The sequence below is a fragment of the Marmota marmota genome, unplaced genomic scaffold (assembly GCF_001458135.2).
Source record: "Marmota marmota marmota unplaced genomic scaffold, marMar, whole genome shotgun sequence".
NCBI classification, from domain to species: Eukaryota; Metazoa; Chordata; class Mammalia; order Rodentia; family Sciuridae; genus Marmota; species Marmota marmota.
The window spans coordinates 5,507,660-5,579,748 of NW_025999942.1; positions in this window are offsets into that span (position 1 = coordinate 5,507,660).

The following is a 72,089-nucleotide window of genomic DNA, read 5'->3' on the forward strand; positions in this document are numbered from 1 at the left end:
AGCAGTTGGAGGAAGTAAACAGTTGTATTCAAAGTAGGCCCTGAGGAGCAGAGAGGACACTTTTTTTATCTCAAGTCCCCTTTTTCCAGAGGCTGGGGGTATCAAAGGACAGACAGGGCAATGGAAAGGAAGAAAGGAAATAAACAGCCATCAATTTAGCCTGGCTGTGCTAGCCAGAGAATTACAATTCTAGTTTTCCAACGCTTGCTGGCACCTGCCCAGACTTTGGGGACAGTTTCTACTCTCAGCATGAGGAAACAGATACATAAAAATTGATTATCAAAAAAAAAAAAGGGAAGCAAAAACAATTTGGGACTTTTAATTTCAGAGGGGTCCCATTACATTTAGATATAATTTTCTTTTGTTCTTTGGACATAATTATAATAGCTGATTTTAAATATTTGCTTAGTAAATCAAACATTTGGACTTCTTCGGAGACTATACATTATTGATTGTTTCTCCTCTCCCTCAAGTACGGGCCATACTTTCCTGTTTCTTTTTACATTTCTCACAATTTTCTATTTTGAAAGCTGGACATTTTCACTACTATAAAGCAACTACTCCAGAAATCAGATTGACTCTCTTCTCCAGTGCTTGTTATTTTTACTATTTGTTGTTTTTATTGTTTTAATGACTTATCCAAATTAATTCTGTAAATTTTTTATTCTTTGACATGTGTGGCCCCCAGAGATTCTGCTCCATTAGCTTAGTCACTACCCAATAATTTAGCAGAGTTTTCCTTAAATTCCTTGATCCAGTAAGTTTCCCATCTTTGCTGCAGGTGAGTGACGGGCACATATGTAATGCTTGCTTGGGCAGTTTACAATACTGCACTGTCAATTTTTTTTGGAGGGGGGTACCAGGGATTATACTCAGAGGCACTTAACCATTGAGCCACATCCCCAGCCCTTTTTTGTGATTTTTTTAGAGACAGGGTCTCATTGAGTTGCTTAGCACCTCACTTTTGCTGAGGCTGGCTTTGAACTTGCGATCCTCCTGCCTTGGCCTCCCAACCTGCTGGGATTACAAGCATGTGCCACCATGCCCTAGCTCACCATTTGTCTTAAGAACCTCAGAATCAGCCAGAGGTAGGCATATGCGTGGTCTTTGAGTTTCCCAGATTAGATCAGAGTATTTTGGAGTCCCCTATGGACATTATACACCCAGATTTTAAGTCTATTTTGGGGTCTTCCTTTGCTTGCCCCAAATGTTACTAGGGCTTCAGGTAGCTGCAATATTAAACAATCACCATTGATTGCTCTCAACAATTGTCCCAGGGAAAAAGCTATTCACAGTGCATGAATTTGGACTCAGTTCAAATACAGATTATATGAAAATGAGGCTCTGGATAAGCTCCAAATGCATTCTACCCCTGCTAGTGGCTTCTAATCTGCTGGGATTTGCAAATACTTCCTGTTAGTTTCCAAGATTACCACAGAGCTAAGGAGAAGAGAATGGGAATTAAATATTAAAATGCAAAATGCTCATTGTTCTTGCTGAGATTCTTGAATAAATGTTCCTCACATTGCCACAAGCCTTTAGTTCATTTCCAGAGTTCCAAAAAAGTTGATAATGACCATTGTTGCCGGTGTCCCCATCGTTTCTATGAATAGGTGGTTTTTCAGAAGCCTTTCTCCACCATCCTGAAACTTCTTTAGCTACCACTGATTCTCATATTTTAATAAAAATACTTGAATTGCCCCCAAATTGTGTGGGATGATAGATGTTCCTGGGACTATGGAAGGAAAGTCCAGAAAGATATGGAATGAGTTCTAGGTTGCTAGTGATCCAATACTGCTTAAACAACAATTGGGACATCTTCTAGGAGCTACTTAGATTGTCATTTCTATTTTATTCATTTGCTCTTAGTTTCTAATAAAAACTTATTATTAAGAATTTTGGTCTTTGCCAGATTAAGCAAAAACTATTGTCCCACTCCAACTGGTGGCTAGGAATCCACAATGGACTAGATACTATGATAGTACCCTGTGGAAAATTCCAGAAGCAAGTGTGCAATAGGCACCCCAGGGAGGGCACATGGGGCAAGCAGAAGGAGTTAGTTCCTTTCTGTGTTGGTTTGTCCTAGATATTAATATGAGAGAAGTAATCTATAATATCCCTAGATTTAAGTATTGGAATTTTTTCCTCACAGTAAATATGAACTTTGATTATATAGCATTTAAAATTTTTTAAACATAATCTGAAATGAAAATATAATACAAAATATTCTATTTTTAAATTTCTTTAAAAATTTCCTATTCTACCTGAAACTCAAAATCAATACATTTTTATAGTGGACAGAGACTTTTTGAAGACTTTTCACAAAGGTAAACTAAAAAAAGAAATGATATGAGATAGTACGTAGAAAGTAAGGATACTTTAAGGTCAGAGGGCAGGAAAAGTTACTTTTTTTAAAATGTTGATTGATCATCTAGTACGGGATCCATCATTCCTAGGTATTTAAGATGGTGTTTTAGCCAGTTTTATCATTGCTGCAAAAAAAAAAGACCTGACAAGAACAATTAGAAGAGTAAAAATTGGGGGGCTCACAATTTCAGAAATCTCAGTCTATAGATGACTGGCTTCATTTCTCAGGGCTTCAGATGAGGTGGAACATCATGACAGAAGAGTGTGGTAAAGGAAAGTAGCTCACTAGATGATGTGATGATTCAGGAAGCAGGGGGGAGAGACTAAGCTCAGCTCACCAAGTCTGTGCCCCAAAGGCACACCCCCCAAAGGCACCCCCTCAATGACCCTCCTCTTCCAGCCACACCCTACCAGCCTACAGTTACTACTCAGTTAATCCCTATAAGAGGATTAATTTAAGGCTTTCCTAACCCAATCACTGCACCTCTAAACCTTCTTGCATTGTCTCACACATGCACTTTTGGGAGACACCTCACATTTAAACTCTTAACAAGTAGAAAATTGAAAATGCCACAGTCTGTATTCAAGGGATGCACAGCCTTCCAGGGGAGAAAAATACATAAGCAAGTAATTAAAACAGAACAAGATTAGTACTAACAGCAGTGGAGTCAGCCCCAGTACAACACAGAAGCAGGGAGGAAGCGGACTTTGGAAGAACACCTCAAAGGATGGTGTTCTCTGTACGGTAGTTCTCTCCTTGTGGATCTACCCTGAGATACAGGGCTGAATTTCAGTCATTCTAGAGTAAATTTTTAAACCTCATCACTTTAAGAGTAAAAAATTCAAGGAAGAAATTGGTATTATAAAGCTCCTAATTAAAGGACTATCCTCATTTAGTAAGATGTTCACTTTCTTATCTGCCCTACTTCTAATCACTCCTGGACACATCTACTCCAGAAATGATTGGGTGATTGATTCTCCCCTTTTGAGAAGGAGAGACTGCATCTCACTTCTGAAAGAGGTGGATAAAGGAGTGTGCCCCCCTTATGTTCTTTCCTCTAGGACAGAAATCTCTTTCCCAAATTAAAACATTAGAACATGGAGGAATATGAATATTATAGTAATTATATTTTTACTTTGACCCCATCCTCACATGATTTTCTTCTTTGGTATTTAGAAGATATTTTGAAAACGATTGTGTATAATATGTTTTTTCCATATTGATTAATAAGATTATCTTACTCATTTTAACACCTTTTCTTGTAGAACTCTAATTTATACAAACTTCAGGAATTTGCATAATGCCGGACAGACAGGCCTATATGAAGTTTACCTTTTACTCTTGAATCTCCTCAAGATATTAAAATGTCTTACTCCCAGGGATGCCTAAAATCATGGGTAGTACCAAACCCTACAATTTATGCCTTTTCCGTCTTCACTAAGCATATATCAAGCACTGTGCCTTAACTTTTGCAGTTAGTTTGAGGTGTGACAATAAAATTGATTTCTTTTTTCTTCTTTACAATTTCATGGTTAGAAGATTCATTCTTACCATGGAGCTTAGCAACCTCACTAAGTGATTATTTTTCTTATTTAATCAAGAACTTTTACCTTTCCACTCTACGGAAACACTTTATGTTATTTTTGTCCTAATTTGTCAACTTCACTATTCTTGTGCTTTGGGTCACTATTAAGTAAAATAAGAGTTATTGGAATACAAGACTAATCACAACGGTCAATATGATAATCAACATGGCTACTAAGTAACTAACAGGCAGGTGGCATATACTGTGTGGATACACTGGACAAAGAAATGATTTACATCTTGGGCAGGACAGTGCAAGTTGGTACAAGATTCATCATGCTTATTAAATGTTTATTTCTGGAACTTTCCATTTAATTTTTTTGCACCATAATTGACCATAGTAACTGAAAAGGCAGAAATCAAAACTGTAGATAAAGAGAGACTATTGTGGTTTCTTATATGGAATTTTAAATTTGCCTGAGTGGTTAGGTACATTCTATCCCTGAGAGTAGGGAGCATGGAGGCCCCAGTTTGCAGCCTCAGGGCTCCTTTTCAGGGGATGAAGACAATCTTAGTACAAAGATCACAGATTTATCCTGTCTCTACAGAATTTGTTAAGAATAACCTCTTTGTTCCAAATGTAATGAAGACAGAAGAGAATATAAAGCTAGCAATTTTATTTTCTATTTCACTCTCAGTGCGAGGTTAGGGTTGCAATCTGAGGAATAGGGGTTTCTTGGAAATAGTGTAGAGTTCAAAGGTGTGTAACTTGCGGGTGGGGGGAGAACAGCAGCTGAAACTTGCCTTTGCCCTGATTGTGAAAGACTAGAAGAGGCAAAGATCAGCCAACCTCATCAGACACAAGAGGAGAAAGGAGTAGAACCAGGAAGCAAAATACAGAGGCAAAGGCAAAACTGAGACACATGGATCCTTGGGTAAGAGAGGCCAGGAAGTCTTCATTGGTTGTTCTTCCAAGTCTGTCATATATAATTATTTAAATGTTTCTTGGTACCCAGCAATCAGCTAATACCTATGAGGACAGGGTGACCTCTCTACCTCGCTGTGCATACAGTTCTCATTAACAGAGGACCAGGCATTTCCTTCTTGAAGTCTTTAGCTCTAGGTAAACTGCAATGTTTCCTTATACTTATAACAGAGTATTGGTATATTTTTCCTCTTCCTCCAAGCTACCAAAAAAAAGACTTTGACACTAAGGTATACAAAATGTACTTACTGGGAGAATTTGAGAAAATCCCCAAATTCAAAAGAGATGCTAGAAACTAGGTTTTGAAAATAATAGATGTCTCATTAGCCCATATCTTAAGGGCTCCACCATGGAAATGGACATGCCCAAATGGTTTTGTTTGTTTAGCTTCTCTATTTCCACCCACCTACTCAAGAGTTCAGGGTCCCAGGAGAAAGTGTAGATAGCCTGTAGAATGGTGATGTCCATTCCTGGGGAAGGCAGGTGACCTTTGCAAATAATCTCATTGGAAATCATAACTAAAAGAAAAAATAATAGAAGCTGACACACAAAATGCCCACCATGGAGATAAATTGCAGCATTCTATGGGATGTGTTGATGCAAATAAAATCACTTTTCAAAAACGAGGAGGAATGTTCTGGTAGGGTCAGGCATATGTGAAGGCAGTGGACAGTCAAGAACACAGTACTGAAAAACTAGGACCAGCAGAGTGAAGAAAAGATGGATTAATTACAGTTAAGTGAATTAGCCTGGAAATACAGGCGGTGAATGTATAGACACATCCAAGATGAAGGAAGAAGCTAGGAGAGTGGGTAACATGGGGAAAACCAGAAAGCTCATATTTGTCACTGAATCTGGGACCTCCAAAGACAAAAAGGCAATATAGCCTATCAGAATTAATAATTTGGATGGAGTAGAGAACTGGGGTTTGAGATAAAATTCATATAAATCTGTAAATGGCTGAGAATGGATAACTTTCTTTGCAGTACTATTCTGAATAATAAAAATAGCAGGTTGATGGAAATGGAGGGGAAAAAAATCATCATTTGTCAAATACCACAGCATGTAATCATTGTCTCAGGTAAGAATCATCTTTAGATGCTAAAATTAGGTGGTAAAAATGTGAGGATGAACAGGATACTTGTAGAGTCATAAATTATCTTCCTACAAGGCACTTATTAATTATAAGGGGAAAATTGTATCTTTACAGAGAAGAAACCTAGAATTGCCATCTTAACAAGTTAGGAAAGGTAACATCAACACTCATATCAAAATCATGCTCAGGGAATATGTTGCACTGGGAAGAGAACAATATCACTTTTGTGATATTCTTGCCAAGAATGCAAAGTTTCAATTCTAATAAAATTCTATGAAATAACCAAGAAGTCACCTTCAAAACTGTTGAGTTCATGAAACACAAATAGTTGCAAATTATCATCACATTGAACTCTAAGGAGACATGCCACCTAAATGCATTGTGAGAGCTTGTATTAGACCCAGAATCATGAAAAAGACACTCCTGAGACAATTGGCAACAATAAATAGGTCTATAGTATATGGGTCTTAACAGTGTGTAGACTATTAGGTATTGAATCAATATTAACTTCCTGTTTTGGATAGCTATACTTTGATTAGGTTATTATGAAGAAGGAGTTATGTGAGAACTACAAATATTACAACTTTTTTTTTTGGCACCAAGGATTGAACACAGGGGCTTTTAACCACATCCCCAACTCATTTTTATTTTTTATTTTGAGACAGGGTCTTGCTAAATTGCTGAGACTGGCTTTGAGCTTGCTATCCTGCCTCAGTCTCCCGAGCTGGGAAGTATGCACCACTGCACCCAGCTACAAATTCCTATATCTCTAAAGTGTGTGCAAAATTAAAAACATTTAAAATTTTCACAATATAGACAAAGAAAAGAAGGAAAGGAAGGATGAAGCAAGAAAGTCAGGGATAGAGAAAATTATGTACAGCCACACTCTTTCTCTTCTGGTATTGTGTTTGCTTCATCCAGAAAAATCAAGCAGGGATAAACCTGAACCTTAGGTTTAAGCACAGGTATTTGCTTCATTCCTCTTGTTTCCATTCTCCCTCCTGCCCCTGACACTCCCCACAGTATGCATCACTGAGATTTCACTGATAACTAGAACACAACTACTCTCCACAACAGAAAAGTTTTCACTGTTAAGTGTGGATGTACAGCCCTATCTGTCTTTGGAGTGGTCCTTGATTTAGTCAGCTTTTTTGACTAAAAGATCTGACCAGAACAATTTCAGAGGAGGAAAAATTTATTTGGGAGTTCACTCGATCCATAGACAACCAGCTCCATTCCCTGGGGCTCGAAGTGAGGCAGAACATCAGGGCAGAGAAGTGTGGTGGAGGAAGGCATACACATGATGGTCAGAAAGCAGAGAGAGACTCCACTTGCCAGATACAGATATTCACCCAAAGCCATGTCCCCAGTGACCCATCTGCTCCAGTCACAACCCTCCTGCCTTCAATTACCACTCAATTAATCACATCAGGTGATTAATTCACTGATTGGGTTAAGGCTGTCAATACCCAATCATTTTCTCTCTGAACCTTCTTGCATTGGCTCACCCATGGGACACCTCACATCCAAACCATAACAATCCTGAAGTTCTTTCTTCAGTTGCCAGCTTTTTTCCAAGGTTGTTGCTACTGCTGCTACTATTATTGCATCTGGGAGTTTTCTCAGTACAAGCTCAAGAGACCAACACACATGCCTTCCCGTGCTCCACTCTTGCTACTCCAACTGACGTCGCCCCTTCCACTGTGCTCCATACCGGCGTACTTTAACTGACCCTGAAAAGCTCCACTCACAGCTAGTCCTAAGACAGGTAATCATTCTCTGCCTCAGTTTTTAATTGAAACATCAATTAACCAAAGACATATTAGTTTCAAATTAGCACAATCATAGTGTTTATTAATTTTCATTCATCCTATAAGAAAAAAAAACTCTAATTTTCTAAGTTGGAATGTTGTTTATTTTCTTCCTTTCATCTCAGGATTATGAGCAGTAAGTGCTCTTCACAACATTTTTCTTTTATTTATTCCTACTCCTTTTTGTTAAAGCAATACCCAATCTAATCATCCTACACACACAGAATCAAACCGTTTAAGTAGATGATATGCAAGATAGATTTTTGCACATGAAGCCATGTTTATCTTGACTGAGTTCCATCTTACCTTATGTACACGAGTCCCTAAAGAATTAAATTTAGCCTTCAAATAATATACAGTGGGAAAAGGTTTTGATGAACCTCATGACCAGAGACTGACACAATAACCTGCTTTGGATACCAATACCTTTCCCCTGGAACAATGCAGAAGCATAAGCAGTAAATTAGGTATTAATCTGTCTTAAACATTTCTATTCCAGAAACCTATACATACATATGAATACGTTGTGTATTTCTTTATGAAATCATTCCCAAATACAACCTTAAGGACAAGTATCAAATAATCTGGTTATAATAATATTTTAAAGCCAAGAGGAATGATTACTTCATGCCCAAGTACAATGCAAATTTCTTCATATATATGGCAAATCTGAATGGAATTTTTAATAACATCTTGAATTAATTTTAGGCCATTATTAAGGTTGTTGTTTACCAATGATTGAATAGCACCCCAAACAGGGGCAGAAGTTAATGACAATTGTAGACTGGTAGAAATTTTGGACTTAAAAACTAAAAACTGATAGAATCGGGGACTTAAAAATTAATTCTAGACAGTTCCAGTGGCACACCCCTGTAATCCCAGCAACTTGGGAGGCTGAAGCATTGCTGAAGCTGGCTCTGAACTTGGGATTCTCCTGCTTCAGCCTTGTCCCTAATTAAAATGCAAAATAAGGCTGGAATGTGGCTCAGTGGTTGCGTGTCTCTGAGTTCAATCCCCGGTACCCAAAAAAGAAAGAAAGAAAGAAAGAAAGAAAGAAAAATAATTTCAAGGCAAGCCAGGTACGTTGGTACATACCTGTAATCCCAGAGACTCAGGAGGCTGAAGCAAGAGGATTACAAGTTCAAGAACAAGCCTCAGCAAATGAGGAAGGCCCTAAGTAACTTAGACCTGTCTCAAAATAAAAAAAAAAAATAAAGAGGGCTGGAGATACACCTCAGTGGCAAAGCACTGGCTGGTTCAATCCCCTGTAAAAAAAAAAAAAACACTAATCCCAAAGGTAAAGAATACCTTTACCTTTATTAATGCAAATAATATTTGGGTGTTAGGACCTTTCAGATAAGAGCAAAGTCTCCTCAGGTATCTCCAGTGATGGGGTTTTATTATAAGGTTTCATGAATAAGTAAAATAGTTCAGAAACAGCTGCATAGTCAGGCTTCCAAAAATGTAGAATAATTTTCATAATCCTCACACAATGCAAACAAACTCGGGTATAGTGGAGGAAAGCGCTGCCGTTCAGTTTATAACCTGGCTGTAAAGACCATGCAATTTCATTTTATCCTCCCAGCAGCATGCTTCCCTTCTGCATCACTCAGCACGGTTATTCAATGGTCCCCTGTTTCTACTTCCTGTGCTCTGGTTGCTGCTGCTGAAATATTCTCTGCTCTGCTATCTGCATGGAGATTCTTCCTTGTCCACGATACCTGCTACCTCATCATTTCTACTGGATCATTCATTTTCCTTGCTTCCATCTTTCTGTGCAAAGCTCCATTTTTGTCCACTCATGTGTTTGTGTCTTTGTGGGTATTTTACCCTTAACCCTCCCAAAAGAGAGATTCTTACCAAATTTGCCACTTAGTTTGGGACCCAACCTTCCTGGTGGGCCTCCTCATTGAGGCCCCTGACTGTTTTATAGATGGTTGGGTTTTAGCTAATATTTGTTCTAGGTCTAGTTCACAAATGACAGTATTTCTGAGTGAGTGGAACAGGGCATAGAAATTCCTGAGGAGGAGACAACAGGCATGGCAATTCACTGTGGAATCTCAAATGAAGCCTAGAAGTACTTCGAAGGATTTATCATTTTATTCGATTACATTGTTTATCTTTATAAAACTATAAAAAGGTAGCTTTAAGTTTTTCTAGGCATAAAATTGATTCTATTATTGGGATCATCCATGGGAAATGAGACTTCTGTATAGGATCCTCAGTCATCACTAAACAAAGTAGAGTTAACTGGCTTATAGAGCCACAGAGCTTTCCCTGCCACTCCCATAAGCACAGTGTGCTATCCAGCCCTCTGGTTTTAACACTTAATGTACGCTCACACCCCAATGCAGCCATCACCAGCAAAGTGCATCTGTGATGAATGCGATTCAATCAGCCTTCTGGCCTTCCCGACTCAAGATAACATTTCTGCTGTTGATAGTATCAATTTATAATTTAATTTCAGGTCCTAGCGCTTAAGAGATAAGACTTTGCAGAGCTAAAATCTAATCCAGTTGAGGGTATTGGACAAAGTTCCATAAATCCTGATGACCACAAGATAGCCTGATTTCCGTAAAACTTGGCTGGAATACATTTCATAAGCCTGGATTTCTAAAATTAGTAATAGCAAAAATGGTGACATGAAATTTAATATTTGCTTATCTGTTTATCCAGGTGCATGAGCTCACTGATCAGTTTGAATGTACAAAGTATTTTAAGAAAGAAAGAAAGAAAGAAAGAAAGAAAGAAAGAAAGAAAGAAAGAAAGAAAGAAAGAAAGACACACACTTGCAATCTTTATAAAAGTCCAGGGGAAAAAACATGGCTTTCTCATAGGGTATTCGGTGAAAACTGATCCTATCTTTATTAGCTTATTTTTTGGTATTTATTTAGAAAAAACAAACGTGCTTATTGTGAAAGTTGCAAACTATATGGAACGATAAACAGAGGTTGTTATTCACAGTTGGATATCTGGTTTCCTTTTGGAGGGTCTGCCTTCTGTACCTTTATTTAAGAAGATCTGCAGCTGTAAGCCCGGCCACCTTCAGCTCTCCTTGACTGTGGACGCCCCTGCTGCTCTCTGATTGATGTAGGCGTAGACTAAGTTATCAGGCAGCTCCTGACCCATCCAAGGAGGATAATTTTATTGCATGTCTGTTTAGCCTCTGTCTTGTGCTCTCTTGAAGGCATCAATTCTCTCAGGTGAAGAACACAAATAAAATTTAAGAAATTCTCCCTCAGGCTAAGAGGTTAGGAATTGTGCCAAGATTTCTCTGAATGAAGTCACTCTCTGCATAATCTCCCCTGCTCTGGCCATATCTCACAACCGTGTGCTGCTCTTTGATTAGAGGAGAATTAAAGGCACTGTAGAGTCACTCAGGGGTTTGATTGCCAGTCATTTTCTCCTCTGATGCAGTGTCTGTTTTATAGGATAATCCCAAGATGATCTTTGCTCTCTTTTGTTCCTTTGCCATTCTTTTCACGCTTGTGTTTGTGCAAGTGTGTGTAGGAAACATATAAAATAGCAAACAACCATAAACAATAGGCATTTCTTCTATCGCTGTTTTACTGCACCACACCCTCCTCCCCTCTGAACAGAGAACTTTTGAGAAACTGCCTTTCTCTCCCAGTGCAATGCAAAATCATTAAATAAAAATCATAGGGCAGTTTAGTCAATTTCTCCACTTTACTGTGGATTCTTCAAAGCTGTTATCCAAGCTTGCTGTCTGTATGCTCCTCCATTTGCGAAGTTTCTTCCTCCAAAGTACAAAGAGTAGTGAATCGGCTTGCCAAAAAGGTCAAGGCTGTGGAATTTAGCCCTTGACCTTCAGCCTCCATTCTCCCTTCCTTGGCCAAGTTTCAACTATATTAATCCTAAAGCATTGTAGTCTGAAATAATACAAATTTAAGTTCCTTGTAAAATAAATTTCCTCTTCTCCAAAAAGACAAACAAGGATAAAAAAAAATATTCACTCTGTAAATACTTTAAATGTAAATCATGAGTATGAAAGACAGTTATTACTAATTTCTAAAAAAAAAAAAAGAGTGGTGGAAAATGAACAAAAATTTTGCTAATCTCAAACCTTGACTTTATTTTTTAAATGCAGATTGACATTCACCAGATTGCCAAACACTTCATTGAATATTATTCTACTGACCTCCATGAAAATTGGCATCTAGTCCTGGTTTTAATGATACTCCATTCTCTCATTTGGAAAACTTGGGCAGTACACTCTCCCCCCACCCCCACGCCCTTTTTTTTGTTTGTTTGTTTTTTTGTTTTTTCCTGTTTCATCAAATGTGCAGCTCGGATAAAGAGATCTCTAAAATCCTTCTCTCCCATCACACCTTATGAGCCTGAGGCTGGCCCATTCAACTCTCTCCTCTCTTTTGTTTCAACGAGGAAGAACACCCAAAAGTGGTCACCAAAGACTCTCCCTTTATTTTCATTTTTAAAAATTATTATTATTTAAATTAATTTTATCTAGGCATGGTGGCACATGCCTGTAATCCCAGCTACTTGGGAGGCTGAAGCAGGAGGATCACAACTTTGAAGTCAGCTTGGGCAACTAAGCAATGTTCTATATCAATAAAAAATAGAAAGGGTTGGGAGTATATCTCAGTGTTGGAGCACTCCTGGATTCAATCCCTAGTACTGTGAACAAAGTTTAATTTTAACTGATAAACAAAAACATTAAACTGTACATATTGATGTGAGTACTATGTCATGTTGCCATACCTGTATGCATTGCACAGGTTAAATATATATAAATTTAAAATAAAAATAAAAATATAAACATTTATCTTCCTTTTATGATGAAACATAACATTTATCTTCCTCAAACATTTATCTTCCTTTTATGATGAAAACATTCTAAATCTAATTTTTTAAGTACACAGTACATTTTTTTGTTATCTATAATTATCCTACTGTGCAATCACCCTGCAGAAATCCTTGCTCCTATCCAAGCATAACTCAGCAGCTACAGATCAACTTCTCCCCATTCATCCCTCCTTTTGCCCTTGTGTCTGCTGATGAGGGAATTTAGAAGCCCACACCCACAGGGACACCAGGCAACTAAGCAATGTTCTGTGTCAATAAAAAATAAAAAGGGCTGGGGGGTATAGTTCAGGGTTGCAGCACTCCTGGGTTCAATCCCCAGTACTGTGAAAATAAAAGGTTAATTGTCACTGATAAATAAAAACATTTAACTGGTAAGTTAAAACAGGACACCAGCTCCACCTTAGGAAACACACACTCTCTCTTCCTTGAAGCTTTCAGATTTCTAGGAGAACCCTGCTGATAAAGCCCAGGATTTTCTAACTCAATCTATGACTAAGTAAATTCAATTCTGGGGTAAAATGTGAGCATATCTCAAACCACATTCTTCGGAGAACTGTATAAGTAATCCAGTGGGTAATTTGATGCTCATTTGCTTGACTCCTAGGGTCCTAAACTTACAGGGGTGAGGAAGAGCTGTTTTATGTTAAGCTCTGAAAAATACCAATTAGAGAAGCATATTGTTCTAGCTGTTCCTTGGGAACAACTAGAATTGAGAGACAAAGGAAAAAAGGGAGGGAAGGATACAGGAAAGAAAGGAAGCTGAAAAAATTTGTTAGGTGAATAAGCTGATGGGTAAATGAAGGCCTTTTATAATTTGATAACAAAAAAATTTTCTATAAATGCTGATTTAAGTGAAGCACTCTAACATATACTGGAGTGTGTGTGTTTGTGTGTGTGTGATGTGTGTGTGTGTGTGTGTGGTCTGAGTTAATTCCATACAAAAATTACATTTTCAGATGCAGAGCATAATGGTACATTTTTATGCACTGCAAACCCTACATTGTAAATTCCTACAACGTAGGAAACAATTTTGGTTTTCTTGTACCTAAGATCTGGCTTAGCACCTTTTTTTTAACTTCCTAAAATAAATTAGAAGGTGATTTGGAGCAGCATCCACAGGCCTCTCTTGATTGAGGCCTGTGGATTCAAACACTGATTATTATGAACTCTGACTAGTATTGACAGGGAATCACGGCATAACGCAGGAAAGAAACTAGTGTTCACTTGTGTTTGTTTGTAAACATCCATTGTTGATTTAATGATTGCAATCACAAATACTACTTTAATGTTACATTCATTTTGAAACTAAAGTGTCTCCATAAAAAAAGGAAATTCCTTCATACTTTGCTAATGACTGTGTGCCAACTGGTGCAATCTTTTCTTAGAATACTTTGGCAAGATTTATTAAAAGCTCCAAAAACACCATTTTCCTAGAAACACCAATTTCAGAATTTATTCTAAGAGAATCATCATGTTTACTACACATTAAAATTTATGTTCAAAATATTTAATTGGATATTGCTTATATTAGTCATAATTTTAGAATATTTTTATCAATGCACCCAAATAGGAAATTTGCTTATTTTTCTTAATTAGTAAGTCTGTATTTTGGAACACCATAACCCATAGAATTATGGAGCAAAAAGCACAATTTATACATTTAAAGTTATAAAATAGTATTACTATAAACTGTGAGCATATTACTAAGGATTTAACAGTTTTAATGAATACATGTTTGTCCAAACACATACACCCAAGAAGCTAGTATTTTTCCTTCCTGCTAAGTGATGGTTTATGTGTGTTGGGAGACAGATTTTCATGGATTTTTGAATTACTTTTATTTGCATATAGAGGCACAGACTGATCTTTCTTCCAGACCATCTTTCCAAGAATGTCAGTATTTTATTGGAAAATAGAGAGTAGGTTGGATTATTGTCCAGTTTAATAAAGACATGGTCTCCCTCCAAGACAAAGTTCAAGCTCAGTGTTGCTCTTCTCTAATACAAATAGTGGGCCCTATTTGTGTCACCCTGTGGGAATTGAGCCTCAGGGACTCCTTCAAAACATGCTAGTACTGCACTACAGTAACAAATTGTCCCTTATCTCTGCCCCAGGAGTTTCATGTCTTTTATCAGCATCTTTAAAACTTCGGGGCCTAACTTTTCAGCTTGCTGTTCTTGAAAATTTAAATGTGTGTGCATGTCTATGCCATTTTTATACACTTACAATTTACTACAATAAACATGGATAACATTTATTACCATATGTTTCTTGTTTTTTCAAAGAACCTGAAAGCCAGACACAATGTCATAATAATACACCAACAATAGTATCAGAGGATGCTGGTGTCTCACGGCAGAAGGACTGGGGCTGGGGCAGCTAAAGACATTTTGTCTGTTGGCAAACTTGGGCCATTCTGTGACTGTTTCACCTGTCAAGAGCTTTGTAGGGCTCTGCTTCTGATTTTGAGCCTGTTGAAATTTCACACGATCCACTGACTACTTTTTATGAGGTTCATGGAGTGAAGAACCATCCCAACAAAATAACAAGGTCTCTTAGAAAAATGCCATCCACATTGCCTGACAGGGAACAGGTGTTTAGTGCATAGGATTCGGAGTCAGAAGCCTGCTGCCTTTAAATATAACTGTCAAGTGATCAGCGTCCGCTGGCAAATGGCACTGGGAACAGAGCCTTTCTTTATACAACAGATGAGACTTTATAGTTGCTGGAGGTTATAAATGTTTGTGAATATGGCTGTGGGTACATATGTTCTCTCATCAGCATCCATTGGAACATAGAAGTAAAGTGTTTATGAAAATGCCCTTATCTATCAACTCCATTTCTATAATTTGAAGTGAAATTTAAAAAAAAAATGGAGTGCAATAGTCTGGAGATTTCTTTGGTGTGCATCTCCACTATATGGTGGTACTCAGAGATGATGGTTTAATACAAAGAAAACAAAGGAAAGGAAGAGAGATTCTCTCCTTGCATCTAAGCCATTGTGTCCCACCCTGAGGAGCAGAATGAGAGGGCTGCGTCCTTGTCTGATAGATTTTAGGAAATATAGACATAGAGAAATTAAACCAGGGCTTTCATTCCTAAAACAAACTATAAAGTACTGGTTTCCTATTAAGTCCTAAATATAGGACTTAGGTAGATTTTGAACCCCAATAATTTAAAAAGTCGATCCATTATAATTGATAACAAATACACCTAATCCAGTTGCCTCCCACTTACTCTTTTAGGAAAGTTTAGAGTGGATTTCAGTGATTCCCAGTCTTCTTTGTATGGCACTCTGGATTCCAATAAGTTTCTTGATGTCCCGATGGTAAAAGCTGTTCTTTCCAACAACATCCATACTCACTGTCCACCTTAATAACAGAACTCTAGGTTTATTCACTGTGGAAATAGTCCAGCTAAAAGCCTAGATTTCAGGCTGGGGTTATAGCTCAGTGGTAGAGTGCTTGCCCAGCATGAGTGAGTAACTGGGTTTGATTCCCAGCACAGCATATAAATTAAAAAATAAAAATAAAAGCCTAGGTTTCCCAGCATTCTTTGCAGTTAGATGAGGCCACCATATGACTAACTTCTGGTCAAGGAGAAAATGCTAGTTGAGTTCACCCTCTGCCCCTTCTTCTCCTCTCCCCCTCCTTCTCCCTCCCAGGAAAGCAGATGGAATTCCTGCAGTGATCTTAGGCAGTGCAATTATCTTGCAGATGGAAGACAACCAACAAGAGCAGAAAGACTAAAGATCCTGGGTCTCTAATGATTTTGTGCTTTCTCCAGACTTTCTGGGAACTTTGTTGTTGTTGTTTACATGAAAGAATAAACCCTGTGTGTACAAACTGCTTCACTGGTTTTTAACTGGGGCACCTAGGTCTCACTGGCACAGGTAGGTTGTATTCTAATTCCACATTTTTCACGAACTCTTTTTGGAGAATTTCTAAAATGGATGCAAAATGTTCAGGTTTTAGAAGAAATGAATGATGTGAGAGGTGAAAAAAAAATCTAAGCACTGAATTAGCAGAGAGGATCCAGTTATTTTCAAACAACGAAATTGAAGGGAATTCCATCTACATTGTTCCGTTTTTTTGTTTGTTTGTTTTTTGTTTTGTACCAAGGAGTGAACCCAGGGGTGCTTAACCACTGAGCCATATTCCCCAGACCTTTCTTAATGCTACTTAGAGACAGGGTCTCACTGAGTTCTAATACCTCGCTAATCTGCTGAGATTTGTCCTTGTGATCCTCCTGCCTCAGCCTCCCAAACTGCTGGGATTACAGGCGAGTGGTGCACCACCTCACCTGGCTTTGTTCCATATTTTTAACTAATGGATAAACACTTATGAAAACATTGCTTACTGCTTATTTCATTTTTTCCCACATCAAAGTGGTGTTGAGGTGGCACGAGGTGAAGTCACATGGCCTGGGTTTGCATCCTGGTCTCTCCTTTTGTCAGCCGTGTGCAGTTCTTTTTCCTTTTTTTTTTTTTTTTTGTTTCCATTTCTTCATTTAAAAATGGCACCTCATTCTCAGGCTGTTATGAAGGTTGCAGGATTTAATAAAGGTCATCGGCAGTGACTGACACATGTTATCACCTCTAATTATTTTTTTTATATATCCACTGTTTTTTTAAATATACTATATGTGGTGCTGAGGATCGAACCCGGGCCACACGCACGCCAGGCAAGCACGCTACCGCTTGAGCCACATCCCCAGCCCTAAATATACTATATGTTATAACATTTGTTACAGTGACAATCTTTGTTTTGTATCTATCCAACTGATAGGACTCTACGCTGCCACAGGAAGAGAAAAAATGAAGTCTGTGGATGGCGTGTTTATGTGTATTGTAAGTGGGCTGATGAAAATCAGAGATAATCGGACAGTCAAGGGCCTGGGCAAGAGTCTTCTCACTTTCTCTTTGACCTCATCCATCATCAGGCATGCTGCATGGTATGATAAACTTGCTCAAGGGTTATAAGAAGTAGGCTTCCTTCACGAGTCCCAAAATCTTATCTATTTTTTCTGCATCCAGACCTCAAAAAAAAAAATAGAATTTAAGGTTTGACCATAAATAAAATCTCATTTATCTTCTGCTTTAATGATTTAAGAACAACTAGAGGTTTAAATTCATAGTCTAAATTTTTCAAGTTAATCTTACTCATTTCTAATAGTCTGTAGTTATAACACATGTGCCTTAAAAAATTTCATTCACTAACTATATTTTTGAATAATTGCATCCACAGGACTCTCTGCTGTCTCGAGTGTTCCTGCTGTCTTCATCGCTGAGCTGATTCATACATCTGGTACCCAGTGGGGACACACCATGGCTTTTGAGTACTCTTATTTATCTTTCCTTAGCTTTATTTGTCTCTTAGGCTCCTACCTTTATTGTCACACTTTTTAATTTGTCTGTTAATTTTTAGTCTTTTTTACTTTCTGGCGTTTCTTATTCGTCTACATTAATGTTGTGTGTTCTTGGAATTCATTATTGGAATTCACCCACAGAAAGGAATTATCTCTTCATCATAAAATGATGCTCTCTTTTTTATTAGTTCATAATTGAGCATTGTGTAATTCCCCTTTGGTCCTCATTATTGAAGGTAACAACACTAATTATTTACTTTTTCATATTTCTGTCAAGCTGGAGATATACTTTATATACTATCTCTAGGAACAGCAAGTCATTTAGTGCATCAGTCAAGATTATTTGTTTTATAATTATGAATGTGAAGAGAGAGCCTACAGCACAGGAGAAAATCTTTGCCACTTGCTCCTCAGGGCATTAATATCTAGAATATACAAAGAACTCGAAACAACTTAACAAAAAATAAACAAATAACCCATTCAATAAATGGACAAATGAACTAAACAATCTCAAGAGAAGAAATACAAATGGTCAACAAATACATGAAAAAATGTTCAACATCTCTACCAATGAGGGAAATGCAAATCAAAACTACATTAAGATTTCATCTTACTCCAATCATAATGGCAATTATCAATAATACAAATAAAAATAAATATTGGCGAGATTGGTAGGGGAGTACACTTACACATTGTTGGTAGGACTGTAAATTAGTTAAATCACTCAAAAGCAGTATTCCTCAAAAACCTAGAAATGGAAACACCATATGACCCAGATATCCTACTTCTCAGTTTATATCCAGAAGATTTAAAATTAACACACTACAGGGCTGGGGATGTGGCTTAAGTGGTAGCGCACTCGCCTGGCTGGGTTCGATCCTCAGCACCACATACAAATAAAGATGTTGTGTCTGCCAAAAACTAAAATAAATAAATAAATATTTAAAAAATTCTCTCTCTCTCTTAAAAAAAAATTAACACACTACAGTGGTACAACCAAATCAATGTTTATAGTAGCACAATTCACAATAGCCAAGCTATGGTTACAACCTAGGTGTCCTTCAACAGATGAGTGAATAAAGAAAATGCATGTATATATGTATCTATTTATCTATCTATACATACATACATACACACACATATACAATGGAGTGTTACTCAGCCATAAAGAAGAATGATACTATGGAATTTGCTAGTAAATGGATGAAACAGGAGACTATCATGCTAAATGAAATAAGCCAGTACCCAAAAGTCAAGGTCTAATGTTTTCTCTCATATGTGGAAGCTGTCCAAAACGGGGGAGGGGGGGGGAAAGAGAGGGAAAGGGAAAAAAAAGGGGAGAGGGAATTTCATCAAAATAGAGGAAGGATCAGTAGGGTAGACAAAGGGGACTGAGGAGGAAGAAGGAAGATTGGGAAGGGGGAAGAATAGTGGAATGAATCTGACCAAACTCTCATATGTGCATGCAGGAATGTGGTACAGTGGGTCTCAGCATCAGGTGTATCCACAGAATACTAATTAAAAAAAAAGAAAAAGAAAAAGTAAGCTGTAAAGGAATTGAGGAGAGATTGGTGGAGGGGAAGGAGAGAAAACAGGGAGAGGGTAGTGCAGGGACTAATTGGAGCGGGTTGTGTCTCATGTTTCTGTGATTATGTCAAGATATATTCTGGTATTGTATATAACTAAAAAACATTTTTAAATAAATAAATAAGAATTTAATAGATGGAACTGGAGACTATCATGCTAAGTGAAATAAGCCAACCAAGACCAAATATGCCCTCTGATATGTGAATGTTGATTCCCAATAGGCCAGGGCTGAGGGGCGGAGGCTCACTGGATTGGACAGGGGAAATGGGGGGAAGATGGGGGATGGAAATGGGAAAGACAGTAGAATAAAAAAGACATAACTTTCTTATGTTCCTATATGAATACACAACCAGTATAACTCCACATCATGTACAACATCAAAAATGGAAAATTATACTCCATGTATGTATAATAGGTCAAAATATATTCTACTGTCATGTGTAGCTAAAAAGAACCAATAAAAAATTTTAAAAGGAAACCAAAAAAATCCTATTAGAGTAAAACATATTTTCATATGCTTAAAAATCATTTACTTTAATAAAAGAACACCTTATAAAAATGCTTTCTATTTCCTCTGGCTAATTTGTCTATCTGCTATGCATTCATAATGTCCCTATTTTCAAATCCCTGTCAATTGACAGTCTTTGACTCATCATGGAACTGTTGATTACTAATAACGATTATTAATCATATTGCTGATATTTCCCAAGATTCTATCTCAACTTTCTCTATTTCAATCAGCAATATATTAATAATGAGAAACTTAGGATATTTAGAATGCAGCTCCTTATGTATTTTTCCCAAGTCAAAGAAACCAGAATCACATTCACAAAATTTATTGAAAAATTAATAAAGATAAATTCCAAATAAGTTAGAAGAAAAGCAATCTTCCAATATCTTCAGTCTGAATAGACTAAGCTTTGAGTTAATAGTCTACAAAAATAATTTTTCCTTCTTTCCTTCTTTTCTAACAGTAAAAAAAACCCACAAAATTTATTACATGCCTGAAGTATGGAAGTATTAGATTCCACCAAAGATGATTTTAAGATTTTTGGTTTCATTCAAATCCTTCAATAAATATTTTTTTTAAAAAAATATATCAATAAGTATTTTTAACATAATGCTTAATATTGGAAGATTTAACTGTTTCAGATTTCATTAAATTTTGTTTTCCTTGGTGGTCTAATGCCCTCGTTCTGCTTAGTGTTTTAATAATTTATGTTTATGAAAATTTATGTTTATGTGGTCTTCTTCTCTCTCTAGACCACACTCATACCATATTCATTGTTGTAACCACAGAGCAGGCACAAAATAAGATTTCAATAAATACTTGTTTACATGAATGAATGAATAGAGCAGAAACTCATGAAAAGACTAGCAAATTTCAAGTGGATAAGTAGAACATGGGGAGAGGTTACAATCATGGACAATTGCCTATGTGTTTAAGGTAATTATGTCGATGCTGAATGCTTTCTTTTAAGATAAAAATGAGGCACAAGTATTTGACTCTTGATAACTTGTAAGACATTCTGCCATTCCCTGTATCAAGCTCTTTCCAGGTTTCTTTTCGCATTAACATGTTCATTTTTAGTCCTGCCAAAGAAGTCATCTGAGATGAGAACATTAGTTCATTGGAGCAGAAGTATGTCAATATCACTCTCAGAGGAAAAAAAATTTAAAAGGCTGTGCTCTGTACAGAACTACACAAAAAGGCATAATTTACATCCTTTTAAAACCTCTATCATCTGGAACATTTATTAAAAAAGCTGTAAGTCTGCCAAACTTTTTTTTAGGACTTTAAGAGGCTTAGACACATTCTTAATACATATGATCATGCTTTAATACTTAAAACAACCAGGAGGCTGAAATTGCAGTGAAAGGTTAAGAGAAAGGTCAAAGAGAACACACCCACATCCAAATTAGAAAATTTCCCTGATTAGGAGTAAGTATGTCTGAGCTCTGCTTGCAATTCTTCCACCAACTACCTTGAGGAATTAACTCAAACCTCTTGACTCCTCTGAGATTTAACTTTTTTATCTATAAAATGAAGGGCTTACACTCTGAGCTCTAAGTCTAAAATTCTGTGCATATTTTATCAAAGAGAATGCATTCCAATTACTCCATTAAAACCCAGGATTCTTATTACCAGAGATAGAAATAACAAGGGAGACTTAAGGATCACTCTAAAGGGACCCACTTTCTCCTTACGCCTCAAAAGGACATCCCTTCTGCCCAGCCCTCATGGATGGACACTTACTCAGTTACCAGGAACTTTTGACATTGGAACTAATCTCTCTCCCCCTTCCTATGCCCTCTCCACTGTTGTTAATGCTCACTGTGAGACTTTCAGCTAAGACATTGAAAAGGCAACCTATAAAATGTAAAATTGGAAAGAAGGTGGTTGAAACATGCAATAGCGCTGGAAACTAGGGAGAAGGCCTTTTGTACCCCAGAAACTTTGAGAGTATGAGTCTGGCTTACAGAAAGCATTTGACTCTCTAACATGCCCGGAAAGTTTATAGAGGAGATGAGACACTGCAGAAATGTCCCTAGATTCTTTACACGAGTAGGGTGAGAGCAGGTCATGGCCAGGTACAGAACATATGAAGCAATACAGGCTCCTCTCAGAGATGATGGCCAGACACACAAAGGACAGCTTTCCTCTAGAGAGGATGCTACCTAGAGCCAGGAGCACACCTGGCATATTTCAAACTTGGGAAAGAACACTTTCTCTACACTACAAAATTCTTTCAAGGGAATGGTGTAGCTAAATGGTAACATTCTTGCCTACCCTGCACGAGGCCCTGGGTTCAATCACAAAATCAAAACCATAAATATTATTTTTGGTAATCATTGGGAAATGGAGAAAATTACAATAATATCCAAAAAATACAATAGACCCACATTTTGAAAATTCCCTTTTATTAAACTTTGTCATACAATTGGACGTGTTAAAAAATATTTAATTAAAAACAAATGGATATTATAATACCAAAAGGGAAAGTAAGTAATGAAGTAGTGTCTAAAAACAGAAATAAAACATAAACCTGGGCTGGGGATATAGTCCAGTTGCTAGAATGCTTGCCTCGTATGCACAAGGCCCTTGGTTCAATACACAGCACCAAAAAAAAAAAAGCCACATACACCTATCTATTACCCTATTACGGCATCAAAATGTTAAGTTTTTGTTGCAGATCTTAACTTCTACAAAGTAGTAAATAACATCTTCATAATATTTTTCTCACATATTTATGTTCACTGGCAGTACAGCCTTATTGATCTATGGGTGATCATAGTTGGTCAAAAACTATATTAATTTTAAGTTCAAAAAGTCTCTTCAAATCAAGCAACAGATAGATAATAATAAAATTTTTCAATATACAGATAAGCATTGTTGAGATTTATAAAAATCTCTTCTTACAATAAATTCCAGAACTTGGGATACCACCCACATTTCTGTTTCTTCAGGATCAATTCGAATAGTTCTCAAATAAATCTCTCAGCAGTCAAAAGCTTTCCACTAAAATAGCTTCCCCGCAAAACTCATCATGTTCTGTTTCTTCCAATTCATGATCACTCTGCTCTCTTGTTCAGTTTGTATCTGCTTTTTGAATGCAGGAATGCCTTACTTCCTCCAGAGCTGGAAAACTACTTTCCAAGCAGATTTGAATCGTTGTGAAACTTTCCAAATTTTTACTTGAAACAAATACATGTAGCTAAATCACCTAAGTTAGAAATGATAATTTGGAGTTCTCTGAATGATCTTCTGTAGAGAATATAATGTTTTCAAAGTCAAGTAATCTGAAAAGTACAACTTTCAAGCCATGCATATGTTATTAAAGCCCAACAGTAACCATGACGATTATTTGGAACTTAGACAAACCAAAGATTCTTCAGGAGAGGAATATCTTATCATTAACATTGTTCAAACTTCCTGGTACATGGTGATAATAAAAAGCAGATCACTGTTTCACAGTTCTTTAGTAGTTTGTAAATTCTCTACAGTCAATGCACATCCTATTGCCTGCACCCAAAATGACCACTCCCATGACCATCACCTTTCTACTCATTTCTAAGAGGTGAAGGTCAGCTCAGCATCGGAGTACCTCCAGGGATGAGCAAACCTCAGGTCTCTCAATAGTGGAAATGTTGGGGAAATTGGTATAAAGCTTTTTTCCCCTCACAACCAAGGATTTTTTTCTTCCTACAAGAAACAAGTAGTGCTTTTTGTTTTCCCCCAAATATCTTCCTTTCAAAAAAAAATTATAAGAATACTTCAGCTACATCTAGGTGCAAAAGGATGATCATAAAGATAAGACACATGGCAGATCGCTCCATGGAACAGAATGCAGAACTCCAAACTCAGTTCTGCTAGATCAAGAATTTGGTCTGTGACAAAAATGGCAGTTCAAAGCATTGGAGAAGGATTATGTAACGTGTGCTTTAGGTGGTAAAGTTATTTGTCAAGGTCGTTGTGTAAAAGAATTAAATCTGGAGTCCCTTCCTTATTTCATACAAGAATATGAATTCTAGACAGCATAAAAAGTTAAATGTGTAAAAAAATTTTTTTTGAAGAAAACATAGATGTATTTTTAAAAATTGATCTTTGAGTTAAGAGGTCAATTTCAAGGCATAAAATCAAATATAGAAATCATAAAAGAAAGGACTGACATCGTCAATAGCATAAAAATTATATTTCTGTACTCTAGAAATTAAAAGGCAAATGAGAGTTTGACATATTATGTTACATATAAGAAATAAAGAACGTTTACAAATCACTGAGAGAAAATAACAAAGTCGCAAATTGAAAAATGGATAAAGAACATGAAAGACAAGTCATGAAAACAGAAATGTGACTGTTCCCCACAAAAGTTCAACAAAGGAAGACAAGCAAATAGAACAGCAATGAACTATTTTACTCCTCAATTTGGGTTTTGTGTTCTATCTATCCACTGTTGGCAATGGATCAGCAAAATAAGTATTATTTGACACTGTGCAACATATAATTCACCCTTTGGGGAAGTTGTATTTGCAGTAAATATCAAAAGCTTAAAAAATATGACCTGTAACTCCACTTCTAAGAATGTACCCAGAGAAATAATTAGAGATACACACAAGATTTATGTGCAAAAATCTTCATTGCCTTGTTATTTTTAATATGAATACAGAAATAATCTAAGTAGCAGAGAAGAATAATTAAATAAATTATACCTGGTAAAAAGTAGCATATATTTAGTCACTGGAAAAAAATGACACCAAAGAGCATTATCATATCTTAAGATGTTCATAATATTCTAAAATGGAAAAGCAAAACAAATAATTTATATAAAATGATTTCAATATTTAATAAATAATGATTCATTGTAAGTACTTGTTACTTTAGGTGGTGGGATTCTGGTTTTCCCCCTCCTATATAATTACTAAGATAGTCATCTCTTGCTATCCACAGCAGATTGTTTCCAGAACCTCCCATCTCTCTTCTACCCTTGCAGTTACCAAAGCCCATGGATGCTCAAGTCCCTTATATAAAATGGCATAGCATTTCATGCAACCTATGTATCCTCCAATGTACTTTGCATCACCTCCACATTACTTACAATACCTATTACAATGTAAATGCTACACAAATTGTTATAATGTTTACAGAATAATGACAAGAAAAAAGCTGTACATGTCAGTACAGATTTTTTCTTCCTGCATATTTTCAAACTGTAGTCATTTAAATCTGTGGTTATAAAGTGCTAATTGTTATTTTCTATATATTTCACAGTGATTGTACATAACTCAAAATAGAACAATCAGGTTATTAGAAGGGAAAAAATTTACTTGATTGCCTTTGGCTACCATCTCTCCCCATCAACAGCATGTGTATCTTTATTGATGTTACCAAGGGGAGGAAAGCACCTTCCCCAGGTCACCTTCCTACCCAGGCCAAGTGCATTCAAGGTGTGGTTCCTGGTGATTTCTTAGGCACATTGTTGCTTAAGGTGACATGCTTGGCAATTGAGATAAGACTCTGCTAAGGGTTGAATTGTGTTCCCTAAAATTCTTATGTTTAAGTCCTGACCCACAGCAAATCAGAATGTGAGCACATTTGGAAGAATGTCTGCAGATGCAATTAGATAAAATGGAGTCACAGAGGAGTAGGATGGGCCTCTAATCCACTATGACTAGCATCCTTATGAGAAGGGGAAATCTGGACACAGAGACATGAACAGAAGGAAGACAGTGTGAAGCCATACTGGGAAAGTGCCATGTGAAGAAGAAGGCAGAAATTGGAATGACATTACTAGAAGCCAAAGATTGCCACAAACCTCCGGAAGCTGGATGGGAAGGATAGATGGATTCTTCCTCATAGCCCCAGAAGAATCAATCCTGCCAACCTTCTTGTCTCCTAGAATTTGATGAATTGTCTCCAGAACTGTGAGACAATAAATTTGTGTTGTTTTAGCTAACTACCCAGTTTATGGCACCTTGTTATAGAGCCCTAGGAAACTAATATAGACTCGGGAACATTTGACACTTGGATTAGGTGTCTGTTCCTTTGAAGTTTGAGAATACACTGGAGGGCAATTTCTGTTTGTTTTTTTTGTTTGTTTGTTTTGTTTTCCAAGAGCAATCGCTTTATGATCTTCTTGCCTTGGCTGATGAAAAGAAAAGCAAAAATCCAATGCAACAATGAGGAGATCCAAGGTCAAGAGGCTAAGGCACTCTGCAAAATAACATGAAGATGGTTCTTCACTGGGGATCAAGTTGCACACCTGTCCTTAATTTTCACCCCGAGATTTGTTTTCTCTTTGGTGCCTGGGGTGAGCTCCAGTTAGGGGAAGAAAAACTGGAGGGGAGTTGTTTGAGATTAAGAAATTTTCTTCTGTACCTGCAGGTACCCAGGCTGTAGACCACAGGCTGAGGAGAAAGGGTAACCCTTGATGCAGGAGCTTAGGTTGTGGCCTGAGAATGGCTATTTATAGTTTCCAGTTTTATTCTCTCTGAATTGCAAATCTCTTCTGTTATCCCCAAGCCTTCAGAACAATCTTCTTAAGGATTATAGACTCATTTATCGCCATGGGGAATCTGAGGCCAGAGAATATAGTCTGCAGGGGGGAAATGGAACCAGTCAGAGTCTCAAGACCACACAGAGTGATATGCACCAAAGCCATGCTGTGGCCTAGGGATCCGTGGTGCACTAAAGTGGCAGGTAACCAACAGGAGAGACTTGGGGAGTACATCAGCTCTCCCTGGGGATACTCAGAAAGCACCTGAAAAATGGAAAAAGTCTAGTCTTCTAGCACTCTAGCAGAATGGGCCTTACCATGGTGTTTGGGGGGTACATAATTGTGCATTCTCAAAACTGAGCAAGTCTAGGACTCACTTCTTTTGAACATTATATCAGACATCCAGAATTGTTTTAAAATATTTTTTTTTAGTTGTAGATGGACACAATACCTTTATTTTATTTTTATGTGATGCTGAGGATCGAATCCAGTACCTTCTACGTGTGAGGTGAGCACTCTACCACTGAGACACAACCCTAGCCCAGACACCCAGAATTTTTGAGAAGTTCATTCTTTCAGCATTTCTTTTTCAATTTCTCTCCATAGATCTGACATCAGACCTGCAAAGTTACAGGAAAAATAGTATTTCTCTATTATAGTGGATTATGAATTTTACCCCAAAAATATTTCTGCTTATTAACGAATCAAAGCTTAGAAAAACAATGATCATTGGTATGTACCCATGCACATTCATTTTATGGTGATATTGATATATCTCAAATAGGTTCATGGCACTATCTTTTCAGCCATGGCTCCAGTAGAGTCTACCACCATCTTGGATTTAGACTCCTTGCATCTTCTTTTATTCCCCTCCAATTTATTTTCCTTCTGATAATTAAATTAAAGATGTTAATTTTGCCGGGTAACAGCCCAATTAAAATTTTTCAATATTTTCTCAAGGAAAAGGAATAAAATTTGTCAGCCAGGGCCATGTGTCTCAATCACTTGGTGCTGCCTACACCTCTAGCTTTATTATCCACCTCTGTCTGGTAATTTTTTCCCCACCCAGGATAATTCCTAATTTTCCTTCAAATCTTAAATGTAATAGCACTCTTTTCACTGATCTGGCATCTAACACATCTCCCTAAATCATCATACTCTTTCATTCTCTTTAATTATAGCTATCGTTTCCCCTTGTATATTAACTTGATCATTTATTTGTGTCATATTAATATTCCCCACTTTAAAGTAACAGAAAAACACAGATTACTCTTTTATTAGGCTGTTTTCTACTGCCTGGTCTAATCCAATTTCTAGTAGATCACAGGCGTATTGTAGGTGTTCAGTAAATACTTGATGAATAAGAAAGTAGATGCTCTTACAGCAGTACTTAAATTGTATCTTAAAGGAAACAACCAAATATAATAAATTATAGTTTATGATAAAGATTGTCTTGTTTTTAGGCAGGGGTGAAATCTATCTACATGGTTGAAGATGACATCTAGAGTAGATCCTTGAGTCTAGAATTTTTTAACTTCTCAGAAGCTAGCCTAGTGAAGCTTCTCAAGTCACCATTTTGATAAAACAAGAATAACTGGAAATCTCTACAATTATACACATAACTGGAAGACATCCAAAACCATTTAATCTTCCACCTCTAGACCTTGCTTGAACATGAGTTTACAATTTGTTCTTCAGCTTTAAATAAATATCCATCTCTCCCTTAAATGTTTCTCCTTAAAAGAAAATAAAATTCCTTAGTCTTGCTCTAACACAATCCAGGTATACAATGCTGGTCCCCAACTCCCTTACTTATCCCATGCAAGTAATACCAACCCCCTAAGTAACAGAGCTGTTTTGAGGATCAAGTGATAACTTATTAACTGTACAAAATGCAAAAAAAAATTCTTAATAATACAGCAAAGCTTTGGGTACAGAACTATCTACTATCAATGTGCACTGCCAGAAGTTGCAATTCCAAAGAATTACCTAACAAGGAGTCATTGGTGTTTATATTTGTATATATACACCTGACATTAAGTTTCGACCTGTGATCTAGGAATAAAGGGAAAAAAAGAGGAAAAAAATACAGACTAAGTTTGATTAATAAAATAGAAGCAATTAATTTGTTGAGATAGAAATGAATTACTAACTCTGGTTTTATGTATTTTACTTCTGAAGTTTATGCCAGTTCCTTTATATACAGTCTTAGTTTTCAATCTTGACAATTTTATTAGTAATACTGAAACATTTTGAACTATCATTTTATCTCATCTACTTCCTAAAGCTCTTTGAGTCTTTGGCAGTAAAGACATAAATTGTCATAGCTTATTCCTATTGAACTTTGAAGTATAAAATTCTTTTTGTTCAGCCACCCTAAATCAACCATGCAATGTAGCCCCTTTGGGTAATAATTATACCTGAAATATGTACTTGATAGAAAAAGAAAACATCTCAATTCCAGTTTCTTTCCATTCAGGTTTATGATAACTGGTTTATGTATTTCCTGGGTCTCTATTTGAAAGAATAAACCTCTCCATCTCCCAGGATATTTGCAAATATATGCCAATGAATTATCTAATCTCCTATCCCTCACACGTATGATTTTTATTTTTAATAAATTATCGAAAAGCGCAGGTTACAGGTCATTACTTGTATATGCTACTTAATGGATGTATTATTAAATCAATTTATAGTTGGGTACAGTGGCCCACATGTATATTCCCAGTGACTCCAAAGGATGAGGCAGTAGATCCTAAGTTCAAGTAAGGCCAGCCTCAGCCACTTAACAAGGCCCTAGGCAACTTCAACTTAGAGAGACCTCACCTTAAGAAAACAAAGCAAAAACAACAACAACAAAAAGGTCTGCACATGTATTACAGTGGTAAAATGCTCCTGGGTCCAATTTCCAGTACCAAATAAATAAACACCAACTTACAAATAGCAAGATTAGGTTTTATTAAACAGCTTTCTCAATGTGCTACCAAATGTTCTACATAAGCAATTCACTTCAGCACCCATGTGAAAGATTTTTTATATCCTCAAAGTATTCTTATTCATTACACCAATAAATTCTTCACATGATCATCAATAACCTAAAGAATTAATATTGATAAAGGCATTTTAGGCTTATTGGGAAAACAGTTCTCCACTAGGCAATAAAAAGAAACTCATGGTCAGTTTCAAGGTTCTTCTCATTATTTAATGAAAGCATTAAAGGTGTAAATCTGAAAAATGTTGAAATGAGATTCCAGTTTTCTTCATTGTTTTAGACACTACGAATACAAAAATTAGGTGATTCATCAGTGCAACTTGTTTGGTGTTATCAGAATGTCTGTGACAGCCACGATTCTCGGGGAATTGTGTGATTTACCTATGAGGACCATTGTGTTTCTCTCTGTCTCTCTCTGTCTCTCTCTCTCTCTCTCTCTCTCTCTCTCTCTCTCTCTCATCCATGTGATAACCTAACCCAGAAATAAAAGCACCCCCTTGGCTATTCTGCCTTTTCCCCAGGTTGCTGGACTGCTCATGCATTCTCAGGGACACCCCACTATCCTGCTTGATTGAGAAGGACCCCTTCATGTATCTACAGTCAAGGAGAGTGATGCTGTCCCCTTTCCCAGAATATAGTCAAAACTGGGAGTTAGGGAAGCAAGTATAAGAAAACATGACCAAAATTCTCTTTGTGTAATTTGTGCACATTTAGTTTTTCTTCTTCAAAGCCAACCCAATGCTTTGGGAACACACAACATTTATATTGATTAAAATAGTACACATCCATTGTAAAAAAAATTATTATGTATAACACAATATATAAAAATAAGAACATGATCATAATCCTACTACCTAAAGGCAAACAGTTTTTAGAAATTCACTTGTTATATAAATGCCAAGTATAAACTGAGTATAAATCTATGCTACATACTTTAAATACTGTTTTTTTAAATCTTAAGATAATCATTTTTTTCTACATATAGGAACTTAATCTCTTCAATTCATTCCTATTAAAATTTTTAGAGCCCATTCAGAATTTTCTCAGAAAAATCAGAATTTTTTCACTTGGTTGAGTTTTCTCCTCTTCTTTATCTCCAGATCATATTCAATCTTTGGTTGAGATCCAGCAGCACCACACTAGGAAGGATATGGGTGCCCTTCACTATCATCTGACCCTATGCTTAGTCTGCATTTATTTTCATTGGTCTTTAGTGAGATATTCTATGTTATCTAGTCTTCTTTTATTAAGCATGGATTCTATATCTTCCTCTTTCCAGAAACAAGGGCTTTAGATTTTCCAGTTCTCTTCCAGTTACAGCCCCACTCTGTTTGAGAGGTAGGAAAAGCAATTAGCTACTCTCTCAAAACTCTGTGGCCCTTTCCTGAAACCCATCTGCATGGGTAACTTCTGGGGCTCTTGCTACTCCATGTCTTAGTGATCATACTAAACACAGGGCTTCTCTACAAGGCTTATCTCTTCCTCAGGTCCTTTCAGTATCTCCCTACTCCATGTGTACTGGAAGTTCTAGAACTCACATACTTGCAGCTCCATTCCATGTTATTCTATGGGAGTGGCACCTCTTCAACACAAGTTTCTTAAGCAAGGTCACATCCTCCAGCTTGGGCAACCCTGACCTGATCTCCAGGCATACTATGTTTCCAAAGAATTATTTATAGCAGAAACTAGAAGTCTTCTAGTCATAGCCTTTCAGAAATACGATATTCTGACTCTTACAGGTCAAAAGCCCTGGCTTTCAAGATTCTATCTCTGCTATGAGTCTCAAGAGTCTATTTGGAACTCAGAATCCAAGGTATTGACATTTCATCCTTTATATTCCATGTCATCTCTCCCCTGAGAGAATGCATGTTAATGAAGTAGAAGGGGAAATGTCATAGCAAAAGGAGAAATAGATTGGATTGTGAAGTTAACATAATAGAAATCTGAAATCTGTCTTTCTATCTATTCACCTTCTTACTGAGCCAGTTTTGCAGAAAGCTTTCTTTTTTCTTTAGTGAACTCAAGCATGCCTATTGCTCTCATTCCTTACAATTCTACAAAGTTCCCCACTTTGTTTGACGCTGTACTTCACCAAACACTTGAGACATTTCCTCTGCCCTCATTTTTCTGGAATTATTGTATTTCACCTTCCATTGACTTGATTCCCAAACAATAGGGTTTCATATGAAAGATGAGCAGTGTTTCAAAAGTAATATCTTACTATTTTCTAACGAATTAGAAGTGTAGGTATGATATTTTAATTTTTTCTTACCATGAACATGGAAGCTCATACTGACAAACTCTTCTGACAGTTAAATGTGAAACTTGAGATGGATTTAGACTTAAAAACCTCTTGGACATTTATCAGGAACTTGCAATAAAAATTGTTCAATGTCCCTTGTTACTACTTCTTTCATTTTTGTTGCTAACCCGTTTCACTTAATCATCCTGGTCACCAGGGGTCTCCACACTTTTCCTGTTGAGGGCCAGAATTCTTTATCCTTTGTATATCACATGGTCTGTTACAAACACTCACTTCTTCCGTGGGAGTGCAAAAGACACCACAGATAATATGCAAATAAATGGCTACAGTTGTGTGCCAATAATTAACAAAAATGAATGGTAGGTCAAATTCTGCTCACAATTCACAGATTGCTGACCATGTTTTAGATTGCTTTGTCCTCATCTAAAAATGTTCTCTTTTTAAATTCACCTGTATTCTCTGCTTTATTTATCTTTAGGGGCTCAACATACTTTGCTGACAAGACACAACTTAAGCATATACTTATTTCTTGGCTTGACATTTAAGATCTTCTACCATTGACCATTAAGTGAAAAGAAGTGGAACCAAGCAGAAGAAAGTGTTGAGAAATCTAACCTAACCATACATGCTGGCTTGAGTGAGGACAGGCAAATAGTCCAAGGAACATTTTCAATAGATCTAGAAACTTCAGGCATAACCCAGAGGCAGTATCAGTGCCTGCACACCTTTCATAAAATAGTGGACACCAGAGGGCAGATCCAGAGGCCAGTCACACCATGTAGTCAGGAGGCACCATTTACAGTTTTTTTCTAGACTCTAGCCAAGAGTTTGAAGGAAAGACAGGTTATAGTATACGCATGAACAGGCAGTGGCAGCTTTTCATGGATTCAAGCAAGCTAAGGTTTCCAAGCATCTGGATAGCATCCATATGGCAAGAATGGTGGCAGAGTAAGAGACTGGATACATATAACAAGCCAAGGAACTAAATCAAATGAGGAATCAGGAGAAAAGACAAACTCAGACCTATCTTAGAGCAGACAATGGAAAAATCTATCTAGAAATGTGAAATTGGTCATGACCCCATGAAGAGAAGGCTCCCTTGTGCTGGGTGTGACCTCTCTGGAAAAGGCCTCAAACAGACAAGCACTGCAGCAATAAATGTACTCTCCCCTTTCTGATCATGATTAGAGAAACAGGTGATGAGGACCTGAGTGACCCTAACTCAAATGTGCCTAAGACTAGATGAGACATGTACACACTGACTCTGCCATGCTGAGCAGAATAATGGCATAAGCAAATAAGGGGTGATGACCAGCATCTTATTGGGGGTTCTTCTTCCTACTGAGGAGGGTGTAAGCCAGCTGAAAAATTAAAGTCTAAGTCTAGAATAATTAGTGGAGAACAAAAGACAAAGAGTCAGAAATATAGTTTCAAAAACAGAGACTCTGATAGGTTTAGTCTCCACAGGAGCTGGAACTAGACATAAGAAGATGGCTCCAGTGGTTTATTTAAGGGGGTACATCCAAGGCAGGGATAAGGTTTCAAGAGCAGAGTCTTGCTTCAGGATGTCTTGAAGTCAGCTGGTTGATTGGCATCTTTGCCGCAGTCTGGCTGGGCAAAATAACCAGGGGGTGACAAGCAAATTGTGAGGATTGATACAGCGGGAGCCGCTTTATTGTAGGACAGCAGAGGTTTTTATACCTAACTCATTATACACAGCTTGTTTCAATTAACATCATCTAGATACATCAATTAGTCATTAAGGAATCCTCATCATCTTATTACACACAGCTTAACTTAATTAACATCATCTAGATACAACAGTCAGTCATTAAGGAATCTCCATCATCTTAACGGCTCGCTGGCTGTTACTTCTCAAACCACTTCTCCCGGCAAAGTGCCAGGCGCCATCTTGACTTGTCTGTGGCCCTCAATACATCTTGACAGTTCACACCCATCTCAGGTGCTGTGTGGGACATGACAGAGCAGAATAGGAATTCAAAATGTCTCTGGGCAGTCTGACACATAGGAAGTGTCCACTGGAAGTTCCCAGACAAATACTTAGTTGTTGTTAAGAAATATCAAATGGCATCCAAAGACCACTTTATTTGGTCATCTAGAAAACATCACTCACAAACATCAATGATATTCATTAGCTTGTTATATGAGCTACAAATGCTTACCTGTGAAAAGAAATACATAGAAAACCAAATCACAATGAGAAGGTCACTCAGTGAGCATGGAAAGGTGATTTGATGCCTACATTGTTTAATGGCATTATGGTAAGAAAATAAGAAACATAATCACTTTCCCATAGAAATATTGCCTTCTACTGTGTGGCTCCAGAACATGCTGTTTGTTGCCTGCAATTCCTCACATCTCTCCTCACCTTTCTTGGGAAGCAAGGTATCTGAGTTTCAAAGGCGTATTTAGTGGCATACATTCCCTTAACTCTCCCTAGATTAACACTGCCAACATTTATCTCCATGCAATTCTCCCTTTGCTATATTTATGTCAATGGCCAACCCTTATTCTGTAAGATGAGTCTTTACTTAAATTAATGAGCATGGAAAATCAAGTTACAACCCAATCTTCTTAGCAAGGGAACCATTCTTATTGCACCTTTTATAATTTTGCTTTACTCTACTCTGGTTCACTACCTAAAGTTTTAACTCTCAAGGGTTATTCCTTTTTATTTAATTTCCAAGATAGTTAAAGTCTTCATATGTGTTCAATAGGGAGTATCATGAGATTAAAACTATAGAGGGGCTTACAAAGGTACACACTAGGCACCTTGGATTCTTCATCTGACAAGTAGAAATGGACATTCAGGAGCCCAGCTGTTGGATGCAAGATTTGTGGATTTTTAAAATAACTTATTTTAACTGATTATGCTGTGGTCTACCTCCTGCCTCAGTTAGTATTGGCTTAGGAACAGATGTGGGACTAAGGATTTGGGGTAAGTTGTAGGGGGAGGGTGGATGAGTACATGCAGTTTGTAGATCAGAAGAGATGACATGGCACAGAAGGCCAGCCACGGCACTTTACAGGGCTTCCAGTGGGCAGGCAGGGATGAACAAATACAGGCAGAGTGAGGAAACCAAATAATACCATGAGAAGCTATCTGTGATGACCATTTTGGAATAGTAACTTCACAAGTTGGAAAAAAAAGAGGAGAATGGGAACATATAATAACATGTGCCTATGACAGATTAATAAGTATTCTAAGGTCTCCATTTATGAGTGGCTAAACCATGGACAAGTCATTGATGTTTACCAGCTCATCAGAAGAAAATGGAGACAATAAAACTATCTCACAGGCTTATTGTAAGAATTAAATAAGATAGTACATCTACAGTACTTATTATAATCTGACATATGGACTGCACTGATAAAATCAATGTGCTTTTTCTCTGGTGTTGGAAGTTCTTATCCTGGAATCCATAGCCCCAAGAAGAATTAGAGCTGGGTACCTGGAAGAACATAAGTCTTTCAGATTGTCTACAAAATTTTTGTATACGTGTGTGTGTGTGTGTGCGCATTTTTCTAAAGAGAAGGTACATATATGTTTCCAGTTTTCAAGAATGCCTATGGCTGGAATAAAGACTATGAAGAACTGTACTAGCATACAGATTCAAGAGCTAATTTTTATATCTCAATTATTACTAGGAGAAAATGTAATCCTACTATATGGATGGTTTCCCATTGATTGATGCTAAGTAGGATTATACCTCAGGAAACAGTCTTTTAATTCTGACAGCTAGACATGCCAATAGTGCTTGCAACTGAAAGGGAATTATAGAAGAGGAAAATCTTTGGTCGACTCAATTCCCTACTTAGGTCTGGGCATGCATTGATACTTTGCTATCGTTTCTGTTTTGCCTTCCATTATTATCTAACCCATCTTTTACTCTAGGACACCAAATGCTACCATACTTGATTTTCCTAGTCAGAAACCAAGAAGATGATCATTGTATTGAAAATGCAGAGATTCCAGACAACATTCTTCTTGCATCACACAGATGAACTCTTTTACCCATATGTATCAACCAGAACATATGTAGTACCTAGTGTTGACAGAGAACTATGCTAATAAAATGGCTGTTTGGTTTATAATGATGTTTGGTTTATACAATTTTGACAGAATATTTTGTATAATGATAGTTACAGCAACTGGATCTACTTGACAGACATGCTTTTGATACAGCACTTCAAACTACTGAAAAGGAGGTGTTGAATTAATATAAAATAATGAGCAGGTTTAGGGCAAATATACTGGCCATTTTTAAATAATAAAATTATTAAGATTATGTAAACACTACGGAGATAAATTGAGACCTAAAATATTTGTGAATTTAAAAAGTAATCCAAGTCAAAGTAAGTTCTTCCTCTGTCAAAGTTGGTATTTTGAGATAAATAGGAAAACATAGAATTAATAAATATGCAAAGGATCATAACTCTCGTCTCTTAACATATTCATGAGCCAATTAAGAAAATATGGCTGGCGCATTCTATTATTGGTGGCAGAAGGTTTGGTTCAAAGAATAATTGGTCTGCAAGTTCATGAGATTATATAATGAGTTCTTTCTTATATATAACCTGCAGATTATCAACACCTATTTTATGTCATTTTAAGAAAGTAATTTTAGTAACTGTAAGACAATAATAAAGCATTTCAAAGGACAAAATAATGTATTTTGTGGGTGATTCTCAATACATGACTAAGTATTTAGTTAGTGCTGAATTTATAGAGCTATCAATTCCCTTCTAAAGGGGCTGCCCTATTGTGGATTCAGGCATTTGCATTTACATTACTTTACCTGTCAATCAATTTTACTCACTGAGCTTTAATGAAACAATGGACCAGAGGAAAGAAAATGGTAAAACTTCCAGTGCATCTGTTTTTGACTTGGAATCATGTGTGTTTTCGTTGAAATATTTTACAGGCAATCTAAACCACTCATAGTTCAAATTTTCACCTTCAAAACTCTTTTTTACTTTTCAAATTTTATATAAACATTGTCAGTTTAAAAATCAGTTAACAAAAGAAGTCTTGGTTGTGTTCTCAGTGATGATAGTACAAGGTGGATATGACAACATATAACAACTGATAACATAACTATAGATGCTAGAGGTAGAATTTAACATAATATTTTTTAAAGTCTATAAATTTCACATGGTCAGGGATTATGTTTGTTGAGTTCACTACAGTATCTCAATTTCTCAGGACTATATGTGTCAGATAGTGGGCACTAAATTAGCAGTCTAAGTGAGCGAACTTGTAAATGGCACAACTCTCTGAATAGAAATCAGACTAACACATCTCTAACAAAGACAGAATAACAACACAACACATTAGAGATATGGCATACCAGGCTCAAGTTTCATTTAAGCATTTGGATTTACATGACCTTATGTATGGTTCTACTCAGTGAAGAACTTCTATGTCATTGCATAAGAGAAAAATGGTGAATAATCCTTTCTATTAAAAAAAGCTAAGAATGATGTGATCAGAAGTTACATTATCAAATTCCTTTATGTGACCTTCTACAAAAGAGCCATAACAAACTAGAAACTCTTCCAAGACCAAGAAATCAGTTGTTTGTTAAGTAAATACTTATGTTAAATTTAATCATTAAAGTTACTTGGGTTGAGGATTCAAATTAGCAAGAGTCAAACTGAGAGTAAATTTTCCAACTTTTAGTTACTTAGATTGGAGTATTTAACAATTTAATTAAGAAAAGTCTAACGTAGTTGTTATGGGTCACTCATCACTAGTAATCAAAACTGTTGAATATATTGTAGAATTTTTCTACCGTAGTCTTGTATGGGGTTTCTTTCTTAAGAAAGAAAAAAATCTGTTTACTTTTTATTTGTTTGCAAAGACTCAACACCTATCGAATGAAATTACCCTCTTTAGATATTCAAATAATTTGTTCTATGTTGTCAGTTTCAGTGACTGACTTCACTAAGATCATAAATATTCAGCTTGACACCACAAAACATCTGCTCTTTGATAGCAATATGCTACTTTTATGATTTTGTTTTAAGAACTTTGAGTTTTATTTACATGTACCAGATTACATCCTATAAAACTTGAAGTGACTGCTTAACATTAAGACTTGCAAATAATAATAAGATACATGTAGACACATGTTAATAAATCATGCCTTATATATTCTTCTCCCATGGGTCAGTAGTCGGTAGTCCCTCGGTAATTCCATAGAAAAGAGGCGGGACACAGAGGCCTGGAGCTCATTTCAGGCCTGATTCTAATTTCACACATATATAAGAGAAGTTAATTATAATAGAGTTCACTGCTAAGGCTAAAGAGCAGGATATATATGTGTGAAGGTTGTGGGACAGAGGGAGAGATATCTTCTATGAATATTGAGTTACTCAACTTAAGAAAGAAATATTGCTTTGGGGATTGACTTGAGTCCTCTTTATATAATAAGGATTCCCTTGTTTTTCCATTTCTACCTCCTTAATGGAGAGCTCACTATTCCCTTGCTACAAATTGAGTCCAAGGTTTGGCTTCTAAAGCCTTTTTAGAGCTCTCAATTACTTGAAAATCTCTGGATTACCAAAAACTCCCCACATACTATTTTTGTTTTATATGAATTATGTGTACAAGCTTTGAACATTAATCACAGATTGAGAAGTGCAAGAAAATATGAAATATTAGCCTCTAAAAGAGATGCTTCAAGAATTTCATGACTGGGAGTTCTGAATAATGTATACAGTGATCAGCTGAAAGAGTAAAAGCAGAGGCACCATTTTTTTAAATCCGTCAGTGAAACTGGCTATTCTGTTCAGAAAATGTTTCTGGAAAATCTTGCTTTCTATATAGCCCATTTGATCATGTTTCAAATTTACAAGCATAACAAAGCAAAATAAGTGATGTTGGGAATCTTCCTGCAAGGATGAACTAAAAACAGAAGTGATGCCTGTTAGGTGCAGGACAGGCTGAGTAAGCTGTCTGCAGGGCATGCCAAACAAAGTTAGCTGCAGGGTGACCTGGTCACTCAAACCCTCTGTCTGGCTCTTTATCACCTGTTTGCTTCAAGCCCAAACGCCCAAGCCCCTGCTCAAGGCTGAACACTCAACCCCCTGCTCAAGGCCGAACACGTAACCCGCCTTGTGCCAACAAGGCAGCTTGCAGACCCAGAGACCTCATTAGATTTGGGCTATAAAAACTCCCTCCTGCCGGGCCCCTCTCTCTCTCTTGCTATCTCTCTCTCTCTCTCTCTCTCTCTCTCTCTCTCTCTCTCCCTCTCCCTCTCCCTCTCCCTCTCTCTTTCTCTTCTCTGTCTCTCTTTTCTCCTCTGTTGCACTGCTGCAATAAAGATCTCTTGGTTGCTCTGAGTGTTGTGGTCACTTTTCTTTCAATGCCCACCATCATTGTCACAAATGTTTTCAATTTAGGTTCCAATTGGCATCCACTTTCAGGCCTGACATCAGTTGCTTGAAACTCAATCGGATTCTGTCACCTTTGGGAAGTTAAATCTTCCCCTCCTGGGTTCGCCCATGTCTCCCAGAATGATATCTGAGGAATCTCAGCTGACTCTTAAGAGTAGAAAGGAACAAGGTCAGTTTTGACTAATTTTGTCTTAAACACCTGGCAAGAGAGTATAGCCTAAGCACAGTCCTACATGGACATTAAAAAGGAAAAACAATGTTTTTTTCAATATAACTTAAGATGTGCAGTTGTGTCAGTCCTATCAAAGCTAAGTAAAGCTGGAGGTGATAAGAGAAGCATTCTTGTATGAGAGCGCTTAATAATAATGATTACAAAGGACTCTAGAGTCGTAAGTTTGTCCTGAGTTAATTTGAGTCTGATCTCATAGACCTACAAATCTTCCTAACCTCCTACATGGATAATCTTGATTTGTTTCTCACTGATAATATTATGAGTTACTCTCCTTATGGTGTTCAGAGACTGGATGAACTAGTTTTTGAATTAGTTTTTGTACTAATTGTTTACAAAAAAGCAATGCTTTGATATATCATATAAGTTGGGTATAATTTCTCGTTTTTCTGATTATACATGTTGTAGAATCACATCAGTCATGCAGTCATACGTGAACATAAGGTAATAATGTCTGTTTCTTTCTACTATCCTTCTTATCCCCATATCCCCTCCCCTCCCTTCATCTCCTCTACCTAAAGTAACTCTTCTTCCCTAGCACTACCCCCTTTATTGTGAATAAGCATCTGCATATCAGAGAAAATGCATTCTACTATTATGCATAACTAATTAAAACAAATTAAAAATTATTAAAAAAACATAATTCCAGCCCCCCCCCCAAAAAAGTAATGCTTTGCTGTCTGCTGTTTGTTTGTTGTTGTCTTAACATGATCCCTGCCCTACCTATGTCTTGTCCAGTCACCTGCCATCTGCCACTGTGAACCTCTGCCCTGCTCTGATGTTGAATGCCCTTAATTGTCTATATCCCGCCTGATAGAGAACAAGGACTTTGTTTGGGGTGCTTCCCCCAACTTTGCCCCCTTTCAGCGCAGGAAGCAGCTTGGAGATGTTGTTGCCCATTTTTCCAGAGACATAGAATATAGAAATTGATAGGGTGGAAATGTAACAGTGGTCTACTTTATGCTTCAAATATAACCCTTGCTGCTCTGCCACCAGAAACAAAAAAATACTTCTCCTCCCTCTTCCCATGTGGTTGTTAGCAATATAGCTTGCTAATCTCCAATTCTGTTGACTTAAAACCCAGCACACCTGGCACCTGCTGATCATGCTAAAGCCTAATGGTCAACACCAAAGTGATGTAAATAATTCTCCCCTTCATGAGTTTTCTTTAAACTAGCCGATTCACAACCCTTACAGGAATACCAAAGGTATTTTGTACTCTCACTGTTTTCAATAGGGCAAATCCCCACAGGTTTCTCCATCTTTCCCTCTCTCCCTCTCTGTTTCTTACTCCTTACCTACTGACTGAGCTCCTTGACACCTCTGGAATTCACACAGGCCTCCCATCAGCCACCCTAACTTCCCGGGGACCTGTGAGTAATAAATTTCTTCTGCTTCATGTGTGGATTTACTTCCTCCTTATGTCTCATCAGCCACACACCTGTGCCCTGGTCAGGGCTCACCTAGAGAGTGGCTATATTGTGGCCACTCTGAAGGAATATATCAAGACCAAATTTTAAAAGAAACCATAACAAAAGAAATTATAAAAATCAGACTGAACTGTAGGTTCACTCTACCAGCACCAACCCTCCTGCGCTACCCAGCAAATGCTGAGCTGGAAGCTTTTAAATGAGGCTCAAAACTAGAAGGGTTTAACAAATTTATAATTACTAATGATTTTTTCCAAAACTCTCCAAGTTCACTTGTGTGAGAATTTTTTAATTCCTTAGAATAGCTGAAAAATAGATTTGCATAATATATAGATAGATAGATATAGATAGATATATAGAGATATATGTAGATATTTATAGATATATAGAGATACAGGAAGTACATAAACCATGCAAGCCAATCTCTCTAATTAAGACCTTAAAAGACTCCTCATGGTCAAGCTTTAACTGTCCAGGGAAAATTTCCCACAAACATTTTGACTCATATTTGAACATAAATCACCTGTACTTAAAAGTATAAAAATGATTGTCCTAGGAACTTATTGTAGTGCGAAAATCGTTCTTTATAACATGTAGTTTAAAGAAGCAAAATTTCTAGTGGACATCTAGGCAGCTAGCCATTTTAATTAATTTTTAACATCATAAACAGAAGATAGAGTAATAACAAATAGCTGCTTTAGCTTCAATGAAATATTTTATTGAATTGAAAATGTTGAAGAGGATGAAGAGCAATCCATTCATTTATATTCCCTAACACTGTTTAGCCAAATAAAATTCTTATACTATACATTTTATACTTATTTGAATCTAATAACTTCAGAATATTGAAGAACCAAAACCTAAAACAAGGCTGTTAGTTATTATCATGGTTTACAAGATCTGCTTTGAAAATGAATGTCTAGAAACTTTTCCACCAATCTGAGGTTATGTTCAGCATCTATGCTCAACTCTTCTCTGTCAGTATCAGTATGGGTTTTCAGGTTCCCTAATTGGATACCTTATTTCAGAAGCTCTGGATAAATAATTCCTATTTAATCATGAGAAAGGCCCTTGGGTAAATAGAACTTCTGTTTACTGTTCTCCATATGATCAAATGAGGCCTCCAATGTTTGTTTCTAAATTATCCAAAAATGTTATTCTAGAGTTATAATCCCAAATGATGTATTTTGATTAGTAGAGTTTGTTCTTGTTCTTGTTCTTATTTTGTTGTATTAGGGATTAAACACAGGGGTAGGTAACTACTGAGACTACATCCAAGCCTTTTTTATTTTTTATTTTAAGGCAAGATTTTGCTAAGTTGCTTAGGGCCTTGCTTAGTTGCTGAGGCTAGCCTCAAACATGCAATCCTCCAGCCTCAGCCTCCAGAGCAGGCAGGATTATAGTCATGCACCACCATGACCAGCTCAATTAGTAGTTCTTAAATGTTGAAAATATGCTCACACTGTCATGCATTGTGAATTATTATATTTTAGTCTTCTATATAAATTTAACAACCAAATGTATATAACAACAAAATTGTGACTATGTTCTCATCTTTGAGTCTCTATTTTAATACATTGTTAATCAATCAAAAATATACATATACATACGTTTATATATACTTATATATATATATATTTGCCTATGCAATAATTTTTTGTTAAGAATGTTATTTACTATGGACTCAATCATTTACCAAAATAATTTTGTATGTACGCTAGGTGTAGAAAAACTAAGGACAGAAAATATTCATTGACCATACACATTGCTTACACTAAATTCTGTATGGACATACAAATATGAAATGTAATATCTTAAAAAAATCATGATTTGATCATAGGTTTATTATGGAAGAAAATAACTGACACTAAAAAAATCAAAATGTTTAATAGTGAACATGTTTTAAATGGAATTTAATAAGAAAAAACACCAGTAACAACTAATACAGCTATTTCAAAATAGTAAGTACTTGAGAAAAATTATTTGATTTGTTAAACATTCTTGGTCATTCCATAAAATAAGTCAAAACATAGGTCTGGAATAAATTTTGCCATGAGGTAAGAATAAAAGTTAAGATATCTTCAAGGGAAAAAGAATGACAAAATTCACTGCAAACTGACCTATGAAAAATCAGTGCTAAGATATTTCCAGTTCAAAATCATGATCCTACAATAGACCCAAGAGGCTTTGAAGTACCTGGGCCAGATTCACCTTGGCCAGTAGACTATTGACCAGACTTTTCCCACCAGTCCACCAATTCTGCTTCTGAATCTTGATTCCCACTTATGTTTGAAAATGCCAACCTCAGCAATTGCCAGGAACACTTAGTCAACATAAACCTACATTTAGAATGAGCAGGAACTTTCTGTACAGTCAGCCTAGACTGTTACCCATTCTTTGTGGCCTCCCAGAAAAACCTAAGCAAAGAAATTTAACCAAAAGCAGGTCTTAAAAATCTTCAATTGTGTGATTGAGATTTCAGTTAATGTAGAGTCATGCCTCACATAACAACTGGACATGTTCTGACAAATGTGGCCTTAAGCAAGTCTATCATAAGGTGTTCAATGTCAGTAGGTGACATGATAGTATGGGACCATCATTGTCTATGTCCTCTGTTATTAACCAAAATGTTATTATGCAGTGCATGATTATATTGAAAGTGAGATATACCTTATACTGTGTCCTAATAAAGATCTTGCATCTGCTATAGCACACCGGGGCAAAAACAGCTAGCTTTGTCAAGTGATAGTACAGATGAAATAAAATTGCAACGACATGCTAAAACAATTTACCTACTTTTCTCAGTTAAACTTGATATTGGAAAACACAAGAGAAATTGCCCACAAGTATTCAGAGCATATACAGCCCTGGCTCTTCACCCTCCACTTGGTCCCTGGAGAGTCCTTCATGCATCTCTTCTTCCCTGATCTTCAGAGGAAACTATCTGCTAATGACAGTGCCATTTGAGATCAGGAACATGATCTCCAAAAAAGCTTTGAGCTGTGTGCCTTCCCTCTTTGTCTCGCTTTTATAGTCTTCCCTCTCCTCCCATCCGCCTGTGATCCATGAAGTCTGTGCCCCAGATCCTCTGTTCCACCTCCTTCCAGAAAAACCTTCTTCCATCTAACTTCTTGAGGGCATTTCCCCTGTGTTCATTGCACAGATCAGGCTGAGTCTCTTGGTCTTCTTCCAGGCATTCATTGGTCTGTAAATACCAACCGTTCATTCCTCTTGAGGGTTTGCAAAAGATTGTTTCTTAATATTAAGAGGGAAAAAGGAAGCAAAATACCATCCAAAGTTTGATTTGAAATACGTAAAATTTGTGTAGCATAGGAGAAAACTAAAAGAAAATACTAAAAATGTCAGTAATTATTCTGGTGATTTTTTTTCCTTCTTCCCTGTATGTTTTATGTTTTCTATTAATGGATGTGTCTTGTTTTCATAACAGAATGCTACCATTATTTTATAATATAAAGTCTTTCCTTAAAACCATCTTTTTTTAAATGTATACGAGTGATGTCTTAAAATAGAAAAACCAAGCAGATGATCACATAATAGGACAATATTGGACTGGGGATATAGCTCAGTGGTAGAGTGCTTGCCTAGAGTGGCTGCCTTCTGTTCTGATGCTGCATACACAAGCAAAAGTCATCCTAATCTAAACACATTCACTAATGAATGACACTATTCCCCAGATAGCTCTGGTGTCTGGTGGTATCTTTGATCATCAGTCTCTCATTGATGTGAGATGTCTGATAATGCCGGGCAAATCACTTGCAATGGGAAATTAAAATGGTAAGATTGCTTCAAATCTACACAAAGAATTTAGAAAATGCATGTTTAGAAAAGTTAGATTGATCAACGGTTTAAAGAAGACGAACAGAATAATGAAAAAGATGTAAGAGTGATAAATAACAAAAGATTAAAAGAGACATTTATAACAATAGATCCGCAGGACAAATGACTTTATGGTTATCCTGTCAAACATGAAATGAAGAGGATTATGTTTTACCAAATTAATTGTTTTTTGAAAATTTATGCCATTCAAAATTAATTCTTGTACCATTTTAGTCATATTAAGATCTAGCATATAGATAGAATTATTACACATTACCATAATATAACATTTCATTTTTTAAAGATGGTATCACAATAAAAAAATTTTCCCCTCTTGACTATTTATCATGACACTTTGGTCTATTTTAAGTGGCCCATTTTAAAAAAGATATCATTTTTTTATACATTACAAAAACATAGCATATTATTCATAATATAAGCCTTAACAAGAAATACCTCTTTTGAGGAAGAGATTATGTGCTAAAAGTTTGGAATTTCATGTGGCAGAAATGTTGCAATCACAATCACCTACCAGAATCCTCTCTTCAACTCTCTCTTGTCTTTCTACAGACGTAACAAACTCAAGAGGTTCTATAAAAGCAAATCCATTAACATGCCTGGAACAATGTCGGTTGGAGCTACAAATAGAAGCCAAAAAGTGGGAAAGGAAATAAGAATGAAAGTGAAGTTTGAAGCAAAGAGAAATGACAGAGAAACATAAATATGTAAGAATTATAAGTTGCATAGACCATAAATTGCATAGAAATTATCTTAACAGTGTCAGGATCACCGTCTTTGACTTAGAAGTCAGTGAAAGAGAAAATATGTATATCATCCTCCACTCCTGGACTCTCTTTCCTTCTTAGCACATCACATATATTTTTTCTTTCACATCTTTACTCACTCTAATCTTTCTGCCTAGAAAGACCTCTGCCTTCCCACCTCCCATTATGCAAAGTCAACCCCTTCTGCAAAACCCAACTGATGCCTCACCGCCTCCATGACTTCCATGATCACTCCTTTTACTGTGGTCTACAGCATTTAGTTCTTTAATCATAGACTCAAGTGATCTTTTATTGCTTGCTATGTGTTGTGTTTGTTTGATTGCAATTAATTTTTAGCTCCTTTCAGTCAGGGACCAGTTGTCTTTCAATGTAACCACATTGCCTTGCATATTGTCTAAAAGACAGGAATAAAATGTATTCCTGGATGAACAGGCAGAATATATATAATCCAGAAGCTAGAACGCTATAGTGCACTATTAGGTTGAAGAAGTAGATGAAGTAATCAGCTGATCCATCCTAAGGCACATTTGTTCTTCTTTATTGTAAACTAGATGTTAATTTGAGTTTGGGAAAGGCTTTTCTGCAGTCTTTGTAGATGAACACTGAATATAATTCTCTACCAGCTTTTCTTATTATTTTCTCTTTTATCAATCACGAGTCAAACAAAAGAAAAGAAAAATTCCATAAGTCGAAATTCTTCTACCCAATTTACAGTCACATAATTGGTCAGCTTTGGTGATTGCAGGTTTATTGCTAAATAATCAGAGTGCTGTCAAGGTAATCACCCAAGCTCAAGCTCTCCTCTTCTAGTCTCATTACAGTCTAAGTTTCATTTTAATGGAAATAATGTTTTTAAATTGTAAGGGATTAAATAGACTGGCTGCCTAACATTAATCTGTTCATAAATCTCTTCTGAGGCAAAACATATACTAAACACCAGCTATCAAACATTCAATAAATATCAATAAAAATAATAGAACTTACTAAATATACTTATTTTCACCAAGTTTTGTTAATGATTAAATAAAACAATGCAGGAATCCATTAAGAAAAACAAAGCGTATATATATATATATATTTCTTCCTTATTCATAATAAACTAAAACCTTGACATTAAATGGATTTAGACATACTACTCAGTCCAGTAATGTTTTAGAATTAAAGGTAGGAAGAATTTACCAAACAAATTTGACATTTTCTTAGACCCATCCCAAATGTGACAATAGCACAGTTTCAATATATTCAAAAGTAAATTATTTCTTGGATAACTTAGTGTAATATGTCTTCTCTTAGCTCCAAACAGCCATGTTTTCCTTAAGCAATAAATTTAAGCAAACTGAGGTCATTTTTGCAGCTGTTGTCAAACAGATCTAGAAATACTAGTCCCTCCTGTATACACCATTGAGAGTCACCAGGGAAATGAATGGGCAAACATTTCAAATCAATGTTCAATTTTCTTGTGACTTGGAGCCTCTGTGTGTTTTGAAACATAAAGAATAAGATTTATTTTTACTTTAATATATTTTTGAGACAAGGCTAAATTTTCGTCTTAGTTAATCAAACACAAAATATGTAATCTGACTGGTATATGAAAAAAACAACTATACAAAGTGATGTCTGTAATATTTTTAGAGCTAGCTGGAACATACTACAGATCACCAGAATATGCTGCTGAGAGTCTTTGGTGGGAATTATTTTAAATACAATTTTTAGACATGCCACTGTACCACTAAACAATGATTCCTAATTTTTCATCAAAAGAAAATTTTAAGAATAATTTCTTGAGACAAACCAGGATCATTTGTTTTCACTTTTAGCTGGTTTAAACTATATCTGATAATAATTAGCCACTCAAATTAGCAGTACAAAAATAATTTTTAGATTTGCCTGAATAAAAATACTTTAAATGACGCATGCAGTTACATGTGTATGTGCTCATTAAAAGCACTTTTGTTCACAAAAATCATCCTTGAAAGTCAATGTTGTGACTCTAAATCAGCAGTTTCTAGGCTTTTGATCTCATGATCCCATTACACAATGAAGAAAGACTGAGAACTGGTTCCAGACATTAGGAGATACTCAGAAACAACAAAATAGAATGTGAGATCCTAAATCAGATCCTGAAACCAAAAGTGGGCATTAGTGGAAAAGCTGGTAATATTTAAATGGAGTCCTCAGTTTGCTAATGTTATTTATTATACCAATGGTGTGTGTGTGTGTGTGTGTGTGTGTGTGGACGCGTGAGCATGCTTTTTAGATATACATGACAGTAGAGTGTATTTTGAAACATTTCTTAATTTATTTTAAAGCAATAACCATCTAATTATATGTAAACATAAATAATATTTTATGAAAACAACTATTTTCTAAAACAAAAACATTTAATTAGAAGAAGAGCATTAATTTATAGTTTTGAAAATCAAATATCTGGTTTAACAAAAGACAATTGGACTCTCACATCTGTGTCTGTATTCAATTTGTATGTGAGTGAGGGTTGTTTGGTTGAAGAAAATGAAAAACATCCATCCTCACAGATATGTGTATTTTGAAAAGGGGGAGTATTTTATTAGACTCTTTTCCCATAACTGTGGATATTCTTCTTTGATACATATTCAACTAGTGATGATTTCTTAACTTTAATATGAAATCTAAAATCATAAAAGTACTCTGTTATATTAAAATATATTGACCTTACACATATGTGATTTTGTACGATCATTTATCAGTCATTTGAAAACATTTTTCATTCACTAAGTTATGCAGATTTATGTTAAAACTTCTAATTATAAAATACAGAAAAAAGACACTTGTCGACATCCCTACCAGTCTCATCAGAATAATCTTTAAATATTGATGATAGTTTAATGGTGGCAAGTACAGACCTTAAAAATTCCAATAACAGAGATAAAATAGAATACTTAAAAATATGCAAGTGAAACAAAAGAAACCAGAGAAAGAAGAAACAAGAAACAGATGGAACAAAGAGCAAGTCAATTACAAATGCTCGCTATCAGTACAAACATTTCAAAACTTATCCTAAAAACATTCTAAACCTTTCATATGAAAGACAAATATTGGCAGGACACGGTAGCTTGTGCCTGTGATTCAGGTACTGGGGAGACTGAGACAGGAGGATTACATGTTTCAGGCCAGTCAGGGCAATTTAGCAAGACCCTGTCTCAAACTAAAACTAAAACTAAAAAGATCTAGGGATATAGTTCAGTGGTAAAGCACCCATTGTGAAATAAATAAATACATTTTATAAAGATTAATATTGTCAAGCCTTTTTTAGAAGCAATAATTAACAATTTTCTAATTATGTGATACATACTTTCTACATCAAGCACAGAGCAATCAATACATTTTGGTTAAGTAGCGTATATCATATGTATAATATATAGAAGACGCATCTATGCTAATTAAGTGGCATTAAAGTGAATGTGAACAACACAGAAGCAGAATTTTCCATGGAAGTTGTTGCATGCTTTAGAGAATGGGAAAGATTATTGTCTGCAACTTAAAGATTAAGTAAAAGTACCTTTAAAAAAAGTCAAAGGAGGCTATACCACAAAGAGAAGAGCAGTCTAAATGACAGCCATAGACAGATCCTGATATTGTGAGTACTGGTTAAAGAGAAAAGTAGCAAAGCAAGAGCATGCATTTCAAGTAAATGGAAGATTAAGGAAGAATGAGAGAGAAGAAACTTGGAAAGATATGGAAAAAGGGACAGATTGTTAAGGGTATTTTTATCTACATGTAAGAAGTTAGAGTTTGATCCTAGAGTTCAGTAGTTTAAACAAAGGAAATCAATAGATTTCACTAAAAAAAAAAATGTGTGATCAGGTTTGTAAGGGTCAAGGGGTCAAGTGCAAGGGATGACACTGCAACATTGGTTAGTTCAAAGGAAACTAAAATAAGGCAATGATAGTAAAAGAAAGAACCATTAAACCATTCCTCTAGTTATTGCAGTCATCAGTGAATCAATCTTTCCAACTTTCCCATGTACAAGAAAAAATATGTATAGGTTTTACTTATACATAACCCAGGTTTTATTTTCTCTATTGGGCAAACACAGTGTTGTTTTGTTTTGTTTTGTTGAATACCACTACCTTTTAAAAAAGTATTTGATATGCTGAACTCACTGGCAAATTTTTCTTGTATCTATGGATACAAGAAAAAAAATTAAATATTGGTTCAATGTAAAGAAACATATTTGGAAAAAGTGAAATCTTACTGCTTAAAATCATTGTAAGCTATTTGGTGAGAGCCACGTTTTAGAAATTCACCAAAATGATGAACACAAAGGGAAAGAGGAGAGGTGTTTTCTAGGCCTTATAGAAAACATGGAGTTGCTCCTTTGACCAAAAATGTGCAAAAGTTTTTAGGAAAATGGCATAGTAGATCTCAAGGAAATGGACTGTCAAAAGGGGGGTGGTGCCCCACAAATGTTTCCATGGCAAAACTAGAAGGATTTACAATGTTGGAATTGTTGTAAACAAACAAAGTTAAGGCAAGATTCTTTTCAAGAGAATTAATGTGTATGTTGAGCATATTAAACACAGTAAGAGGGCTGGGGTGCATCTCAATAGTAGAGTGCTTGCCTAATATGCTTGAGGTGCTAGATTTGATCCCCAGGAATGCCAAATTCTTTTGAAAACTCCTTTGAATGCTCTAAAAGCCAAGATAAACTTCCTGAAACTCTTGAAAGAAAATTATCACAAAAGGAAGAAGGCCAAAAAGAAAGATCTTGGTTCAACTGAAGCCATGGCCTGATCAGAAAAAGCATACTTGGTAAGCACCAATGGGGGAATAAAGATGGCAGAGTAGAGCTGGGATTCAGGACTCAGCAACTCTGAAATTTAGAATCAAAGAGCAGCTGATCAGCAAGGTGGGTGGGTAACAGACGGAATGCACAATATTACACTGTCAGAGACTTGGAGAGACTTGGGAATTCTAAGTCATTGGACTAGAAAGCAGAAAAGGATTCATTAGCCATAAACCTGGCCCTGCAGCACCAGGACAGGCCTGGGAAGAGAAGTTAAAAAGGGAGAAAGAAAGAGAAGCAAAGCTGACAAGCTACTTCAGAAACACAGTACAAGAGAAAGCCAGACTGATCTAAGCTGGAGCAAGAGGTGCAAAGCAAGCTGGTGTGTGAGAAGTGGTCCATTTTTTCAATTTGTTGATGAAGAACCATTGCAGAAACCTTTCTTCTGACCCTCTAGAGAACGCATAAGGAACTGCCAGAGTTGGCCAAGTTGACACCAGAGGTAGGAAGGTGAAATCTGTATGGACAGGCACCATGGTCTGAGTTTTGCAGTCTTTGAAGCAGAAGACTGACCTAATGGGAGTAACACTAAATATATTGCTTTCCAATCCAGCATGAGATGACTAGTGCAATCACTGTCTTCATGCCCAGAGAAATTTAGAGGGAAAGTGTGAAGGTGTGGGCATTTATTATGCCCCCAAAGTCTGATGGGACCCACATCTGGAAAATTCAGTAAGAAATCACTCCATTTCAAGTACCTCAGTAAGTAATTATTTTAGACTTTTTAATGTTCATTTTTAAATTTTACTGGGATAGTCTTCTGTGTTGATTTTATAGGTTTCACCCCATTATGTGATATTATATACTTATATCCAATTTTGTAATTTTCAGTGTTTCAATGTGATAATTGGATTCATTCTATCTTTTTTCTTCAACTGCTTCTGTTTCCCTTTGTTCTTTCATATTTTCATGTTCTGTCTCATTTAATAGTAATTTTACCTTATTTAATACCTAATTTCTTTGGCCTATTCTAGAGAATCCCCACTCTCTTTTTTCACTTCTGTTTTGTGGAGTTTTGAAGAACATTTTCAATAAGTTTTTATAGTTCATTTGTACATGGTCTTCCCTCAAGTGCTTAAAATTCTTGGTGATTATTATCTTTCCTCAAAGCAATGCTAGAGATTGATCATAGCATTGTGATCATTGTGATCACTGTATTGCTCTGACAGTGAGATATAACTCCAGCCTGAGGTACCCAGTAAAGAGAAAGAAGCTATCCAAAAAAGACCCTCACATAACAATGGAAGAGCTATCCATCCCAGCAGATGTACAAATCTCAATAGAGAAATATAGAAAACAAGTTAATAAGATGCCTCCAAAAGTTCATAACACTCCAGTAATTGAAGTCATCGATATTGAAGTGGAGAAAATGCCAAAGAATTTGAAGTTGATATTAAAATGATCAATGAATTTTTTTAAAGAGACCTAAGGAATGAACTAAGGAGAAAATACAGGACATGAAAAAACATTCCAACAATGTTTTTGACCCCTTGACCCTTACAAACAACAAAGAGATTAATATTCTGAAGAAGAACCAAATAGAAATCTTAGAAATTGAAAAAAACTTAAGTAATCAAATATAAAGCTCAGTGAAGAGTATCACCCGCAGAATAAATCAAGCAGAAGAAAGACATTAGGGCTCAAGTACAAGGTAAAGGAATTAGAACACTCAAGAATAATGAAGAAAAAGTAAGAAACTATGAACAAAATATACAAGAGTTTAAAACAATATTAAAAGACAAAATTTTTAAGACTGGGTACAGACTAATGGTATAGAGAACTTATTCAGTGAAATGATAGCAAAAATCTTCCCTAATCTTGGGAATTAAATGGACATGCAAATACTGAAGGTACTTAGAATTCCAAATAGACAGGACCAAAAAGAATGCCTCCACAACATATTACACTAAAAATTTCAAAAATTCAGAACAAAGAAAGAAATTTAAAGGCTGCAAATGAGAAGCATCAAGTCACTTATAAAAGTAAACCTATTCAAATAACAGAAGATTTCTCAGAAGAACTCTAAAAGACAGGAGGGTTTTGAATAATGTATTTGATGTTTTAAAGAAAATAATTGACAATCTAAATTACTATATCCTGTAAAGATATCCTTCAGAACAGAAGATGAAATAAAAACCTTTTAAGATAAGTATGAACTAAATAAATTCATGACCACTAAGTCAGCATTGCAGAAGATACTTAAACAAATCCTACTCACAGAAAACAAAGATAAAAATAAGCAAAGGAGAATGAGAAACAAAAACAAATAAATAATCAAATAAGAATTAAGACTTATTTAAATATTAGATGTAAAACAAAATGTCAGAGAGTAACATATACCTTTCTGCAATAACACTAAGTGTAAATTGTCTTAATTCTCCAATTAAAAGACATAGACTAACAGGTTGGATTTAAAAACAAGACTCAAGAAACACACCTCACAGTCAAAAACATTCACAGACTGAAAATGAAAGGATCAAAAATAATATTACATGCAAATGTAACCCCAAATCAAGTAGGAGTAAATACTTTCATATCTGTCAAAGCAAACTTAGTAAACTTAGTAATAAGAGACAAAGAAAGACATTAGGTATTGGTAAAGGGCACAATACAAAGAGAAGATAAAATCATGGTAAATACATATGCCCTCATAAATTGGTGCACCCAATTTCCTAAAACAAACATCAGCTGACATAAAGAGACTGACAGGCCCTAGTATAATAATAGTGGGACTCTTCATTATGCCATCTTACTGATAGGTCACTTCAGACAGAGAATCAACAAAGACACATAAGATTTCAAATAGACATAAAAGAGATCTGCAGAATATTTCATCTAATGACAACTGAATACACTTTATTTTCAACTCCTCATGGAACTTTCTCAAAAATCAATCATGTATTAGGCTATAAAACAAATTTTAACAAATACAAAAAAATTAAATAATGTCTGGAAACTTTCAGATCATGGTGGAGTGAATTTAGAAATCAATAGGAAGAAAATCTAGAGCTACCTACAAGTCCATGGAGATTGTATAATATTCTTCTTAATGATAAATGGATCATTGAAGCAATCAGGAGGAAATTTCCAAGTTCTAAGAATTAAATTAAAATGGAAACACAATATGCCAGACTCTGGGATGTAGCAAAGCCTGTTTTAAAAGGGAAGTTTATAGTTGTGAAGTCCTACATTGGAAAAGCAGAAAAAATGAGATATCAAATAAGCAACCTAAAGACACATCTCAAAGTCTTCAAGAAACAAGAACAACCCAATGCCCAAACAAGAAGAAGGAAAGCAAAAATAAAGATCAAAATGGAAATTAATAGAATAGAAACTTTAAAAAAATCAACAAAGAGTTGGTTTTTCTGAAAGATAAATAAGACTCATAAATCCTTAGCTAAGCCAACCAAAAGAAAGAGAAGATTTAAATTATTAGAGAAAAAAATGAAAACATTACAACAACACAACAGAAATCCAGAGGAAGTTTAAACTATTTTTAAAATCTATATTGCAATAAATGGGAAAATCTATGAAATGCATAATTGTCTAGATGCATATAATCTACCAAAACTGAACCAAGAAGACATAGAAACCTAAACAGCCAATAGCATGTCATGCGACTGAAGCACTAATAAAAATCCTCTCAACAAAGGAAAGCCCAGATTACAGGCAGATTCACAGCTGAGTTCTATCAGATCTTGAAAGAACAAATGCCAGAGGTTCTCAAATTTTTCCATGAAATAGAAATGGAGGGAACACTTCCAAACTCATTCAACAAAGCCATTGTCACCCTAATATCAAAATGAAACCCACCATTTGATATAATTAATATGTATCAATAAAAAATCCAACAGATAAAACTAGAAAGGGTCGTGAGCTGAGGGAATTTAAACTATTCCCTATGAATTTATGGCATAATAGAGATTTTTAAAATGACAGAGTTCTGGACTATAAAAAAATAAACAAATATCTGTTTAATTGATATTCAGTATTAATTTCTGTTTGATTTTTCCCTCTAATGAAATTTTTAAAATTATGTATGTAGAGAGTACATTATTTTTATTCTAAGCTAAATTGAAGGTACCAGTACTGTAACTGCAGTTCAGTATTCAAATAACTGTCTTTTCTTGGGGGAAAAAAAAAGACTCAAGTTGACTTAACAAATTCCATTTACTGAGGGTACATGCTACGCTTCATTTTCAGCTCGGATTTCAGAAACTGACTTAGTTAATTGGGACAATTAAGATTCACCAAGGATATAATTGCCCCTTTCATTTTGCTTTTGGAAAAAGAGAGAGAGAGAGAGAGAGAGAGAGAGAGAAAGAGAGAGTGTATGTGATTTATCTCAGAAAACAAGAGCCTAGGGCCTGTGAGAAAAGAGAATGAAAAATTTGGGGTTAAAGAGGAACACCAGGAAAACTCTTTTGTCATCAACTCAACCCAAGAGATAATAAAAAGCTGTCAGTGTCTCTGCAGGACAACAGAAATTATAGAATGCCCAGAATCAGTTGTTTAAAAAATCCTACAACCTGTGGTCTGCTTTAGCAAAGCAAAAAATTCTATTAGCCTTTAATGCCAGCTGCTACCCTTACCCAATGCTTAAGGCAAACACATACACACACACACACACACACACACACACACACACACACGCTCAGAGTAAACTGGAAAACAATGTGCTAATTGTGGTAGGATGACAATATTACTATTCAAATGATTAATGCCCCCCCCCCAAAAAAAAGTCTAGATTCCAGACTACTGGGGAACCTGGAGGAAATTTTAAGCCACTCTTAAAACTAGTTAACTGAACATATATCATTTATATAAATTAATAGATTGTATCAATATAGTTGCAGAGATCCAATTTTGTAAATGTCACATTTGAACACAGTTGAGTCTTCAGCCATTGTGCATCTGATCTATCTCTAACAGCTCAAATCTATGGATATATTTGAAAGCATAAACTTCAAATCTCTTACTTATGATCCTAATATTTAAGCATTTCACATTTTATTTATTATTTTTAAAAAATATTTATATTTTCACAAGAAGGTCAATCATAAGACTGGAAATGATGAGGAATCATGGAACCATTCATCTGTATTTGCTCTTGTCTATGTACCTGACAGCAAAGTGTCTGATATTTAGTTTGATATTCCACTACACAAGTTCACCCACCTGGCCACACATCTCCATATCATACTGTTCTTCCCATAAGACATATTTTAATAAGAATAAAAGATGACTTTTATCTTTTATTTTTAAAACACTGGAATTTCTTCCAGACTTTTCTTCTGGGATCCATTTCAATTTTATTTAATAGAAAACTATGAACCATAGAACAGGTTAAATAACATTTGACTCTTGGTTTGTTAGGATATATTTAAATAATTTAAGAAACAAAAAATAGGTTTTTCCTAGGACCTCTGCAAGTGTTCCATGCTAGTTATAACTTTGCCAAGTGGCACAAGCATTTAGCTAAAGCTCACTGCCTTGGTCTGCTTAGTTCTGCCCTTGATCTGCACAGAAATATGGGAGACACCCTGCACCACGGTATGAAAAATGATGTGAGAATGGAGGGAAAATTAGATATCTATTAGCTCTGACGAGTGAAAAAAGGAGACTGTGAAATTGAATAAGGCAACATTTCTGTGGTCCATTCCTCCTGCCAAGTCATCTGTCCCAATGAAAGGAGACCTTCAAGTGAACACTGAAGGCCTGAGGACAAATACTTGTGTTTCTCCATGAGAACGGCTGCTCATCTCCAGAGAAGGCCATATTTAAATTCCCAAATCTTTTTTCAGCAAATGTTTGATGCAGAAAATGAAAGCTTGCCATTCAACCTTGGTCCTTCTATCATAACTTTCCTATAATTTAAATATCATCTTGAATTTAACAAGCACTATAAATGTGATAGATATCCCTATAGGCACATGGCATCACATCACAATTTCTTTTACAGATATTCCTTCCAAAATTATTAATATAGAGCTACTAGACTGGTCAATTTTATTCAACCTTTTCTCCTGCCATAAAGGAACACAAGGTTTCTTTGGTCACCCTACACTATATATATAGTCCACAACAAGCAGCAAGGGTTATTTCAGTGTCATCAAAATCACAGCTCTTTTGCAAGCTTAAAATGCCAAACATTTATTAAAATAGCAATCATGAAATAAATTTGTCTTGAAATCTCAGCTAAGAGACATATGTCACCAAAAATCAGCTTTCTAGTCCTCACTGTTAACACCTCAGTACAAATGCATTTGCAGAATATGTCGTTTGCATCTTGAACCCTGAGCAAATGAGATGCAATGAAGTTGGAGAGCGTAGCAGTGACAAACTCTTAGGAAAGTTACAAAGCAAAGGGACACCGTGAGAGTAGGATTGGCACAGGGAGTATCTGTGGTGATAGTGCAAGTGGTTGAACGTGGAGCAGGAGACAGGTATGTTCAGAGTTTTGCCTTTGTTTTCTTAGCTCCACGTGGATCCTTTTCTTCCCTGAAGTTATTAAGAAGCCAAAAGTAGCATAGAATTAAATTATTCCTTTAATATTTTTGAAATTCTTGAAGTGGAGATGTTAGAATTTGGTATCACTTGTAGATGTAATACAATTGGCACTTAATTTCCTTTAAAGCAAGACTTAGTAATAATTTTATTTTTGACAATTACTCAGATATTCACTAACATCATCCCATCCAGGGTTTTAGAAAAGAAACATCTTAATATTTGGGAGGAAATTTCTAACTTTGTGGCAACCTGCTCTGATTTTTAGTAGTTAACCTTAAATTCTCTTTGGTTGTCAACTGTTTTGTAGATATTTGAAGAAACAGCCTTACAAGTCAAGAATAGCTGGACGTGGTGGTGCACATCTGTAATCCTAGTGGATCAGGAGGCTGAGGCAGGAGGATTGTGAGTTCAAAGCCAGTCTCAGCAATTTAGTGAGACCATGCCCCTAGATAAAATTTTTAAAAAGAGTTGGGGATGTGCCTCAGTGATTAAGTGCCCCTGGGTTCAATCCCCAGTACAAATAAATAAAAAAGTCATGTGTATTATGCACATTATCAAAACTCCAAAGTAAAAATACTGCCAAAGAGACTGGTTAGGCATGAAGAATTCAAGGATCATATTCTGCTTTTCACCTTCTAAAGAATAAACTAGTTTGTGACAAGTGCTGATAATTATAACTTGGGAGAATGTGATCTCCAGGAGCATATCATCAGGTCCTACAAATTCACCTATTTCTATATCATTCTTCAATATTTTCATGTATCTTTTAAGATACTGCAATCATTAAGACATTCTCTACTTTCCTCTGATGAAAAAGTAAATTTAGCTTGCCATGAAGGTATTTGCCTTCTTGCACTCACAAAAATTACAGAAATCTTCCTAATGATGAACAGTGATGGCCTTTATACAAAATTAGGGATGTGGGAAGAAATGGAGATTTTTGTATTCAATTATTTTTTAATTGTGTTTGAAGAAGGGTGCATTTAAAGAAACACTTTAGCAACTATAATTTCTGCACTCCAGGATTACATGGTTTATTTCCAGTTGGAGTGGCTTACTAATTAGAATGAGAGGGTGGTCCCCTGGAGTAGCGACTCATTAAGTACGTCCTACAGAAGAAGGTAAGCACTCTAGGAGAAAGGGATCCATACTGCTGTGCTATCTGCTATGGCTGAACCATTGAAGTTGGTTGTCTACATCACTCTCACAAGAACCCATTTTATAGGACAGGAAACTGAGGCTAAGGAAAACTAAATAGCTTCTTCCAGACCTGCCCCTGATAAATGGTAATCAGTATTAAGACTTAGGTCTTCCTGCAGAGTGCGGTGGTGCACTCCTGTTATCCCAGTGGCTCAGGAGGTTGAGACAGGAAGATCATAAGTTCAAAGCCAGCCTCAGCAACAGTGAGGTGCTAATCAACTCAGTGAGACCCTGTCCCTAAATAAAATACAAAATAGGGCTGGGGATGTGGCTTTGTGGTTGAATGCTCCTGAGTTCAATCCCCAGTACCAAAAAAAAAAAAAAAGACTTACGTCTTCCTGACTCTGAAGCCTATGTTCCTTTTATTATAAAAGGCTGTCAGAATAAAGTGGGAATGGGAACACGGGTTTCGAGAGAAATAATGTGATGGAATCATTGAACAATCATTTTCAATATTTGAATTAGTAGGAAATACATTTTTTCTAACATTTTAATTAATACAGGCTAGTTTAGACATACCAGAATAATAATGTTCAAGAAATAATGTATAATTTTTCATTCTAATTTGTTATATATGACAGCAGAATGCATTACAATTCAATTACACATACACAGCACAAGTTTTCATATCTCTGGTTGTAAACAAAGTATATTCACACCATTTGTATCTTCATACATGTACTTAGGGTAATGATATCTATCTCATTCAACCATCTTTTTTACCCCCATGCCCCCTCCTTTTCCCTCCCACCCCTTTGCGCTATCTAGAGTTCATCTAATCCTCCCATAATCCCCCAGCCAACCCCATTATGAATCAGCCTCCTTGTATCAGAGAAAATATTTGGCGTTTAGTTTTCTGGGCTTGGTTAACTTCACTTAGCATATCTTCTCCAACTTCATCCATTTACCCGCAAATGCCATGATTTTATTCTCTTTTATTGTTGAGTAACATTCCATTGTGTATATATACCACATTTTCTCTATCCATTTATCTGCTGAAAGGCATCTAGTTTGGTTCCAGTTTAGCTATTGTTAATTGTGCTGCTATAAACATTGATGTGGCTGTGTCCCTGTGGTATACTGTTCTTTGGGTATAGATCAAGGAGTGGGATAGCTGAGTCAAACAGTGGTTCCATTCCCAGTTTTCCAAGGAATCTCCATACTGCTTTCCATATTGGCTGCACCAATTTGCAGTCCCACAAGCAGCGTATGAGTGTGCCTTTTTCCCCACATCCTTGCCAACACTTATTGTTGTTTGTATTCTTAATAGCTGCCATTCTGAATGGAGTAAGATGAAATCTTAGCGTAGTTTTGATTTGCATTTCTCAATTGCTAGAGGTGTTGAACATTTTTTCATATATTTGTTGGTTGACTATATATCCTCTTCTGAGAGTTCATGTCCTTGGCCCATTTATTGATTGTGTTATTTAGTGTTTTGGTGTCTAGGTTTTTGAGTTCTTTATATACCCTAGAGATTAGTGCTCTATCTAATGTGCGAGTGGTAAAAATGTGTTCCCAAGCTGTAGGCTCTCTATTCACCTCACAGATTGTTTCATTTGCTGAAAGAAGCTTTTTAGTTTGAATTCAGTCCATTTATTGATTCTTGATTTTAATTCTTGTGCTCTAGGAGACTTATTAAGGAAGTTGGGGGCTAATCCAACATGATGGAGATTTGGGCCAACTTTTTTTTCTAATAGGTGCAGTGTCTCCGGTTTAATTCCTAGGTCTTTGATCCACTTGAGTTGAGTTTTGTCATGGTGAGAGAGAGGGGTTTAATTTCATTTTATTGCATACAGATTTCCAGTTTTCCCAGCACCATTTGTTGAAGAGGCTGTCTTTTCTCCAATGTATGTTTTTGGCAACTTTGTCTAATATAAGATAACTGTAATTATGTGTGTTAGTCTCTGTGTCCTCTATTCTGTACTATTGGTCTACCAGTCTATTTTGGTGCCAATACCATGCTGTTTTTGTTACTATTGCTCTGTAGTATAGTTTGAGGTCTGGTATAGTGATGCCACCTGCTTCACTCTTCTTGCTAAGGATTGCTTTAGCTATTCTGGGTCACTTATTTTTCCAGATGAATTTCATGATTGCTTTTTCTATTTCTATGAGGGATGTCATTTGGATTTTGATTGGAATTGCATTAAATCTGTATTGTGCTTTTGGTAGTATGGTCATTTTGAGAATATTAATTCTGCCTATTCAAGAACAAGGAGATCTTTCCATCTTCTAAGGTCTTCTTTAATTTCTTTCTTTAGTGTTCTGTAGTTTTCATTGTAGAGTTCTTTCATCTCTTTCATTGATTCCCAAGTATTTTTTATTTGTTTGTTTGTTTCTTTGTTGAGGCTATTGTAAATGGGGTAGTTTTCCTCATTTCCCTTTCAGAGGATTTGTCACTGATATACAGAAATACCTTTGATTTATGGGTGTTGATTTTGTATCCTACTACTTTGCTGAATTCATTTACTAGTTCTAGAAGTATTCTGGTAAAATTTTTTGGGACTTCTAGATATAGAATCATATCATTGGCAAATAGTGCTACTTTGAGTTTTTCTTTTCCTAGCCGCAACCCTTTAATTTCTTTCATCTGTCTAATTACTCTGGCCAGTGTTTCAAGAACTATGCTAAATAGAAGTGGTGAAAGAGGGCCTCCCTGTCTTGTTCCTGTTTTTAGAGGGAATGCTTTGAATTTTTCTCCATTTAGAAAGATGTTGGCATGGGACCTAGCATAGATAGCTTCTATGATGTTGAGATATGTTCCTGTTATCCCTAGCTTTTCTATGGTTTTGAATATAAAGGGATGATATATTTTGTTAACTGCTTTTTGTGCATCTATTGAGATGATCATATGATTCTTGAGTCTATTGATGTGATAAATTGCATTTATTGATTTCTGTATGTTGAACCAACCTTGCATTCCTGAGATGAACCCCACTTTGATATTTTTTTTTATTCGACTTACCAGAATTTTATTGAGAATTTTTGCACCTATGTTCATTAGCAATATTGGTCTGAAGTTTTCTTTTTTGATGTATCTTTGCCTGGTTTTGGAATCAGGGTGATACTGGCCTCATAGAATGAGTTTGGAAGTGCTCCCTCTTTTTCTATTTTATGAAATAATTTATAGAGTATAGGTATTAGTTCTCCTTTAAAGGTCTTGTAGAACTCAGCTGTGTATCCATCTGGTCCTGGGCTTTTCTTTGTTGGTAGTCTTCTGATGGCATTTTCTATTTTCTTGCTTGAAACTGATCTTTTTAAATTGTGTATATCATCATGATTCAATTTGGGCAACTCTTATGCCTGTTAGAAATTTGTTGATGCCTTCGATATTCTCTATTTTATTAGAGTACAAGTTCTCAAAATAATTTCTAATTTTCTTCTGTATTTCTGTAGTGTCTGTTGTGATATTTCCTTTTTTATCATGTATGTTAGTGATTTGAGTTTTCTCTCTCCTTCTCTTTGTTAGCATGGCTAACAGTTTGTCAATTTTATTTATTTTTTTTAAGAAACAACTTTTTGTTTTGTCAATTTTTTAAATTGTTTCTTTTGTTTCAATTTCATTGTTTGCAGATCTGATATTAATTATTTCCTGTCTTCTACTGCTTTTGGTGCTGATTTGTTTTTCTTTTTTTAGGGCTTTGAGATGTAGTGTTAGGTCATTATTGGTTGACTTTTTCTTCTTTTAAGGAATGAACTCCATGCAATGTACTTTCCTTTTAGTACTGCCTACATAGTGTCCCAGAGATTTCAATATGTTGTATCAGTATTCTCATTTACCTCTAAGAATTTTTTATTATCCTCCTTGATGTCTTTTGTAACCCATTGTTCATTCAGTAGCATATTATATAGTCTCCAGGTGTTGGGGTAGTTTTATTTTTTATTTTATCATTGATTTCTAATTTTATTCTATTGTGATCTGATAGAATGCAGAGTAGTATCTCTACTTTTTTGTATTTGTTAAGAGTTGCCTTGTGGTATACTATATGGCCTATTTTAGAGAAGGATCCTTGTGCTGCTGAGAAATTGCTCTTGAATTTGATTTTCCAATTTGTTCTTACTGTTTAGAAAATTTTCTGCTATTATTTCATTGAATAGTTGTTCATTCCTTTGGTTTGGAACTCTTATGACTTCCTCTATCCCAAACACTCTTAAATTTGGTCTTTTTATGCTAGCCTATATTTCTTGAATGTTCTGCTCATGGTTTCTAACCATCTTCACTGTGTGGTTTACATTCTTTTCAAGATTATATATTTTGTCTTCATTGTCTGAGGTCCTATCTTCTAAGTGGTCTAATATGTTGGTGATGTTTTCAATTAAGCTTTTAATTTGGTTTATTATTTCTTTCATTTCAAAGCTTTATGTTTGTTTTTTCTTTAGAACCTCTATCTCCCTACTGAAGTAATCTTTTGCTTCCTGTATTTGATTATGTAGCTCTTTGTCAAAAGGATCTTTTGTTCCCTGTATTTACTCTCTTATATCATCCTTTAATTTACAGAACATTTTAATTATGTACATCCTGAACTCCTTCTCTGTAATCTCTTCTGCTGTGCTGGCCATGGATTCTAATAATGAAGTATCTTAATTAGTTTGAGACACTTTCTTCCCTTGTCTTTTCATGTTGCTCATGTGTCTTCCTTTCTAGCGCTGTGGGTCCGAGTCATTTTCACCCTATAGGTTTACAGTGCCCCTGTAGGGTTCCAATACTTCACCTTTCAGGGGAAGAACAATGTTAACAGATCCAAATATAAACAAAATACCACCTAATAACAAATAGTTTTTATTAAGACGTTTACAGTTTGGTCACAATGTACAGAAATAGTGAATTCAATTATTATCTACAATATAATCAGTAGGTTTGTAACAGGGTTTACAGTCTCTGATGGTGGACAAAGAGCTGATGGTGAGGAGTAGGATGATATGTTGAGGAAGTAGGAGATGAGGATATAGAGTTATTATACCTTATGAAGTGTGAAAGAGAAATCTAAAGAAGTAGGTTCGTAGCAGAACAGAGAGGTAGTAATTTTGGGTACACAAGTAAGAGGGAAGACAGTAGAGTACATAAAACAAACACACATATATATTAAGAAAAATAAAAAATGTTAAAATAGTAAAAAATGTAGAGAAAATAAAATTTAAAAATGAAGAAAAAAAGAATATACAACACAACTGTAATATACTATTCAGTTGTCTCAGTCTTCAATATCCTAATTCATGCAAAGTACTTGGTTTCACATTTGTTGGGGGATCTGAGGGTGAGAAGATAAAGAGGAAGACGAAAGAAAAAAAACTTGAAGGAAGAAACAAGGATTGTTCTAGTTGGAGATCAATGTATTTCCTGCTTTCCTTCTCTTCCCATAGGTGGGGTTGTCTGTTCCCTCCGGATGGTGGGGATTACCAGAGTGTGAGGGTTGGTCTTGGGTGCACGATACCTGGAACTGGGCTGTGGCACCTGCTGGTCCCACTGGGAGACTGCACCTCAAGGATCTCCTTTGGGGTCTGCTTCTCTGATGTGGGCACCAGGTGTTATCTCCTCATGTCGCCTATAGACCTTACAGTTTCTGCCCTCTACATTAGTCTCTAAAGTGTATCTCCCTTACCCTCTCCCTTTCTACTTCCTAATCAGGAACCTTTCTCTCTGGGGGTCTTGTGTATAGCACTCTGATGGCTGCACACCTATTGTGGAGGGCTATTTTTTATTGGGCAGGTCACTCTGCCCAGTTAGCAGCTGCTGGGGTTTGGGGGGAATTAGAAAACTATGGGTACCTGGCTATCTTATGTTCCAAACTGGTAGTTGCCCAACTAAAGATGGTGATGGAGGGGACCCAAGATGGAGATGGCTGCTTTCAGCAATGGGGTGTCGGGCAGGGTTGGGGGAGCTGGGTGATGTGTTCAGAGGTGAGTTCCGTGGCATGCCATGATGCAGCTGTCGGCTTCTTCAGAGCCTGTGATATCCCCAGGAGCAGGCAGGCCACTGTGAATAGGGGACTATAGCAGTAGCTGCTGAATCCCAAGATAGAGGCGACCAGGGAAGCCGCACATTTGTAGATGGGGGTCCACACAGGAGCTGTGGCTGGAGTTCCTATGCAGTTGAGTGTCCTTCATGGGAGCAGCATCTGGGATTTCTGCACTGGTGCTGATGCCAATGGTCCCGCTAAGGCACCTTCGAGACCTGCATGGGTGAGCAGTGGGGAGTCAGAAGTCCTTATCTAATGCTGAGGCCCAGGGCCCTGTGCAGCACAGCGGCCATGATTCCTGCATGGGACCAGCTGTGGAGAGGTCCTCTATCACTCTCAGCAAAGCAGTATTCCCACTATTCATGGAGACCTGAGTCACAGAGCGACACACAATGCTGCCTCCCTCTGGACGGCCATCTTGGATCTCCCTAAAGTATAATTTTGATCTGTCATTTTATTTCTGCTGAACCCAAATTTTTCACTATTCTTTAAACATATAAGCATTAATTTAAATGTTCTATTTTTTAGCTGTGTAAAAACACTGGTTGTCTGTTGTTGGACCATTTCCCCTTTCTTCTTGGGTCCTTGACTGCACTACAATTTGAAGTCAACATTGTATTTAGATGTGGCCAAAGAACTGAGTTCCTGCCAAAGGAATGTGGGTGAACATGATTGCTTCATTTCCAGTCATGGTCCATAAATTCTCCCAGACGGTACCACCCAGTGTACCTTCAGAAGCCACATGTGGAAGATAAAGCATCTTTCAGGATCCACAAATAGTTGTGTGGGTCAGAGTTCAAAATGTCTGCCAACGCATCAGCTTCTCTTAAGCAAGAAATAGACATCTATTGTATGAGCCAAAGTGACTGAATGTTCCACTAATCACAGAACAATTTTTACCTCTTGCTTCAGTACATTTATTAAAAGCTCTCTGTCTCATTCCTTTAAGTGCTCCAGTGTGACTAATAGATATAGTCTCCATTAGGCCACAGAGGAATTTGTATATTATGACAAATAACAACACTTTAAGACATTGGGTTTTATTCATTTTATATTGTTTATTTGTTTTAGCATATAATGGCTAAACAGGCTATTTTTATGTGAAAAATTTAAAAGAAAAGAAAAAGCATACTCGATAAATGGTAGGACATTTGATTTATTATGTATATTTAAAGCTGTGCACCCATTTTTCTAATGTCTATTTCAATATGCCCTTGAAAAAATGAGAACACATAGGGATGGAAAGCAAACATATGTCCCGTTAACTCCATGGCAAATATAAGCCTAGTTTTAATGCTTGGAATACAGTAGTACTCAATTAAGTGTTCATTGCTAATGCTGCTATTATTATTTCTATTATTTTTCTACTTTTATTTCATTATTATTACTAATAAACTGATATAAAAATATGAATGATGCAATCATTTTAAAAAGTCATCTAGTAATAGTATTTAGTCAGTGTTCATGACTTATGTTGAAATAATTTTATCCCCAAAATATTTGATAAAGGTCTTCCCCCTTCATTTGAAAATGAGAGATCTATGATTCAAAAAACCTTATGCAAAGAAGGGGGAATTATTAGCATAAGTAATTTTGAGAATTCCAGGCATAAATTGCTATTAGCTTCACTGCATAAGGAATCAATAAAGTTATAGGGAGATCTGAACAATCCTGAAGAGATATTCAAGCCTCAAGGCCAGAGAAATAACCACCATGAATCTAGATTACACCCTCCTAATTCAGCACTCCCAACTTATAAATCTATCTCCCATGACAGTTCTAACCACAAAGTCTCAGGAAGTACTCCAAGTCACTGCTGGTGGTCCTCAGGCCCACCTCCGAACTCCCCTGAGCCATAAGAATGGATTATTTTAATTTGGTCAGCTTAACCTGGTTTCCACTCATGTGGAGAGAATAGCACTGAGTAGAAATAAAGAACCCTGGCACACAGTGAAGTATAGGAGGAGGAGATAGAAGGATGGAAAGAGAGGCAGGAAAAAGTACTGTAAAATTACCTAAAAGAGTACAAAGTTTCAAGAAGCAGGTAGTGATCAAATGGGTACCTTTCCTCCAAAAAATCTCTGCTCCCTTTTCCATAGTAGAAAATTGTCAATTGTCTGGTCATTATTAGATTTCCAGCCTTGTGTGAATTTTTGTGTTCTAATTTTACTAGTTTCCATCAATAGAATGTGAATATAAAAACAATTGAACAAAGATATACACCATCTCCATCCTTTTAATCCCCTTCTAAAAGCAAAAGACTCCAAGGTCCTAACTGATGGCCGAGCAACAACATGGAAAGAGCCAGGGTCCCTGAATCCCCACGTAGAGGAAAGCCACCCTCAATTAAAAACACCCATATCAGACTATGATGTGAATTTAAAAAAAAAAAAACATTCTGTTAAGGTCTGAAATTTAGGGGGTTGTTATTACAAGAGTGTTGTCATAAAAACAGTAAGAACGAAACTTGTTCTTTGAATTTGACCACTGGAAAATAATTTCTAATACAGGAATGAGTGGACAGTAGCTACATAGGGATTCAAAGTCAAGAAAAGTTTTTGTTCTAATATGAGAGTATGAAGGAGACTCAATTATATTTTTACAGGCTGAGCAGAAACCACGAAGGAGAAAGAATGAGTCTATAGAAGACAGAAGGAATTGTTCATTGAACAAAGATCATGGAGGTGATCCTAAGACAGAACGGGTGGGAGTAGTCTTGATCATAAGGATGAACATCTGTTCCTATGAATATAAAAGATTAAAGGAAGTAAGAAAAGATTAATAAAGGCAGAAGCAGGCAAATCTGAGGAACACTTTAAAATTCTAGTGAATACTCTAGTCATGGTAATTGTTGAACATCCAAGTTTTATATATCTTGGCAATCAAGTGCTTGTTGTAATACTTCAATCCTTAAGAAAATGCACTGATATCTGGATTCTGTCATTTCCTACTTTACATTATTGAAAAAGGAAACTTTCACATTCAATTTTCAACTTATTCACTTTTATTTAATTTTCCTCCAAAGGTAATATACAAGATAAAGATCCCTTCCCACAAAACAATGTTACCAAAGATCTAACATCAAATACAGACTCGAGATGAGAACTGCATACTAAGAGGAATTCTCTCTAGCTTTGAGACTGCCTTCTGACCGAGCAAGATGACAAGGCAGTGAGATTATTAGTCTTGGTAGTGGTGATGTTTCTGACTCACAGATGTATTTATCTCTGTACAGTCCCACCGTGGGACCAAATCTGAAATCACCAAACTAAACTAAAAAGTCTCCACATGCTGGAAATGATTTAAATGAAAGAAGAGATGGGGGAAAGGAAGTAAAGGGAGAAGTACTTGGTGTCTTTACTATATTTAGTTTTTTACAGAAGTGGTTTGCGTGTCCCAATCTAAATCCCCATGTTCACCTACCATGACATTTTCATATAAGTTTCCTGGTAATGGGTAATAGATGTGTGTCTGTGTGATTGGCGTGAAACGGTCCTTGTGAATGAATGAGATTTATTATCATGGAGCAGCTTTATCTTTTCTCAGAAGCTTCCCCTAAACTTTCCCACTGGGTTTGTTGTGTTGTTGATTTTCTTCTTCTTCTTCTCAGATGAAATTGCAGGCAGGTTCCAAAGCTTTTCTGATCCTCCTAAGTCACCAGAAAAGTCTCATTTCAGATTCAAAGATAGACAGACCAATGAAACAAGCCCAACGTTTAACTTCCTTCCAGTTAAAGCTTTCTGCAGCTCAGATTGGCTCAGGCATAGAAGCCTTAGCAGCAGAGGTCAGTGGGCCCCCGCTTCCTCCTTCTCTCCTTATTCCAGCTCCCTCACTCTCCTCAGCCAGAGCAAGTGGGACAGATTCTCTGGGAGAAAGAGCATGTTTATGGCGCAGGTGCAGTTATGGTATGCCTTGGTTGGTGCCTTCTAGATGTGAGCAGAGAGCAGCACAAAATCGCTATCATGGAGCTCCCTGGTAGGAGGTTGTTCTTATGGGGAAGGAAGTCGCACAAGTCTGCCTCTCTAAGTCACTTCTGCTGACTTTAACCTCCCCTCCCCCGGCCATGGACAGACAGGGATTCAAATCACTTATTTCTTTTGGAGGTCCTTCTGTGCTTCCGGGCACTGTGCTAGGGTTCTCTCTCAGGTAGTCACTGGGACACATGCAAACTCATCCTCCCTCACCCAGAACCTTGGTTGAAGTGAATCTTCTCCAGAGCAGCCATTTTTCTCTTCCCCGGCCAGATGGGGCTCCCTGACCTATAGTGTCATTATGGCAGGAGTCAAGAGCAGTTTCCCACATCCAGGACACATGTCAAGCTCCCGAAGTAGTGTTTCTCTCTCTCTCTCTCTCTCTCTCTCTCTCTCTTTCTCTCTCTCTCTCTCTCTCTCTCTCTCTCTCCCTGCTCCCCACATCCCTCCCTCTTTCTTTCTGGATTTCACTCTCTTTTGAATCTGTACTATTTTAGGAGCAAATGGTGAGTGGCAGCTGAAGGCAGAAATGATTTACCCCTAGCATCTCTTACATACATTGTATTTTCCTTCCTGTAGGGAGTTACTCTGACAGTCATCTTATCTTTCTCACCTTGGAGAAACAAACAAGAACAGAAAGGGCCCCACTGTAGCATCTTGACATATTCATTTAGCTGCCTCTCTCTAGACCAAAACCTCCACAATGGCAGTCTCGCCTGCGTACTACTGTGTTCCATGGCACTTGACACTGTGCCTGGTACCTAGAAGGTCCTCAATAAATTTTTTTTGAATGAATAAAATGTACTAATTCTTTTCTGACATATCATCCTCCTCCCCCTTTCTCAAAAAAAACTATCCTAAACCCAAATTAGCAGCAGGAGAGTATGCCTTGATGATAAAAAGGGGAACATTTTCTTTTTGTCAGACGATGATAAGCCTTTGCATACACTTGCACTAATTAGAGAAGTCACCACTATCTTCTGCATTATTAGCATGGGCTTAAAGGAGATGATATTAAGTAATTTAATGGATAGAGAAGACTTTCAAAAATTCAGTCTTTAAGAAAGTGAGTGATTTGTGCTAAATCTCAAGAACAGCTAGTTCTTGGCAGGATAGGAGAGAGAATACAGAATCATAGTCTAGCAAGACAGTTCCTTTCCTTAACCCCTAAGTAGTATCCATACTACCTCAGAACTTGGGGGAGAAGGGCAGGGAAAGGTAAGAAGACCTTCCCACTTCTACTATTCTCTCAAAACAGATACATACTTTGTCTGGAATCTCACCAAAGTCATACCATGTCATGGACACTTCATAACACTAAATTTGTCCTTGTCTTCTGTTCTTCTATTTAAAAGTCTTGAATCAGGAAGCATTTGATGTAGTGTTGAAGGCATAGACATTTTTCAGCTGGGTTTATGTCATGGCTCTTTCTTTTACTGGCTTATGATTTTGTGCTATTTAAGTAATTTCTCTAAATTTTAGTTTTCTCTTTGATATAATGGAAGTAAGGGTATAACCCGTCTCATGGGATGGTTACATGAATAAGTAAAATGAGGCTTGGACACATTGGGCATGTTGCCTGATTCCTTCTACGTACTTAATACGCTGTGTTAAAACATTGGGTCATAATTATAAAATGGAATCATTTTTCATTAGCTGACTATTCCTTCTTAACCTAAGGGTAACAAATCACACAAGTAATTCCATAGAGATTTTCTGAGTCCCACGTTGAATGAGGGATCATGACAGCTTTTTTAAGAGTACATGGTTTGTCACGTGCCTAGCAAGCACAAGGCCCTCGATTCCATCAGCCCTGAAAAAAAAAAAAGGACAAATATGAAGAGTAGATGGTAAATGAGACTCACCGAGGTTCTCAGAAATGCTGTGACAGCTCAGAGGAGAAAGGATTCATACATGCTAAGAGATGAAAGGAGACTGACCCACACAGAGCTGCACTGAGGAGTTAGTGGATGAGCTGGATCTTGAAGAGAAAAATAGGATTTAGGAGAAAATAATAGGTTGAAAATCATTGAAGATATGGTAATAGAACAAGTAAGAAGCAATGAGTGCCAAAATCAAGGTTACGGCAGTGGAAATGGAGAGAGAGTTAGACTCAGACCATGGGTTGCCCAGCATCTGAGGTACCAATACCTGTGAGGTGTGTGGGAGAGATGTATGGGGTGTTCTTGCTTCAGTGGCAAGTACATGGTAAAGCAGGAAATGAGGATGGAAACAGAAAAAGGACCAGGACTTGGGTTTTGCGGATGAGGAAGGGGACCAGATGATATTGGTTCAAGAAATGCTAAGTGCCAAGTATTTAGAGGACATCCAACTGGAAAAATCCAGCTAATAGTTGGATGTGCCAAATTGGGATTCTAGAAAGAATTAGGGAGATGCAGCGCTCAGGTCAGTTATACAGAGGTCACATCTGAAACCATGAGAGTTGGTGAGATCACCTCCAAAGAGCTTGGAGTTAGAAAAAAGCCTTCAAACCGTGCCTTAGGGAATGGCTACCTCCATGAGCAAGCAAAGAAATCCAAAAGGTGAAACAGGAGAGATGGAAACTTGAAGTTGGAAATGAAAGAGTCTCAAGAATGAACTGGGGATAATCTTCCCACCACCACAGTCATGTCCCTGGCTCATTCCTCTTATTTCTTTTTGCCTGAATTGCTTGCATGCCAGAGGAAATGCTAGCTTGATATATATTTTTTTAATAAAAAGTTTTTCATTTTCTTCCTTGACTTAAAATCCTTTAGTAACTTTACAGAATCAAGTACTTGAATAGCAGACAAAGCCCTTCAGTATCTGCCAATTGCTTAGCTCTCCCACGTCGACTGTCATGATTCCTCTTCTTTAGGACCCCCGTTCTTATTCTTCTCCATTATTTCTCTTTCATGATCTGACCTCCCAATATGTTCCTTTGGCCTAGAACATCCTCCCTGACCCCAAATCTGTACACCTTTAAGCTTCTACTGAAATGTCACTTTTTCTAACCTTTTCCAACTCCACTCCTGTTCATTGTAACACAGAGTTGAGAATAAACACCTCTCTGAAGTGTTTTCATAAGACACTGTAACATGAATTGCAGCACTTTGAGTTAAATAATAATTATATTTGCAGCTACAATTATTATGTGCCAAACATTACATCAAACGTTAGTACCTCATCACATTTTATGCTCTCAACAAATCTATAAGTTACTTTTGTTATTTTGTTACAGAATGACAAATACATACTGTTATTTATCATGACATTATTTGTAATGGCAGAAGATTGGAGAGAACCCAGACATCCATTGATAGAGGACTGTTTGAATAAATTATGGCACATCACACAAGAAAATGCTGTGTACTATATAACAGGAATAAGGAAGCTCTCTATAGTTATATGAAGTAATCGTTAAGATGTAATTTTAGGTTAAAAAGATCAAGATATAGAAAATTTTCCAAGGAAAACAGCAAATAGAAAAAGGTTTTTATATGGTAAGGCAAACAACAATGTGAAGGGTAGAGGAATGCAAATATTTCTTTAAATAAACCTTGCTATATAGATTCAATTTTAAAACCATATAATGTATGTATTTTTAGCTTGAAACCAGAGAACCCTAATAATTAAAAACAAATGGAATGGAATGAAACTAATTATACACAAAATTAATGACATGATGTAACAATAAAACAATTATTATGACATTAGAATGTAATATTTGGTTATATATCCATGTCAGAATATTTTCTAAAGATACAAAGAGCTAAAAAAAACACAAACTTTTTAATCTTATTGTTCATAAGCCACCTAAGATTATTTATACAAATACATATGCATATATGTGCAAACACATGATATACATTTTACACATACCCAATAAATACCATACACTGGTATTTCTCTTACACTGGAAACCAAAAAATTTGTTGTAATATAATAAAATGCAAGTGTAAAATTAAATAAATAGAATTAATCTGTATGAACTTTTTTTCATATTTCTTCACTATGCTGATTGTAAAATTCTAGAAACAATAAGAGCCCTAGAATTAGCCCTGGTACCCTAATTTTGGTCTCCAGAAACCATTTCCCATTAGAGCAATGGCTA